The sequence below is a fragment of the Papaver somniferum genome, chromosome 6 (assembly GCF_003573695.1).
Source record: "Papaver somniferum cultivar HN1 chromosome 6, ASM357369v1, whole genome shotgun sequence".
NCBI lineage: Eukaryota > Viridiplantae > Streptophyta > Magnoliopsida > Ranunculales > Papaveraceae > Papaver > Papaver somniferum.
The window spans coordinates 166,208,339-166,280,427 of record NC_039363.1 but is presented as its reverse complement, the minus strand read 5'-3'; the positions used below and the strand labels follow the sequence as shown (position 1 = coordinate 166,280,427).

Here is a 72,089-nt window from a genome sequence, read left to right as displayed (position 1 = left end):
TCACATGAGGCCCTTCTAGGCACAGGAACGGCTCTGCGTACACTTGACCTCATCTTATTGTGCACTGCCATATAGAATTTCATGTTGCGCGATGCTATGGTCATGAGTGGGAAAATTTGGTGAAAAAATTGGTCGAGGATGTGTCCAGAAGTATGGTAGTAGAATAAGGATGGAGGAAAAAGTTAAGTTTTCAGTCATGTAAATAATAGTAGTTAATAGTAATATTAAAAAAAGAGAAAATGGATCGACTGCCCAACTATTTATAAAGTATGCTAGTTTGGGGCGTATTATTACGTGGCAAAATAATACATTTTGAAGTAAAATGAAAAGTCTCTTATCCAATTATTTATTTTAATGACTAATTTACCTCTGAGTAATTAGTGTTAGTTCGGATGATTAGTAGTAAAAATATAGTGATTTTTTTTTTGAAGAACACCAACCCAAAATCGGTTTATGTTGACATTGATATCAACCGTTTGTAACTTCAAAAACATACAATAATTTTTTAAAATTTACTTTTACTCGGAATCGATTTATATATGGACATGAAAATCAACCAATTATCCAGAATCAGTTTATATGGACATGAACATAAACAGATTCTGGATACATGAAAACGAGTAGCTAGCTCAGCAGATCATACCCGTTTATTAAAGGTTTGATGCGTTCTAGGAGGTCCCAGCTTTGAGTCCCCGATGGCTTAATACTGAAGAACATAAATTAACATGTAAGGTAGAGTTAGTTTGATCCCCTGCGACATAATCAGCCCCCTATCCAAGCTCAGATTACACATGAAACCTGCCTATTATTTTGAAACGGAGGGAATAGTTTCTTGTAATAATATTCTTTATCCAATATTATTAACATCATTTGTAATATGATTGTTATAAACCAATTTATTTACTAAGATTCCCTCTATGTTTATCTCATCGGAACTTTGAATCGGAAACTTCATTCGCCTGAACCTCCTCTGCTCAGGTTGACTAACAATCCAAGCTCTTTTACCCCTTGATCTATTACCCTGTTAATTTTTAATTTATTTTTTTAGATCGGTTTTTATTTTGTTGTTGTTCTTGAGCTTTTGTGTGTCCGTTTTCCAGATTTATGGAGGTTTATGCATCTATGGTTTCAAATCTATAGATGAGAAGAGATCATAACATATGTTCATCAGTATCCCTGATTTATGAAGAACTTGAAGTAACAACATCATCTCCACCGATTCAAAGCAGATTTGCATCCTATGATACTGGTCACTATCGGATTTTAACTTTTTTAAGTGATTTTCATGTTTTAGGGTGCTTCACTGATTTTGTTTTTTTGCAGATATACTCTGGTTTCAGCTAGTTGTTCTAGTTTTAGATTTTCAGCAACAGGATTTCAGAAGTCACTAGCGGCGGTAACATGTTCTAAGATACTGGCGACTACACCAGAAACACAAAAGACACCAGCAACAAATATTTACAGACTGATTCCGATGAAGATCCAAACTGATTCAGAACAATTTTGAACATGATGACCTGTGTTACTATTACTTTGAAAAATCCCTTGACAAATGGGTGGATCTTTGGATCGATTTATAGCTATGTCATATGTTTTACTTTGCTTTTACAAAAAAAACATGAGAAATGGTTGGATCCTTAGATCCTAACATCTCTATTGATTGTAGAGGTGTTATATACTTTGGATGAGTTACTTAGAATCTAAACTACATCATTAAAACTTGTTCTGCTGCTTTGAAAACTGTCTGGAATGGTTAAGATTCTGATACGGAATATGACTTGTAACTATGTTGCTAAGTATTGTTATTGTATTAGTGTTTGTTTCCTGTTTGAAATACTTGTAATTACTGGAAATATCCAGGTCGGTTCTGTAATCAATTGTAAAACAGAGTATCATTAGCAATATATTGGAGGCTTGCCTCTTTTCCGATTATTTTTTAACTAAGATGCCCATAACGATGATAATGTTTGTTTTTTCTTCTCTTTCTCTCTACTTTGTACCTCTTTTTTCCCATTGATAACATCGATGAAAATGTTTTTTTTTACCAAATCGTTAGGCACCCATGACGCACATGCCGAAATCATCGTCCAACTTAAAACGTATAAAATAGTAGATTATTATTGTTTAGAAACAAAAATTTAGCGTATATTGATATTCAATTTTTACCCTATTATTATTTTCATAGCATCCCAACAAAACAATAGAGGCAAAAACGCAAAATATTATTCTGATCGATAATGTCTCTAATTTATTTATGTAATGTTTCCTGAAAATAATAAAATAAAAGGAAAAGCGGAAAACACAATTTTATAGCTTCATTTATTATTCCCGGTTGGGTTTGTTTTATAGTCCTTGTACATGTTGTTTGTAGCTCATACTCACCAAAGTTAATAGCAATATTATAAAACCCTAATTTACATCAAATTAAAAGCTTTGGAAAAATCATATTAAAACCCTAACCATGATCGCCCGAAATATCTACAACGAACCCTAAATACTTGCAACTACCATCATCAAAACCACTTGTAAGGAACAAAACCTACAACTCAGTAGGTTTTAAAAATTACATTTCTAACCCATAGACATTTTAGAGGTTTATTATTTATTTATTTTTATTTTTCCTATGGTTAAAATTATTTTCGTCTTATTTATTTATTTTCTGTTCAACGAACATGATTAAATTATTTTCTTTTTCTTTTTAAATTCAAAACTTTAAATTTTGAATGTATTTTTCAATAATGATAACTTGATACTTCACTAATACAATAGATTACAACGGTCCCAATATTACTAATTTACTGAAATTTTGAGAGAATAGTTTTATACGGATGTTTGCTACAATTTATTCCTAGCAAGACAACTCATAAAGTGGTATCAAGAACATAAGAAATATTTACACATGGTATTTATCGACTTGGAAAAAACATACGACAGTGTGCCACGAGAGGTAATGTGGTGGGCCCTCGAAAAGAAGAAAGTTCTCTTAGAGTACGTTATCGTGACCAAAGATATGTACGGAGACGTTGTATCCAGGGTAAGAGCATGCAATGGAAAAACTACCAACTTTCCTGTCAGGATAGGACTTCACGAAGGTCAGCCTTGCGCCATTATATCTTTGCTCTAGTGATGGACTAAATCAGGAGAGACATTCAAGGAGTGCTCCCTTGATGCATGTTTTTTGCTGATGATGTGGTGCTAATCAAATAGATTAAGCCAAGGGCCAAGAAGAAATTGGAGATGTAGAGACAGGCGCTGGAATCGAATCTCTTTAGACTCAGTAGGACTAAAACTGAGTACTTGAAGTGTGGGTTCAGCGGTAAGACGTCTGAAAACGAGGATATTTACCTAGCCGTGAGCAATTAGTCCCTCAGACAAACTCCTTTCGGTAACTGGGTTCGATGATGCAAGGTGATGGCCGAATTAAAGAGGACGTTCGTTATAGTGTGCGAGAGGGATTGGAGAAATGGCGACAAACAACTGGCTTCCTGTGTGACTGAAAAGTCCCGCAAAATTTTAAAGGCAAATTTTATAAGACATCAGTCAGACCGACGATGCTATATGACACAGAGTGTTGGGTTTTCAAAATTCAACACCTTTGGGAAATACACGCAACAAAGATGCGTATGCTGCGGTGGATATGTGGAAACATGATCGAATTAGGAACAAGGATGTTCACGGTAAACTTGGGTAGCACCGATTGAGAAAATGCTTGCTCAACATCGGGCGAGGTGGTATGGTCATCTATGATGAAGCCATTGTAGCACATATGTGGCCCAACCCATAAGGGCCATGCGGAGGAAGGAGTGAAGTAGGTTCTGAAGAGTCGAACCCCATCCGAAGAGTTGGCATTGGATAGACGTGCGAGGAAGTCGGTTATTCAAGTACAAAAAGATTGACAATTATATCTTGGTATATCTTAGGTTTTCATCTCTAGCCTACCCAACTTATTTGGGACTAAATACTTTTGGATTTGGATTTGAAAATGGCTTGCGACACAGCTTATTGCGCGCTTACCCGATATGTCGATGTAACTAGATATTCATAAAATTCTTAATCTAACAATTTGGATTTTTGATTTCTACAATTTATTGATTAATGAAAATTAATTCTAAAAATTAAATTTTCCTTTTTATGTAATAAATGGAAACATAAGTGCATAAAAAAAAAAGGAAAATTAACTCTCGTTATAACTTTCACAATTCCTTTTAACTGATCAAATGACCAATGAAATTATAAACACAATCATGTAGCTATTTAATTAGATCATCACTTAAATATGTGCATGGGTAAATTTTGACATTCTAAAGTCATAAAGGACGGCCTGTTTGGTAACCATTATTATAACGAATTATGAGCTCATAATTTATTACATAGGTGTTTGTTAAAATTTATAATAATCGATTATTTTAATCATAATTGTAAAGTCTCATAATCATAAATAAATAAATAAATTTGCTTTTAAAAATTATCATAAATTTTTTTAACAAAATTGAATTGGATTTACTCTTCTTATTTTTCTACATTCTCAAAAAAGACAAAAATAACAATGGACTAAAAAAATCTTAGATCATCGTTCTTTCCTCTCCTCTTTAATAGCGTATTTTTAAGATAATATATTTATTAAAAAAATCGTTTGTGAAGTTTTATTAATAAAAATGATTATGTCAAAATTATTTATTAGTTTATGATTGTCTATAATCATAAATAGATAATTATAAATTTTACAAAACAAGGGCTACATGTATGCCCAACGGCTAATCCATGAACTCAAATTTAATTAACTAATAAATTAGTAATACTCAACCCAACTCTTTGTGTGCTCATGGAGTACGTGCTATAATTGACGGCATTCAGGTGGATGAAAGCAGTGAGGAGAAGCCGGACGTATGAGATCATTGGCTGAGTTCTTTTTCTTTTGGGTAAGCACTCCATTGCTTTGAGAAGAATCTTGTTATCGGGGCTTAAAAAATGAGGGGATTTTGGGGGTTTATGGGTTCATGAAATAACAATTCATAGAGCCCCTTATCATGGTATTTTTGTAATACACATTCTACTCATTATATGATTAATACTAATTATATTGATTAAGCTAACTAATAAGTATTAGTGATTGAATTAGACTAATCAAATGATTAATCTTTTGGAAATCAAAACTTGATTTTTCTTGATTTTGATTTTGATTTTGAAGAAGGAAAGATGGTGATTTTGGTGAATTTTTTTTCAAAAAAGTTTAAAAAAAATGATGAAACCCTTCGTCATAAATTCGGGATAACCTTATAATCAACTCCCAACATCAATTTATCAATTCAAATCCGTAAAAAATCAGAGTAAAAATCTGAAAATTTACATGTTACGGCTGGGAAATTGTACCGAACCAGCCGTAACACCAAAGTTACGGTTAGGATCTGAAGAATTCCAAGTCGTTAACACAAAATACAGCTGGGAAGTGAAGAACTTCTGGCCATTATTCTTCCCAGAATATCCTGAGTCTGTATTACGGCTGGGATAACATACTTTTCCCGTCCGTAACTGAATATGTAAGTTGAGAAATTTTGATTTTCAACATGAACACATACTACGATTGAAAATTAGTAATACTTTCATTAAATAGACCACAATAAAACCCATTACATACCTAATAGATTCCCATTATAAAGTTGGTTTTAATGACATCCCTTTCGATGTATTAAGAAGTCTTTGATGATGGCGAATTGAGCTTCCAAGTTGAAATCATAACCTTTCCATTTTCTTCTTAGCTTGAGCCGCGACTTCTGTATCAGTTTCACCTCTAAGCCGAAGTTTGTTGCACATACGATGTAAATCCATATATTTTTCCACTTTTTTTTGCATACGTATGAAAATCGAAGATACAATTCAACCCCATCGCAGTTGTTAGTGTTACCTGTTTTACTACAAAAATTCTCAAAAATATCACTCCAATACGACTGACTTGGTAAACCACCTTTCTTTCGTTCTTCTCCCCTCTTTGGATAGCATAATACAAAATTTTCGCAAAGAGATAAGTCTTCTTTCAAAGTAAAGTGGGGTTTATCCTTTGAGTACGTTGCATTTTGCAGGAGTTTCGGTGGAGATTATTGGTGTAGAAGGTGTGATTTTATTTTGGAATGGATGGTTATATGGAGGTGGAGTTATTTCAAGTTTAAATAAGTTGTTGAACAACTAGAACCTTTTATAGATCAGTCTTCAAACAGATCTATTTTTTTCAAAATTCAAAAAAACTAGCCGATATGATGTGGTATTCAAAATTATAGGTATTTACGGCTAGGAAAACGCAAGGTAGACCGAGCCGTAACACAGTATAAACCTGCATGGTTTTTGGTGTGTCAGAATTACGGCTAGGTATTTCCGGCCGTAAATTATAGTTGTTAATTTTTGTCAGAATTACGGCCTGTATATATAGACGCAACAAAGAGCCATTTTATTTTTGGGTTATCAGAGTGATATGCGGCTAGTAAATCCCAACCATAAACAGTTTTACGGTCAGGGACTTCAAATGTCGACCAAGCCGTAAAACAGAGTTGCAAATTTATGTCAGAATTACGGTTTGGAGTTCTAATCGAAGAAAAGATATGCGGACCGGAAATGTAACCGTAACCAAGACTCATTTAATTTTTGAGTCTCCAGTGCAATACACGGTTAGGTATTTCCTGACCGTAATTTGGTTACGATTACTTTTCCTCACCGTTTTTCGTATAAAGGCCGAGATTTTCCAACCGAAATTATGTGCAAGTTTATTTGACAAGAATTATATGCACTTTCGGCTAGGTTATGTGAAGGATCGACCTAGCCGAAAGTGCACAAAAAATTAGTAAATCTTAATTTTTTTTCCTCAATTTTCTTAGATTAGACAAATGGATAGACTAACATTCATTTATAAAAATTCATCCATCCAAATCCATAACCAAACAAAAAAAAACAGGAAATAGACAGAGTCTTGGATAATAGAAGATCCATGAAATAAAATAATGAAAAGCGAGTAAATAGAGAAAATAGTCATTCACTTTCACGTGATGCCTCCTTCTAAGACGTGCGCATAAACACATCCAAATCATCCTCTTGCTCATGTTCCACAACTTGTTCTACAACTCTATATTTTTTTACCTCGACCACGTCCACCTCGAGCACTTGGTCCAGCACGGCCGCCTTTTGCACTCGTTCCAGCACGTCCACCTTTTGCAATTGTTCCAGCACGGCCATCTTTTTCACCTCGACCGCCTTTCCCTTGCTTAGATTGAACTAGTTCACGGGGGGGGGGGGGGGGGGGGGGGGGGGGGGGGGGGGGGGGGGGGGGGGGGGGGGGGGGGGGGGGGGGGGGGGGGGGGGGGGGGGGGGCTTTTAGTTCTCCTTGGTCGTTCCTATTCATCAGGATATAAACCTGTTTCCTCAGGGATTATTATGCCTTTAACTCGATTCTGGAGTAATCTTTGTTCAGATACCGTTAAGTCCTCACCCAAATTAATCATACGGGTGATTTTCTTGACCACCCAATTAACTAGTTCGACTTATTTTTTCATATCAAACACACGTACTCTAACTATTCATAGATAATTGAAAAAAACAACATATACAAACTGTTTGAGGGTGAAAACGGTTTCTGCTGGTTTTGGTAATTTCGGGTGTGTGGGTGAGAAATGAGTTTAAACCCCAAACAATGTACTGCAAGGGAGTACTTTAGATTCGATAGATCAATCTGTACAAATCCGGCCTAAACCAAGAAATGGTCGTTCCAGACTTGCTTCAGTCATAAAAGGGTTGGTTTTGGGGAGGGAAGCGAAGAGAGTGTTCAGACCAGAATAGTTGATTCTGGAAGAGTAGTTGTTTTACGACTTGTATCAGAAAGTGGGAAGCTAACAGATGAAAAGCTAGCAAATATTTTCTGAGTGTTGTATGCTCCTAACCTGAACTTGTTGTTCGGTGGAAATAGGTAAGACCTATTTATACAAGTCGAAGTGAAACGTACTCTGGTCTTATTAAGAAATGGAAAACGGATGAGCAAATGGGAGGAGGTGGTAACCGGTAACGCCTGGAATTGATGTTCCATAAAAGAAAGAGTTTCACCAGTACTCCCTGTATTTACTAACCGCCTCATTCTTATGACACTGTCTTATAATGGGCGTAGTGTACGCCGCACGTTGTAAACCTCCAAACCAATACCCCATGAGCATCCCCCAGTTTGTGACATGTGTTGATGTCTCAAATGTTTTCGTGGAAAACATGTAGCATGTTGTTGTTGTCTGGAAAGTTGAGCTTGGGAGACTTGCTGTCTCGGTGGTGACCTTCGACGGTCGAGATTTTGCATCTTAAGAGAAAAGGTAGTCGTTGATTATTGCAACTCTTCGTTTGGTAGCCAGTGGCATGAAAGCATGCTCGGTATGGATTTAATATGGCTTGGTTTAGGCGCGGCCAAAAGTTAGGGTTTTGGATTTGTTTAGGCGCGATCAAACTAGGGCCAAAAGTTGCAATGCGTTAGCTGGTAACCTTGGACGGCTAAGATTTTCATCTAAGGTGGAAGGGTGACCGTTGTTCGTCGCACACCTTCGTTTTGGTAGCCGCATAGGGAAGGCCGGCATGGTATGGTGCGGCAAGGTGGTTGTCATGCCATTGGCACATGTATCATCGCATGCCTTGGCGCGGTTTTGCGTGGCCAAAACTAGGGTTTTGGGACAAAGGTTACCATGTGTTGGTTGGCGACCTTGGACGGCTAAGATTTGCATCTAAGGTGGAAGGGTGGTCGTTGATCGTCGCACGCCTTTGTTTTGGTAGCCGCATAGGGAAGGCCGGCATGGTATGGTGCGGCAAGGTGGTTGGCATGCCATTGGCACATGTGGCATGGCATGCCTTGGCACGGTTTGGCGTGGCCAAAACTAGGGTATTGGGAAAAAGGTTACCATGTGTTGGTTGGCGACCTTGGACGGCTATGATTTGCATCTAAGGTGGAAGGGTAGCTGTTGATCGTTGCATGCCTTCGTTTTGGTAGCCTCATAGGGAAGGACGGCAAGGTATGGTGCGACAAGGTGGTTGTCATGCCATTGGCACATGCGGCATGGCATGCCTTGACGCGGTTTGGCGTGGACAAAACTAGGGTTTTGGGCCAAAGGTTACCTTGTGTTGGTTGGTGACCTTGGACGGCTAAGATTTGCATCTAAGGTGGAAGGGTGATCGTTGATCATCGCACGCCTTCGTTTTGGTTTCCGCATAGGGAAGGCCGGCATGGTGGGGCAAAGGCAAAATGGCGCAGACGGCTTGGCATAGTGGGGCCAAGGAAATGGCGCGGATGGATTGGCACGATGGGGCCAAGGCAAGGCGCGGAAGGATTGGCATGGTGGGGCCAAGGCAAGGCGCGGTTGGCTTGGCATGGTGGGTCCAAGGCAAGGCGTGGTTGGCTTGGCATGGTGAGGCCAAATGTTTGGCATGCCATTGTCGCGGTTGTGGCCAAAACTAGGGTTTTAGGCCAAAGGTTACCATGCGTTGGTTGACGACCTTGGACGGCTAAGATTTGCATATAAGGTGGAAGGGTGGCCGTTGATCGTTGCACGCCTTCGTTTTGGTAGACGCATAGGGAAGGCCGTCATGGTATGGTTGGCATGCCCTGGCGCGGTACACGTGGATGGCATGGCATACCATTGGCATAGTGGTGCGGCTGGCATGGTTGGCATGCCTTGGCACGGTAGACGAGGCTGGCATGGCATGCCATTGGCATAGTGGTGCGGCTGGCATGGTTGGCATGCCTTGGTGCGGTATACGTGGATGGCATGGCATGCCATTGACACAGTGGTGCGGCTGGCATGGTTGGCATGCCTTGGCACGGTAGACGTGGATGGCATGGCATGCCATTGGCACAGTGGTGCGTCTGGCATGGTTGGCATGCCTTGGCGCGGTAGACATGGCTGGCACGACATTTCATTGGCACAGTGGTGCGGCTGGCATGGTTGGCATGCCTTGGCGCGGTAGTATGAGAATTAGGGTTTGGCATAGATGATGTCGGTCAATGTTAAGGGTTCTGCCGTGAAACATGACACATAAAAAAAAGGTACCCTGGTAATTCTTACGTAGGCATGCTGATCGATTCAATAAATGTGCTAATGGTCATAGTGACGTCATGTCAGATGTGCGGTTTTACGATTTTAACCCTAAGCTAAAAACCACCATCAACATTAAGTCCCCTGCTTAGCTCAGAACGGGAGCATTGTTGCGAGGTAAGCATAAGATGGTGACAGGATAAGACAAAATTGAAACGACAAGTCGTGAAAAGATGGTCAGGAAGGTCCGACTAAATTTTTTCGAGAGGTAAGGAGAGTTCATGATCCTCGTGTCTGGAGGCCTTTCATAGATTCTATTTATGGTGTAGACCGTGAAGTGGTGAGATGAAGATTGTCGGCTTAGTCTGGACATGAATCATCTTGGTCGGGTTAGGGAACATCATGACGCTAGCTTGGCGAGTTTGTTGGTGTTGGAACGGCAAGTCATGGAGCGACACGATGGTGCAAGGCATGACGCGGTTTGGTGAGGAAAGCATGGTGCTGATGGTGGTGCAAGGCATGACACAGACGAATTGGCATGGTGGTGGCTTGTCTATACAGGCACGGTTGCCTCTTTTCCTTTCGTGACTCACATAGTAAGTTCTTACCTTATTCAAAAACCCACAAGTGTTATGCCCGTAGAAAGGGAGGTTATTCCTTCTCCTCATGTCACCTTGTCGGGTTTTTTTTAAAGTCTCAGTGCTGGAGGAAGAGAAGTAACAACGCGGGAAAGCGTGTCTTAAACATGTACTTCCATGTTTTCTTCACCAAACCATAATTTACCTCACGTGGCCAGGAATTCCCTTATGTTCTCTAGTAGAAAACGGTTTCATTAGAATCTGATGTCATGTCTCAATCCACGGCTAGTAGGAAGCTTTCCTTTTTAGGATCTCATCGCTCCGCTGGATATAAAAGATGATCTTGAATCCTTCATTTGCACAGGTCGTTCTGAAATCGTGCCTATCCTCTATACTTTCTCTGTTTTTGTACCCATAATGGGATCTTCCAAAGACAGATGTGCCTCCAACTTTTCGGGGAGAAACTTTGGAATCGACGAAGACCAGTCTTCTTCTCATGGATAGGCGTTGAATAGAATTGAATCTCTGTTCGAAGTTGGCGAAATCATTCGGGACATACCTTTGGAGGAAGAACGGGAAGGCGGTGAAGATCCCAGTGTGTTGAGAGGATTTGGTGCACCAAAACCACTTCACGGCCCACTGTTAGGGCGGGACAGCTTGCTTCTCAGTTGAAACGGCGGAAGACCGAGCTTGTGAAACTTTTTGGGGAAAATAAATGTAGCTCCCATGTCCAGGACGGTGTCATAACCCTTGATTATGATGAATCTGGAAATTCTACTCGAAAGGTCGCTGAGAAGACTTCCGAGGAAGATGATGATGTTGCGGTTGATGAAACTGAAACAACTTTTTGGAGAAGACGACGAAACTGATGTCAGCGGCATTGGAGAAGTCTTGGTGGCATATGCTAGGTTGTTTGCCGAGGCGGATGTCGGTAAAAAGACGGATGTTGTTGCTGCTGAGACGACTTCCGGGTGGGATGTTGAGTCTGCTATTGCTGATGTGGCTTCCGGATGGAACCTTTGCTGCCCGAAAGATTGTTGGGGAAAGTGTTTGAAAAAGCTCTGACCGAGGCATTGGCAATCCACACATTAGCTTTCTATAACTAGCTTCTCCTTCTTAATTGTTTTTATTCGTCGCTAGTTATCCTGATGTTTTGCAGACTTTTTTTTTTTTTTTTACCTTCCTTGTATTCGTGGCGAAGTTAGGGTTTCAATTAGCATTCTGCTTGCGGTTTATATCTTTGAATAAAAACTTCTCATTTTTGAAAGACCCAAGCCTTCCATTAGAATGGGTTGGTGTTTCTGGTTGTGATTGGATGGGTAATGGCTTCTCAATGATTTGGGATTTATTTGGTATATGTTTTTTTTTCCTGAGATTCGGAAAACTCATTCGGAAAGAAAGGTATGCCTTTGAATAAAAAACGAAACCCCAATGAAGAATACAAACGGTGCATTCATCTCGGGGAAATACAAATATCAAGCGGAAGGAGAAATTGCTGAAGAAAATACTAAAGGGAGAGTGTTAGAAGAGGGTAGTACAACATTTTAGGGATTGAAAGGCTTGATCCATCGCGAGTGAACTATCACACCTCCCAGCTTGTCTGTGTTGATGAGCTTGCAGTAACCCCCCAGAAGGACGTCTGCCACCAGATATGGCTCGTCTTCTTTTTCGTTGGGTGAATTGGTCCGAACAACTATCTTCACCGTCATCTTCCCGACTTGAAACTAGTTCACCTTGACCACCATATCTCCGATTTGAAACGAATTCGGGTGTTGTGTAACCACTTGAATCTTAGTCTCGTCAGTTTCGATTGCAGCTTCCAAATTCTTTACAAAGCGTTTGAATGGCCCAGCGCCCCACTCACATATCTTTACAACGTCCGTGCCGGTAATCGCGCTGAGTCCCCATGACGGAATATGAGAAGAAATGATTGGTTGTAGAGAAGATCGTTCGGACAAACTTACTTGCATTAGGAATCTATGAGTTAGCGCCAACGGGTCTTATCCAAGTGACCGAGTTCCATCGGTAACTCGTCGATACGGCAACAAGTGGGACGGTTTGTTGGAGATTCTTTCGGGCGTTGACATCGGTAGGGGGGATATTCCCAATTTCTCCTTGTTGTCGAGTGCCCACAAGTGCCCCAAAATCATGTCGTAACCCAGTTCTTTGACAATGTGGAATTTGTTATACGTTATAGCGTCTCCCATCATGATCTCGAAGTTAATGTAGCCATACACGTTCAAGGCTTCCCCTCCCGGGTTCTCAATTACGGATGGGTAATGGGTAGCCTCTTGTTTCATAAATCCCGCAGCTTTCAGAGTCTTGAAAGTAACAATGTTGAAGTCAGAGGCCGTGTCGATTAGCGTGTTGTCGAATTCAATACCTCTTAAATAGGACGTGGTCAGTAGTCCCCAGTTGTCCTTTTCGATTCCGCTCCCTGAGAGAGCTTGGGCTCTTGGCGTGGCTTCCGTAGTGGGAAAAATCCGTTTGCCCGACACGACACGATTGAGAGCCGTGAAGATATCTTGGCGCTGTACCTTGGAAAGGTAGAGAATTTCTCATACATCATGCATCATGGATCGTACAGTCTCGTGCACGGAGTCTCCAGAGACTCCACGATTCCTCACCGGAAGTGGGTCTCGATGTACTCCCTCGTTTCTTAGCTGAAGTTCCCCTGCTTCTATCTTTTCTTTGAAGATATGTTTCAGTCTGTTGCAATCACTGGTTGGGTGGTGAACAAATCTGTGGTAGTGGCAGTATTTGGGGTTTGCCATCTCGGCCTCAGTCGGTGGGCCTCTGGGAGATGGTAGTCTGATAACCTCATCTTGAATCCATGCTTCTTAGAGATCGATCACTTCCTCAATGGGAAACGGGAAATCCAGAGTATTTCCTTCAGCTTCGTGATGACGCGTGGGAGCTTTAGCGGCGACCTTCCGTGGCGGAGTTTCTCGTCGTGCTGGTGCTTCGCGTTTAGGCTGCTGGTCTGTAGCTGGGGCCTTCTTTTTTCCTCCCTCATTTACTACGATCACAGAGGAGGGACCAGCGTTGTACTGCTTGTTGATGAGACGTCTATTCCCGCGAGTTTCACGTACGTCTTAGGCTCTGGTTGGTCTAGTTCTTTCTAATAATGCTGGTGTTGTCGTTGCTAATCACCTGGAAGCTTCATGGAGCTCAGATAATGTCTGGAAACGCAGGTTCTCTAGCAAGGCGCGGTAAATGAGAGCCATACCTTTGATGCATGAATTCACCAGCTGTTGCTCGGTCACGTTTGGGTCGTGACAGTCTAGTGCTTGAACCCTGAATCTCTTAACAAAATCATTTGGATGTTCGTTTTCCCGTTGGTACATCCTTCATTGTCTGAGAAGGTAACTTGTTCAGACATAAGGTATTACTTCTTGTAAAATGCGGTAACCATGCCACTCCAGTTGGGGATGCTGTTTGGCACGATGCTGTTGTACCATGTGTACGCTCTTCCGGTACGCGGTTTCGAAAACTCCCTTAGACGAAGAACGTGATTGTATTCATGTTCACCCAGGGACTCCAAGAAGCGAGAGAATGCTCACGTACATTTCCGGTGCCATCGTACAGGGTGAATTGAGGAGAGGAGTATCCTCTTGGAAGAGGAATTCTTTGTATCTCAGGTGGGTAAGGAGGTTGTTACTGATGCATGTCTATTTCATCATTCTTGATTCTATTCCGGAGAAGTTGCTCCAGATCCTCTCGTGTGACAAAATTGGACGGACGATTCTTTCCAATGGGGTTCTGGCACGAATCTCCTCGTCCGCGGAGACGCGTTCCGCCGAGGTGCTAGCGCCGGGGGTGTCAGAGGCGTTTCTAATCGGCTATGGAGGGTGTGACTCATGCGGCAGCCGCTTTGTCAGGGATTTGAGAAAGACGAGTACTTCTTTCTGTGTCAATACCAAATCCGTCTGGGCTCTAGCGAGAACCTCCTGTCGTTCCATCAAATCAGCGATGATGATATATGGTCGGATTCATCTGGTTCCTCCGGTTTCTCGTCCCGTTGGTGGGGTAGTTGGAGTCTTAGTGGCGGTTGGAGGCGCCATGCTTGACGAAGCGTTAGGAGCGGTAGCGGCACCTCTGGCCCTGGTGACTGGTGGCGTAACGCCTGAAGGAACGCTTTCAGTACTGCTAGGATTAGCAAGTTGCGTAGGGACATTAGAAGCGGCAGTGGATCTGGACTTGGTGATCGGCGGTGTTACACCTGAAGGAGTGTTTTCAGTGTTATTGGGGTCAGTAGGTGGCGTAGTGATGCTGTTGGAAGTAGCGTTAACACCAGGGACAGATTCTGTGTTGGTGTTCTCGGCAGCTGATCCGGATCTGAGTTCCACCATGTTGGATTTGGAAGTGAAAGGTGATATCGGAAATTTGGAAATCGATATTGCAACCGAGAGATTGATCTTCCGCTGTGGTCGCCACTTGTTTGAGGGTGAAAACGGTTTCTGCTGGTTTTGGTAATTTCGGTGTGGGTGAGAAATGAGTCTAAACCCTAAAAAATGTATAGCAAGGGAGTACTTTAGATTCGAGAGATCAATCTGTACAAATCCGGCCTAAACCAAGAAATGATTGTTCCAGACTTGCTTCGGTCACAAAGTGAAGGAGAAGGGTTGACTTTGGGGAGGGAAGCGAAGAGAGTGTTGAGACCAGAATAGTTGATTCTGGAAGAGTAGTTGTTTTACGACTTGTATCAGAAAGTGGGAAGCTAACAGATGGAAAGCTAGCAATTATTTTCTGAGTGTTGGGGTGAAAACTATTTCTGCAGGTTTTGGTAATTTTGGGATGTGTGTGGATGAGAAATGAATCAAAACCCTAAACAAATGCACTGCACAAGAGTGCTTTCTGATGCGAGAGATCAATGTGTACAATTCTGGCCTAAACCAAGAAATGGTCGTTTCAGACTTACTTCGGTCACAAAGTGAAGGAGAAGGGGTTGATCTTAGGGAGGGAAGCGAAGAAGGTGTTGAGAGTGTGAAGGTGTTGGATGTTTATGACTTGTATCATAAAAATGAACTGGCTCGCAAAATAATGTGAGCAATCAGCTCTGAGTGTTTGAATACGTTGTATCAACACTTGGTTTATGTCTGTTTTGGAAATAGGGAGGAGAACATATTTATACAAGCTATTAAGCATAACCCTCGTCTCTCGTGGGAAGTGGAGAAAGTGGAGTGATGGGATAGTGAGGTCGTGTGTTAGTGTCACGCGATTAGTTTTTCCCACTTCTCCCATCATCACTAACCGTCCATGTCTTCCTGAAACGTTCTTGTAATGGCGCGTTGCACGCTGCACGCTTTAAACCACCAGACCAATATCCCAGTAAGTATCCCCCAGTTTGTGACATGCTTGATGTCTCGAATGTGTGGATCGTGGGACCCACAGGAAGTAGCATGTGATGCTGGGTTAAATAACTAAGTGTTTAATAAATCGATATTCAAGAAATATCGTGTATACTCTATGCATGTAATGCATTGAATATATTTAATATGCTTAAAGCATAGCTGTTTTAAAGCTTAACGGAGTAAGTCACGGATTAAGCGTCTTAAAATAGCATCTCGTCCAACCATCTTCGAGTGACCGTTTGGAGGCTGCATGGGCGAGCCATGCTTTGGACGATCACTCCATGTGGAAGAGTGGCATTGGCCGCCTAGCTCTTAACCTAGGCTGTCCGTCCAAGCTAGCGAAGTTGGACGGACGAGATGGCTTGCGACCCTCATCTGCGACCGTTCAATGGATTTTTAGGGTTTTAGGAGGTGTGCAAGCGTCCACCTTTGGCTCTATTGAACTCGAGCCTAGGACCCGATTCTGGTGGGACCGATCGGTCCTGCATGGAGGTGGCCCGTCAGTGTACACGCCCATACTGTCTCGTCTTGCGAAGGTGCGATCTAGGCCACTCGATTTGACCGGCAAAGAGTAGTGGCCAAGATCGGTTTTCAATAGGAACCCTGTGTCGCAAAGGATTCTTAAAGAGGCGCGACATGCCACCTTTAAGGCGCACGAATCGAGGCGTCCGACCATGGTTGGCCTAGGTTGATCGGTCATGCGTGTATATGGGCCCACGGTGATCATGTTGACATGCTTGGGACCCTTTGAGTCTATATCTACACCCTCCATCCAAGTTTGCGAAGATGGACGCTCGTGATTGATTAACGACACATGTAACATGCCGCAAACCCTAATTAGGGTTTTGGATTGGTCTTGTGTACGCAACTTCAACCGATCGGTTTTGCAGGTTATGCTCCTCCCTTAGGGAGGCCGATCGTGTGGGGCCCACATTGGGCCGACGGTGAGCATGCATGTACTTGTTCCACGGTTCTAGGTGCGATCTAAGCCATCCAACCATGCTTGTGAAGTTGGATGGTCGTGATCAATTTAAGACACTAGTGGAGTTCCACGGTTTTTAAATCATCACGCCAGCAGTGTTTTGAGCAGTCGTTTATTGCTCCATGGCTTGGTCATGAGGGAGTCGATCAGGTAGGTGGAAAGTGGGCCTACCAATGTGCATGCCAACGCTTCTCCGGTCAATGGCGGGACGATACAAGCCGTCCAACTTGGGTTGCGAAGTTGGATGGTCGCGACTTCTTTGGGACTGTTTTTGACAGTCTTGCGCATACTAGCCACTCCATACCAACTCAACCATCCTTCTTCAGGGATGCGTTTGGTGGATATTTGGGGGCATAACATGTGTTCGACCGGCCAGGGAATAAACGGGCCCGCTGGTGGTCATTGCGATGATATCCTGCTCCTGTTGAGGATCGTCTAGGATAGTTAAATCATGCGACAAACCTGCGTGGTCGTGATCATTTCTGAGACTGACACGGGCAGTCCAGATTTCCCTTAGGAAATATACTCAATCGAGCTAGTATAACACACCGAGAGGCTCAATCGGGCTAATATAACACACCGAGAGATGTAGCCTGTACGGGTATTTCGTGCATGCCTCATTATTGATACTTGGAGATTCGTGTTGCTCCGCTAAGAGCAACACTCAGTCGTCATGCCGCACCAATAATGAGAGTTCTAAGGGAACAACACAGGAAATACAAGGATAATCATGCATTAATTAATAATGCTATGAATCCACAGAATATCGGGATTGTTGCTACATGCTCCGTTCTGGGTGTATTTAATTCACAGAATACTGGGATTGTTACCACATGCTCCATTCTAGGTGAATTAGTAAAGTGAAGAAGTATTCATCACTCATATAGCTTTATCCTCCGCAGGACGTCGGCATATTATGTTCAGCTTTTACAATTTTAGCCTTGAAAAAAAATCCACCATCAACGTTAAGTCCCATGCCTAGCACATAATGGTTACATTATTGTGGGGTAGGCATGAGATGGTGACAATTTGCATACTGAAATGACCAAGCTAAAGTAAATACATATTTACCGCATGGGAGAACATCGTCATATGCCTCAAACGTCCCAGAGCTGGTTGAGCCGTTCCTCTTTGACACCTGGTCTTTTCTGATCTTAATTAGGATTTGGAAGAAAGCACGACTTGGTTGGGCGATCTGCTTTGGTTTCCTTTGATTTCCTCCGCATGTACCTGGACAGAGCTCGGCCCGTTTCTTGGACTGGGCGCGCTCTCTTCCATTATACAGCAGCTTCTCTCAAATACATCTGATAAGCATTGTATATCTGATAAGTATTGTTGGTCACTATCCCGAATCAGTAGCCTTAATAGGTGGCAAGTAAAGACTCATTTTCCTCCTGGGATCCTGATGGCTCGTGAAATATAAAGAAGACTCCAAGGACCTTCCTCTTATCGCATAATCGTTTTCCTCTATATCCCAGGTACTGCTCTGTGCTTATCTGATCTTTTGATTGACTGATGATGATGATGATTTTTTTTGTGCAACCGTAACATCTTATTCTTTGTAGTGTATCATGGAAGAGGATGGTGATGATCATTCTGTAACTTCTCCAGAAAAAAGTTTCGAAGTCAACAAGCCTGAGGCTGATGCGCACGAGAAGGTAATGGCTAAAATCGACCTTCCACTTCGCGAAGTCGGCCATGCTATACAGGGTATGTCCATTCTGCATCTGCGTATTCCCATAGGACGTACCCTTGCCCTTTCAGCTTCGATCTACATGGAGGAGCAATGGAGGCACGATGAAGCGTCGCAAGTACCAGTGAGTGCAAGAGCTGAGAGGTTTGCTGCACGGTTAAAGAGGCGGAGGGTTGAACACAAACGGCCTCTAGGTGAACATAAATGTGATTATCCAATCCATGATGGTGTGATAATCCTCGATTCTGACACGGACGAACCCGAGTGTATGAAGGTGATCGGTAGAATCTCCAATGTTGCAGTGGCCCTTGAGAAAGATATGGAAGCGGTCCCTGCAGAGGGTGTTGAAGCGGAGAACGTTGCTGCAGAAATACCCAAAGTGGAAGCTGAGGTAGATCTAAAGAAAGAAGCAATATCAACCCACGATGATGGTGTTGAAGCAGGCTCCAGTGGCGGTGAAGACACAATCAATCTTCTTGATGACTAAATCTTCTTGTTCTTTCTCTTTTCTTCTTTTCTGAGTATTTTCTCGTGATTGGTGACATTTTCCCCTTGTACTCAGTGGCGGCTGAGTTCAAGGTCTTCTTCTTTGCTTGCTTGTTTTGAACAAGGGTTTTTTATTTATGTTATTCTTGAGACAAATTCTTCATTAGGATTGCATCGGAATCTCCTCAGGCGCAATGGTGCGCCTTCATATGATTGTATGTGATTCTTGTGGTAAAGGAAGTAATGACATAATAAAACCACGAACCTGTATGTACTTTCCTGGTGTGAGTCTGATTCTGTTGAAGTAGACCGCTCAAAGCACTTTTCCCCCTCCTCTCTTTTTACATATTCTATTCCTCCAACAGAAGGCATAAGGATTTCTTTTTTAGGGTTTTCTTTCTGGATAATTATGATTTAGGACGACTCAGAATTTTATGTCATGCCTAGGTGAAGAAATTTCTAAGGGAAATAATATTTTGATTACTTGAAAATTGAAACCCTAATAATTATGAAAGCAAGTAGTGCAATCATTTTGGAGGAATTACAAACATTGCATTAAAGGGAAATTGTCGGAGGAATTTCTACGGAGAAAACTGGGGGAAAGGGAGTAGCGTCGTGCTCTTAGGTGTTGTAGGGCTTGAGCCATCGTGAGTGAATAATCACGCCTTCGAGCTTGTCTTCGTTGATGATCTTGCAATAGCCGCCCAAAATAACATCTGCTACCAAAAATGCCTCATCTTCCTTTGCCGACAAATCAGATTGTGTAGTTATTTTCACTGCTATGTTTCCAACTTGAAACGTGGTTATTTTTGCTATTATATCTCCAATTTGAAACGGATTTGGACTAGGCATAACATCTTGCTCCTGGGACACGTTGTCTCTGACTGCTTCCAAGTTCTTGGAATTTTTTTTAAAAAGACCAGCACTCCACTCACATCTCTTAGTGGCGGTCAGTCTGTTGGGAAAAACAAGTCCCCGAGGCCCAGCAGGAGGGTGTTTACTGTTTGTAAAAAAGGTTGTTCAATGAGACTTACTTGAGATCGAAATCTCCTAATGTATGATGACGGGATTTCTCCAGGAAGTTGCGTCGCATTTTCAAGTTGTTGATACGACAACAAACACTCTTCAAGATTCGATGGCTCATTGGGGATTCTTTCAGGTACCGAAACCGGTAAGGGACACGCCACCAGCACTGCTTTTTTGTCGTGTATCCACGGGCGTCCCAAGACCATGTCGTAATTCGAATATTCTTTGACTATGTAAAATTTGGCATGTGTTGGAGTATCACCGATTTTGACGCCAAGATCAATGCATCCATAGGTGTCTATGAATTTTCTTCTGAGCTCCTGATCACGGTTGGGCTGCGAGTAGCTTCTTGCTTTGAAATTCTTGCGGCCCTCAGAGTCTTGAAAGTGATGATGTTGAATTCGGAGGCTGCATCGATCAATGTGCTATCGAACTTGACATCCTTCAAATGAGTGACGGTCAAGAGTCCCCAGTTTCCCTTGCTGGACGTATCTTCCGGAAAAGACTGAGGCTTCGAGACGGCTTCCTTTCCTGGATACTAACGCCTGCCTGACACGATATGATTGAGGGCTGTGAATATGTCTTGACGTTGTGCCTTGGAGAGGTATAAGATTTCGCACAAATGCTCCATCATAGATTGTACAGTCTTGCGAACAGAATCCCCAGAAATCATGCAGATCCTAATAGGAAGAGGATCTCTATGAACACCTTTGTTTCCGAACTAGAGTTCTCCTGCCTCTATCTTCTCTCTGAAGATTTGTTTCAACTTGTTGCAGTCCTTGGTGGGGTGATGGACAAACCTATGGTAACGGCAGTACTTGGGGTCCGTCATGTCTTTCTCAGTCGGCGGGGGTCTGAGAGGAGGCAGCTTGATAGCGTCATCCTGAATCCATGCTTCCAAGAGTTTCATTACTTCATTAATTGGGAACGGGAATCCTGTATCTTCAGCGTCTTGTGCAGGAGTCTTGCCCGTTCCCTTTCGAGACGAAGTTGTGTGCGCTGGAGCCACACGCTTGGGTTGTTGTTCGGTTTCTGGAGCTTTCCTTTTTCCTCCTTCTCCCACCACGCTCACAGAAGGACCAGTGTTATATTGCTTGTTGATGAGACGCCTGCTCCCTAGACTCTCACGTGGATCTTCGTTTCGAACAACTCTGGTTCTTTCCAACAACGTTGGGGCGGTTGTGTATGAACGCTTGGCAGCTTCATGGAGCTCAGAGAATGTTTGGAAGCCTATATTCTCTAGCAAAGCACGGTATATGGGTACCATCCCGTTAATGCACAACTCCACCAAATGGCGTTCGGTGACGTTCGGATCGTGACAATCCAATGCTTGGGTCCTGAACCTCTTAACGAAGTCGTTCAGATGCTCATTTTTCCGCTGGGAGACTCTCCCTAGATCTGAAAATATGATCTGCGCAGACACGAAGAAATATTTCCTGTAGAACGCGCTGACCGTCTCGCCCCAGTTGGATATGCTTTTAGGTGCGATGTTGTTGTTCCAGGTGTACGCCCTTCCCGTAAGTGATTTTGAGAATTCTTTCAGGTGGAGAACATGATTGTACTCATGCTCCCCCAAGGATTCCAAAAATCGAGAGATTTGTTCACGAGCGTAACCAGTACCATCGTAAAGGGTGAATTGAGGTGAGGTGTATCCCCTGGGAAGGGGAATCCGCTGCACGTCTTGTGGGTATGGAGGTTGGTGCTGGTGCATATCCATCGGATTTCCCTTGCCACGATTTTGGAGGAACCTCTCCAAGTCCTCACGTGTGATGAAGTTGGATGGCTGGTCCCTCTCCCTAGAACGCTCCTGGTCCCTTTCTCTTGGATGCTCAGCAGTAACACGAGCTTCTTCGTACATGTAGGCCCGTGCTGCTGAGGTACCTTCTCCAGGTACGTTGAATGCATCCCTTGTTGGCCCTAGGGGCTTTCTCGGCTCTTGTGGAAACCGATCAGTTAGTGTTTTGAGGAAAGTGAGTACCTCTTTCTGAGTTGTAGCCATGTCTGTCTGTGCCTTATCAAGGATTTATTGTCTCTCCATAAAATCCACCATGGTAATAGGGGGTTGTCCTCCTATGGCTCCTCCGGCCCCTCGTTCTGAGGGAGGAGTGGTAGTCGCCCTGGTGACATACAAAGGTGTTACACTCGAAGAAATGTCGCGATTTGCAGCTGCTCTGGCTCTGGTGATAGGAGGCGTCACACCTAATGGAATATCTCTTCCTGCTCCGCTGGTGTTGGTGGTAGAGGACGTGATTCCACGAGATACATTGATTGCACGGTAACACAACTAACCGGGATATCAATGCCGAGAGTGTTATCGGTGTTGGTTCCGTCGGGATTGGTTACTGATCCAGACCTAAGATCCATAATTTTTTAAATCAGAAAAATTGAATTGGTATTGAAGAAATTGACTTCACAACCGAGAGATTAACCTCCCATTTTGGTCGCCAATTTTTTATGGGTGAAAACTATTTCAGCAGGTTTTGGTAATTTTGGGGTGTGTATGGATGAGAAATGAATCTAAAACCTAAACGAATGCACTGCACAGGAGTAATTTCTGATTCGAGAGATCAATCTGTACAATTCTGGCCTAAACTAAGAAATGGACGTTCCAGACTTGCTTCGATCACAAAGTGAAGGAGATGGGGTTGATCTTAGGGAGGGAAGCGAAGAAGGTGTTGAGAGTCTGAAGGTGTTGGTTGTTTATGACTTGTATCAGAAAGATAAACTGGCTAGCAAAATAATGTGAGCACTCAGCTCTGGGTGTTTGAATACGTTGTATCAACACTTGGTTTCTGTCTCTTTTGGAAATAGGGAGGAGAACCTATTTATACAAGCCATTGAGCATAACCCTCGTCTCTTGTGGGAAGTGGAGAAAGTGGAGTGATGGGATAGTGAGGTCGTGTGTTAGTGTCACACGATTAGTTTTGCCCACTTCTCTCATCATCACTGATCGTCCATGTCTACCTGACACGTTCTTGTAATGGCGCGCTGCACGCTGTAAACCACCGGTAAGTATCCCCCAGTTTGTGACATGCTTGATGTCTCGAATGTGTGGATCGTGGGACCCACATGAAGTAGCATGTGATGCTAGGTTAAATAACTAAGTGTTTAATAAATCGATATTCAAGAAATATCGGGTATACTCTATGCATGTAATGCATCGAATATATTCAATATGCTTAAAGCATCGCTGTTTTAAAGCTTAACGGAGTAAGTCACGGATTAAGCGTCTTAAAATAGCATCTCGTCCAGCCATCTTCGAGTGATCGTTTGGAGGCTGCATGGGCGAGCCATGCTTTGGCCGATCACTCCATGTGGAAGAGTGGCGGAAGGTGATCATAGGGACGCTTCATTGGCCGCCTAGCTCTTAACCTAGGTTGTCCATCCAAGCTAGCGAAGTTGGACGGACAAGATGGCTTGCGACCCTCATCTGCGACCGTTCGATGGATTTTTAGGGTTTTAGGAGTTGTGCAAGCGTCCACCTTTGGCTCGATCGAACTCGAGCCTAGGAGCCGATTCTGGTGGGACCGATTGGTCATGCATGGAGGTGGCCCGTCAGTGTACACTCCGATACTGTCTCGTCTTGTGAAGGTGCGATCTAGGCCACTGATTTGACCGGCAAAGAGGAGTGTCCAAGATCGATTTTCAATAGGAATCATGTATCGCAAAGGATTCTTAAAGAGGAGCGTCATGCCACCTTTAAGGCGCACGAATCGAGGCATCCGGCCATGGTTGGCCTTGGCCAACCAGTCATGCGTGTAGATGGGCCCACGGTGATCATGTTGACATGCTTGGGAATTTGAGTCTATATCTACACCCTCCATCCAAGCTTGCGAAGATGAACGCTCGTGATCGATTAACGACACATGTAACATGCCGCAAACCCTAATTAGGATTTTGGATCGGTCTTGTGTACGCAACTTCAAACGATCGGTTTTGCAAGCTATGCTCCTCCCTTGGGGAGGCCGATCGTGTGGGGACCACATTGGGCCGGCGGTGAGCATGCGTGTACTTGTTCCAAGGTCCTAGGTGCAATCTAAGCCATCCAACCATACTTGCGAAGTTGGATGGTCGTGATCAATTTAAGACACTAGTGGACTTCCACGGTTTTTAAATCATCACGCCAGCCGTGTTTTGAGCAATCGTTTATTGCTCCATGGCTTGGTCATGAGGGAGCCGATCAGGTAGGTGGAAAGTGGGCCTGCCAATGTGCATGCCAACGCTTCTCCGGTCAATCGCGGGACGATCCACGCCATCCAACTTGGCTTGCGAAGTTGGACGGTCGCGACTTCTTTGGGATTGTTTTTGACAGTCTTGCGCATACTAGCCACTCCATACCAGCTCGACCATCCTTCTTCAGGGCTGGCGTTTGGTGGATATTTAGGGGCATAGCATGTGTTCGACCGACCATGGCATTAAGGGGCCTGCTGGTGGTCATTGCGATGATAGCCTGCTCCTGCTGAGGATCATCTAGTCTAGTTAAATCATGCGGTCAATCTGCGTGGTCGTGATCGTTTCTGAGACTGACACGGGCAGTCCATACTTCCCTTAGGAAATATACTCAATCGGGCTAGTATAACACATCGAGAGGCTCAATCGGGATAATATAACACACCGAGAGATGTAGCCTGTACGGGTATTTCGTGCATGCCTCACTATTGATACTTGGAGATTCGTGTTACTCCGCTAAGAGCAACACTCAGTCGTCATGCCGCACCAATAATGAGAGTTCTGCGGGAACAACACGTGAAATACAAGGCTAATCATACATTAATTAATAATGCTATGAGTCCACAGAATATCGGGATTGTTGCTACATGCTCCGTTCTTGGTGTATTTAATTCACAGAATACTGGGATTGTTGCCACATGATCCATTCTAGGTGAATTAGTAAAGTGAAGAAGTATTCATCACTCAGATAGCTTTATCCTCCGCAGGACGTCGGCATATTAAGTTCGGCTTTTACAATTTTAGCCTTGAATAAAAATCCACCATCAACAAGGATCAAATAAAATATTAATTTAAGATATTGACTGGTGGGTCGAGTAAAATAAATAAAAGTGTTGATCATGGGATCAACATACAATTATTAGTGTTTGAATCTGCTCAGAATTATGTTTCTACAGAGCTCTGGATTCAAAACCCTAATTTTACTAAGATGATGATTTATCGCAAATCTACCGCAGAGTGAAGCAGGGACCGGCTACATGGGATGATGAGTTCACCATGTAACGCCCAGATGCTCGAATGAGCAAAATACCAAAGTCTCTTGAGGACCAGTTGGTGAAAGAATGATTAAATACTGATTTAATCATTTATTAAAATAATGCTCGTGTGAGCGATAGATAATAAAACCTAGCTGTGAAAAGATGAGGGACCATCCAAGAGGTCATGAAACCGGATCTTGGTGGCTGTGGGACCAGTGGATGTTCGTTTGAGAAAACCCTCGATTGTTCGGAAAGAGTTTGAACCTAATATGAGCAATTGAGCAAATTAGGTTAAAATCATTAAACCGTGTGGGACCGGCTATTTGCAATCCTTAGGGTCACCCTTAGTCAGTCAAGGGGATGTGCTCGTATCACCATAGTGTCCGTGTCTCAGTCCTGAGAGTTTTAATATTTTCCGATGCGCATTTGAGCAACATTTTGAGAAAATATGCAGAATCCAGGGTTTTGCTGAAACTAGGAAAAATACATAAGACGTTGTTGCTCTATACTAGCAGGCATGCTGTCTAGGAGACGTCCAACCTTTCGATTCTATACAGAAATAATTACCGAAATTTCTCGGTATTCATGAGATCAACTGGGAGACTAGACATCTACATATACTCTGAGAGAAAGCCTTCTCAGTCAGAGGTTTTATGGCATGAGAATTCATGCTTTATTGAGAGACATGAGTCTCAATACTCATCCGACTGCCGGATCCGGAGTATAAATAATTACTGAAATTGCTCAGTATTTATGAGATGTGTCGTGGCCTCAGCTAGGAGACTAAACATCTACATACACTCTGAGAGAAAACCTTCTCAGTCAGAGATTTACGGCATGAGCTTTCATGCTTTAATGAGATACATGGGTCTCAATACTCATCCGATTGTCAAATCCGGAGTATGTATAGTTAGGGTTTTACAATTTTACCCTTATCAAAAATCCACCATCTACAAGGTACCAATTCTTAATATTTTAAATGTTGTGTATCATTATCAGATGTTGGACATTTTTCGGGTACCAACTGTTAGACGCCCCAAAAATTAAAGTGCAAAAATAAAAAGAAAGTGACTTGATCATGATGAATCAATTATTGTAAGTATGTAACATTAGAATATGAAAATAAACTTGACAATAATATATACTAACTTTCAATGAATGAACTCATGTTTATGGCTTCACCAGTATCTTTATCTTTTTAACGAATTTTCCATATTTATCTGACAAATTAGTGCGGTATTTTGTGCTCTACCTCCTAGTATTGAAATTAGGGTACACAAGTGAAGGAACCATGTTTCAACCCAAATAATTAAGTTATGTTGAGGTGAGCATTATTTTGCTCACTACAAACATTCAAAACAGAGCATTTTGAGATTTACCACGACTTGTTAGTTTCATGAACTTCTTATTCCTATTGTTCTACTGTGACTAATTGTATTATCAGAAGAATCAAGAAGATGAGGTTGTTGTGGATCATATTTTTAAAAATCGTCCGAGTTACGAGTCAACTCGTATGACTCGAGTCAAATTTTAGTATTTCGATTAACCCGTGCTGGCGATTCGAATCTTAACTGAAGCGTGAAGATTCTCTTTTATTTATGAAATTCACAACTGTCGCATTTTACCTTTCTTAAAATGAGTATAAAATGAAAAGTGATGGGTGGAATTGAACCAGAAACCTCCAGTGCGGAAAATATTTACAACTTTCTATCGCATTTTACCTTTCTTAAAATAAGGATAAAATGAAAAGTGATGGGTGGAATTGAACCAGAAACCTCTCGTGCACTCGTACACAATCATCACCACTACACCACATAGAATGTTTATGAGATACGTTGAAAAATATAGGTTTTCTAGTAAAATTATATGTAATTTAGGTTAGATATTCATATAATTTAATTATTTATTGGTAAACATACGATTAAAAAATCAACTATGAATCTTCGATTCACGATTCAACATACGATTCAATTCTCAAAATTTAAAAAAATGATTTGAGTTTCGATTTACGATATCACAACCTTGTTGAGTTATCTGTTGATTAGCTCCCTTGGAACTCTGCAACATATTTGTCATAGTCACAATTTTGCTTCATAGCTTATTAGCGCAATTCAATAAAGTTGCAAAAAAAAACTCATTCATGTGACAAATAATCAATAAATAACTCATTCTCCCTGCATGGTTATATGTCAATTTTGTAGAAATAACTTGTAAATATACTTACTTGATTAAATTACTTGTGAATTCGTTAATCCATAAAAATTTTTTGAACCATATCATTGTTTATTCATTCGCAAGTTAATTCAATAATCTACTATATCATCGAGTGCAATGTCCACTTTAGAATTCTTTTTACGCTTCCTGATGTAATTTTTTTTTATCAATTTCTTAGTCACCTAATGTATATACATACATGAGCAATATCATCATTTTCCAAAATTTGAAACCTAATCATCTGATTATCCATGAGAATCTTATAACCTATTGATATTATCCTTTTCAGACCATCTAAATTCATAGAGGAATAATAGTTATTAATTATATTATAACCTATTATTAATTATACTAAGAGATCATAATCTGGATATTGTCTTTCTATGTGAAACAAAAATAGGAGAAGAAAAAGCTAGAGCCCTCATCTGGCCTTACTGCTATCCAAACTCTTTTATCTTAGGATCAATAGGCAGAGCTGGAGGCATAATTCTCTTATGGAAGGCTGGAGTTCCTTGTGATATAGTATGTGTCAAAGATAACATAATCCATTTACTGGTTACTTCAAACCCGGCTAAGGAAGAATGGTTGTTATCTTGTATGTATGACTCTGCTTATGAAGATAGGAAAAAATGTGATGGGATTTTGTAAAGGATCTCAGTAACAATATTTTCCAGCCATGGATACTCATTGGAGATCTGAATGTTCATCTTCAACCTGTAGGTCAGTCCTTTATGCATACTTCTATTGATAATTGGGTATATAACACCGTAGAGGAAGCAGGGTTAGTGGATTTAGGATTCATAGGGTAAAAACATACTTGGACAAACCAATATAATGGTAAGGGGGATAAAAGGGAACGAATTGATATGGCACTTCACAATGATAAGTGGCAGATTCAGTTTCCTGACTCGAAATTATATCATTTACTGTTTCTTGGGTCGGACCACTGTCTAATTCTTCTAACAACAGAAGCAGATAAGTTTACACCTTCAAATGTGTGGAAGTTTCATGTTCGCAAATTATTTCTCACACTTGGATATCTTCAGATCCAAATCTAAGCAGCAAAATATCTTCAATTAGGAGGGGTCTAGCAAGATGGAAAAGACTGCTTTTTGGTCAAATAGATAAGAAGGTAGTTTTTCTTAAAAAATCAGTTAGAGCGTTACCAATCCCTCCCATATAGTGATCAAAACAACTCTCAAATTCACTCCACAGTAGAAAAATTAAGACACTGGAAGAAAAAAACTAGAAGCTGAGTATTGGCAGCAAAAACCAGGTGACAAATGGGTCAAGGAAATGGACAATAACACTGCTTATTTCCATTCTATGACCAATAAAAGAAGGGCCAGGAACAATATTGTAGGAGTGTGGTTACATACTAGGGAGGATTTATCCAAGTTTCTCACCTCACATTTCTCCCCAATTGCTACAACTACTTCACCACATCTGCAAGATCATTTTGTGCCCACATTCGAAGTAATATTACGATAACGGATAATATTGCTCTCATGAATGTGCCATCTGAGGAGGAAATTAAACTTGTAGTTAAGAGTTTAGCTAGTTGGAACTCTTTGGGACCAGACGGCTTTCCGGCTGGATTTTATCAAACACAATACGAAGTAGTAGGTGAGAATATTATAAAACTGGTACATGATTTCTTCATTCATAAATTTTTTCCAAATAAACTAAATGAAACAGCTATTTGCCTTATTATTAAAGTTAGCAATCCCTGTACTCCAAGTGATTATAGGCCTATCGGGCTATGTAACACGAGTTACGAGATTATTTCAAAGTTGTTGGTTAAAAGAATTCAACCTTTGATGCAAAGATTAATTTCTCCAACTCAAGCTGCATTTGTACCCAAAAGATATATTAACGACAACATTATTGTAGCGCATGAATTAATTCATACAATGAAAATATCAAAGAGTAGCAAAGGTATTATTGCCCTCAAGTTGGACATATCCAAGGCATTAGACAGGCTCGAATGGTCTTTTTTGGATAAATTGTTAGAGTCTATGGGGTTCTGTGACATCTGGAGAGATCTCATCCAACAATGTATCACAACCACAACTGTCTCTATCAGACTCAATGGTGGTTCTTGTGAATCCTATTCTCCAGCCAGAGGATTAAGGCAGGAAGATCCACTATCTCCCTACCTGTTCATTAGTCCAATGGAGTACTTGACTAGATCCTTATATAAAGCAGAACAGGAGAAACTAATAAAGGGTATTCGAGTAGCGAAGAATTCTCCATCTATAAATCATCTGCTTTTTGCAGGTGATTGTCTGCTATTCTTCCAAGATGATGATAAAACGATTGATAATGTGATGAATGTCTTGGAGAAATTTGGTTCTCTTTCGGGCCAGATGATTAATTTCTCTAAGCCTGTGGCTTCTATTACCGGAAAAAGTTTCAGATGAAAGGAAACAGTATATAGTGAATAAGCTGGGTGTTAAAGAACTAAGTACTTCTGATAAGTACCTTGGTTTACCCATTCTTCTTGGGAAATCAAAATGTACTTCTTTTCAGGGTCTGTCAGATACTTTTGCTAATAGATTATAAGGTTGGAGTTCAAAAACCTCAAATCAGGCGGCAAGAACGACTCTAGTGAAGACAGTGCTCAACACATTACTAGCTCACTACATGGGAATTTTAAAATCCCACAACACATCATTAATAAGTTAAAATACATACAACGTAGATTCTGGTGGGGACATAAATCTAATATGGGGGTTAATTTCTTAGCCTGGAATTCCTTTAGTTCAGATAAAAATGAGGGGGGACTTGCGTTTAGAAATCTAGAACAATTTAATAGTGCCTTAATGGTTAAGTTAGCATGGAGGCTCTGCAAATAACCAGATCAATTGTGGGTCAAAATATTAAAACCAAAGTGAAAATGCGGGGGTCTAACAGCCATACCCAACAATTCGTTTGGCAATCTGAGAGGACTTACTCCGATACACTTTCTAGAGAATCAACTAGACTGTCAGACTCAATCTAGAATAAAGTATATCAATGAGTTTTAATATCTATGTTTCACAATGTAATTAGGAAATCAAACAGATAGAAATCCGTGAGCCTGATTATTATGTGAAACAACTTGAACGGTACCAAAGACCAATGTTCAAGTATAAATCAATGTAAATCAACAACCAAAGGTATTCTAATTGATTGATCTTAACGCACAACCTATGACATTTCAATTATATAACAAAATATAATGCTGCAAAAAAATAACACATACACCAGAATTTTGTTCACGAGGAAAACTGCAAATGCAGAAAAACCACGAGACCTAGTCCAGATTGAACACCACACTGCATTAAGCCGCTACAGACACTAGCCTACTACCAATTAACTTCAGACTGGACTGTAGTTGAACCTTAATCAATCTCACATTGATTCAAGGTACAGTTGCGCTCCTTACGTCTCTGATCCCCGCAGGATACTACGCACTTGATTCCCTTAGCTGATCTCACCCACAACTAAGAGTTGCTACGACCCATGGTCGAAGACTTGATAGACAAATCTGTCTCACACAGAAAAGTCTATAAGATTGAATAAATTTGTCTCCCACATAAATACCCAAGAGTTTTTGTTCCGTGTTTTGATAAATCAAGATGAACAGGAACCAATTGATAAACCAGACTTATATTCCCGAAGAACAACCTAGTATTATCAATCACCTCACAATAAACTTAATCGACTAGCGAAACAAGTTATTAAGGAATCACAAACGATGAGAAAATTTTTGTTTGTGATTATTTTTTTAATTTTCCTATCGGAGATATAAAATCTTGAGCCAATTATTCCAATTACACTCAACACGATAGAAATAACAAGATCAGATCACGCAATTACAAAGATAATAGTTGGGTCTGGCTTCACAATCCCAATGAAGTCTTCAAGTCGTTAACCTACAGGGTCTCGAGAAGAAACCTAAGGTTAAAATAGAATCGTCTCTAGTTATGCAACTAGTAACACACATGAGGTGTGAGGATTAGTCTTCCCATTTGCTAGATTTCTCCTTTGTATAGTTTTCAAATCATGGTTTGCAATCTAAGTTACCTTGGTAACAAAGCATTCAATAATCACCTTTAGATGAAAAAATTGATTTAGCCAAGCTAATATCTTTCAACCGTTAGATCGAACTTATATTGTTACACACAAATGAAATGTAACCTGATTTAGGTTTATGTAGCCGTACCTAAACGTGTACACCATGGTGGTTCACAAATAGTTAACCGAGGTTACCCATATGATTACTCTCATATAAACCTTATTCATCTTAACCATAACTAGTTCAAATGAATCAAATGAAACTAGATAAAGAGTTGTTCAATTTTTTAGAGAACACAATTGAAACCAAATCGGTTTGATTCACTTGAATCAATCATGGACATTATAGCCACGGTTCGCAAAGACTGCATTCCTTATGATTTAAATGTTTAAGTCCATGAACTGACCGACTTGACAAAGTAACCAGCGTAAGTATGCGTACTTAAGCAACCAGATTTGAGTTTGTTAAGTTTCCAAACTCAGCAGAAATTTTCGGTTCGAAAACTTCCGCCAGTATGAGTACGGGTACGCATACTTAAGGTGACTTGTTAAGAGTTTTACAAAACCAAACTCAACAGAAATTTTCGGTTCGAAAACTTCCGCAAGTATACGTACGGGTACGCATACTTAACTTGTCACCTTCATCAATTTCGTATACACACATATGCATACTCTTGGCTCCCGGATTATAGATTTATACACTAATGTGCGAACACAATATATATGCTTATATCCAAAGATGGTTACATTATCTACTCTTTATTTCAATCATTGAAACATTCTTCTATAATGACAATAGCCGTTTCCATACACTATTAGCATCAAAGCAATTTTCAAGATATTGAAATAATCATTATCGAAATATTCCAAGCCGACATCAAATGATTGTATCACACAAACCATGTAAGATGTTACTCGGAAATTTTCTCATGATATAAGATGACTTGGTCGAAGAGAAATATTACCAATAAATATTTCGAGAAATATGTAAGCGAGATATACTCAGCTCGAAATCTCAAATGTGTATAGAGAAAACTATTTCGTAACACGACTTATGTTTCAATATAGGAGATAGTAGAAATATACTTTCCAAGTGATAGATGAGTTCAAGTCTCCACATACCTTTTGTCGAAGAAGTTCCACAAGCTCCCATTAGTAGTTCTTCATCTTCAAGACATGAACGCCGAGAGATTTAAGCTCAACTACACTATCTATGTCCTAGTCCGAGACATCTATAAATAGGCTAGAAATCAGAACTTATAGTTTTGATCACTAACATTGACAAACATGCTTGAGATAGCAAAACATGCGAGTTCGACCGAGCAATGCTCTAACAAAAAGTATGCTTCATACTGTAATTTCGTACATCTTCAAGAAGACAATGCAAACTCTTCTTGGATTTGGAAGGGGATAGTGCATCGACTTAAAATAGTTCAACATCATCACAAATGGGCTATAAAATGTGGTACTAAAGCTCTAGTCGGGTATGATAGATGGATCTATGGCCTTCCTGAGCCCCCGACTCCAAAATGTAGTTTTACTGTGCCAGCAAGAATAGTTCATGTCTCAGACTTGATGCTTCATAACCCAAGAAGGTGGAATGTGTCTCTAATTAGTGAGCTATTTGATTCTCAAATAGCGCAGCTAATCCTTAACATGTACATTCCACAACAAAGGGAAGATACACTTATTTGGGAACCCAATAGAACACGAGTCTTCACTGTAAAATCAGCATACAAAGTTCTCACATCAACAGACATTCAAGTAAACCACCCACAGCAGCAAACCCCTAAACTGGTCTGGAAAATATTATGGAAGAATTAATGTCCCCATAAAGTTAAGCTGTTTATATGGAGGGATTGTGCCTACGTTATCTAAAATCAGCCATTATAAGTCTGACATTGACACTCTATGTCCTCACTGTTGAACACAAACTGAAACACTTGAGCATTTTATCTTTAACTGCACCTACTCTTCATCAGTTTGGATGGATATGAATGTTAATGTATCTAATATTCAGGCTCAGCACATCTCAGTATCCACATGGATAATAAGCTGGTTCAATTATAACCAAGATCATCACAATGATGACTACAACAATTGGTTGTTTACCTTAATGAATACTGACTGACAGATTTGGAAGAATCGTTGTGATAAGCTATTTCGCAATAAAAATCCATATTTATAGGTTACAATTAGTAATATTACATGGTTAATAAAACAATGCAACTCTGATCAGGGGCAGCCTAAGAAAGTCACTCTTAAAATAATAGTTGGTCACCGCCTGAAAATAATCAGCTTAAGATAAACATTAATGTTTCTTTTGATGATGTAACAAAAAACTTCGGCATTGGACTAATTGTTCATGACTCTGCAGGAACATCCAGAGGCATCAGGGGCAGGAGCTGCGATGGAGCACTATATCCAGATAGGCAGAATGCGTGGCCATTAAAGAAGCACTAATTTGGGCCAAGAATTTACATTATGCAAACATACTTCTTGAATCAGACTGTCCAAATGTTGTTACTTCTATCAACGATGCGGTCCTTCATGTACATTGGATGAACCATGACATTGTAAATGAAATAAAGCATCTGTTATCCACTACTGTAGGCATTTTTATAACTTCTGTAACTAGATCGGGTAACAATGTAGCTCATAAAATAGATAATAGAGCTAGAAAACAAAGAGTTTCTTTTGATATTTTGCAGAAAATCCCTGAGGATATAAAAGATGCCATAAGGGATGACATTGTTAACCTGAAATTATGTACTTAATCTTATTTTAACGAAGTACTGTTTCAAAAAAAAAAAAAAGAATTATCCAATTTATTTGATTTTTGCTAAAGGGAGAGAAAAAATGGATTCGAGGAGAGCAAAAATCGTAGTTGATTCATTAATTTGAGACGATTCAACATAATTCTCTAATTTGGACCAATAAGCCCCTACTATTAACCACTACCAACCACCACCATCGACAAAATGTTCCGGATCAAATCCTCAAACTATTCCGGATCAAATTCTCAAACTGTTCCGGATCAAATCATCAAAACAGAGATCCTTCACTCCCAAACTCAAATTACACAACAACAACAACAACAAAAATAATCGTAATTTCACGTAAAATATTGACTTCGATCTTGATTTTTTAACTTATTTCAAACAAAACCCGTATCTTATAATTTCTTATAATGATATGAATTTATAAAAGTTTATCAAAAAAGTCTATGCAAAAAACCGAAAGTTGCCGAGTTAGCAAGATGGATAATTTATGAGAACCCAAAGTCAATCTACAATCTTTAAAATCCAATATACATATTAACCTATACATACAGGTTCATCTTCCCCTTCAATTTCCTATTCTTCTATGATCAATATAACTACAACTTTTTCGTCTAGGTTTCAATGATCACTTTGGCTTTTCGCTTCCTCCTCGGGTCCATTGAGGTTTCAAGGATTTTGTGAATGAAAAGTTCGCACATGGTCATAGAATCAAAAGAAAATTGAGAAGGAGCAGAAAAACACAAACGACCTTAATGGAAAGAGTTGAGGTGCGGAGACCTAACATTGGTGTCATGGTGATGGTGTTCCCTGTTGACGGCGGTGGTGAAATTGGGTGTAGATTTTGGATAGGTCATGGGTGTATGTAGAGAGGGTTTGTTGGTCCAATTTAGGGGATTATATTGAATCGGTTCAAGTGAGTCAATTATGAATTTTGCTCTCCTTGGATCTTTTTTTGCTCTCCCTTTAACAAAAATCATTTATTTTGCTTAAAAAATAATCTCCATTTTAGAAAACGGAAAATGGGTCATTTGTCCAAATATTTTTAAAACATGGTTCTAATGGACGAGTAAAAATTAGTGTGGGTGAAATAAACACCCAAAAAAATAGCAAGAATGAAACTGGATTCATCCTAGCTTAAACTTAAGAAAGAGTGAGGATGAAATTAGATACAACCTGATGTAAATTTAAAAAATAAAGAAAAATATTTGAAAATAGGAAGGGTAAAACTGTTTACATCCTGACTATTTTTACATTCTCGTCTCTTTGAACAATATTAAATTTTGCATGTCTTTTTAACCCAGGAATTATTGATTTTGGTCTTTTTAACCAATTTTGTGTTTAAAAAAACATGTTGTTTTTTTTCCTTTTTGGGTAATTTCTTTGGGGTGGTAAAACCGAGAGTAAAGTCATCCGTCCCTTTTCATCTCTTTATTGTGGGCCCCCTCATCCATCTAGTCACTTTATTATTCCCTGTACAAAATAAAATAAAAATAAAACTCCTTAAACCAAAGCCCAGTAGTACATCTCTCACTCATCCTCTCTCGAGTCTCGACCCTAAACCTAAATTTTCCACCCACCCACTCCCCCATCCTCTCAAAATCCTAAAATTGCAGACGGGAAATAGCTCGGGTCCATTAGATCTCTCCTGGTATAATCAGCTCTATCTTTGAAAGTAAGTAAAGAAACCCAAACCCTAATCTCTTTTTTATTTAGAAATTTTTATCCTTCAGAGGCTTTCTTGCCTTCTATTTTTGTTCGATCTGGCTAAGATACTTGATCTGTCTGTATATTTTCGAAGGCCTAGTTTAGATCTACTTTTAGTACCCAAGCCCGACTCAGAACTGTTGTTCCAATTTACATAAACCATGTCGGACTTCCAGTCTTGTGTTGTTGATGGGATGGTTCTAACTTCTAATGAATCAAATCCACTGGAGAAGCATGTTGTATCCTCTTAGATTTGTATGCTCAATCTTGGGTCATCCAGATTCTTGGTTGTTTTCTGGGTTTGTGTGTGGGTTTTGCTCATCCTTACTTTTTTTGTTTGAGTATTTGATTATCATCTACTTGTGTTTGTATGGGTTGTTGTGATGATGATTATGAGTTTTGGTTCATTGATATTTTACCTGACTCTCTCAGATGGCTATGAGTTTTGGTTATCCATATGCAATCTTGTAAGCTTATATTACTTGATGACTTCTTTTTCAGATGGCTAGCACTCTTGAGAATACTGAGACTACTGAGAATATTACTGAGACTGCTGAGAATAACGAGATTAAGGAGGATAATGAGATTAATGAGAATACCGAGATTAATGAGAATAACGGGTTGCAGCTAGAAACTGAGAATAACGGGTTGCAGCTAGTAACTGCAGATGCCCAACCTAGCAAGCGTAGGAGAAAGAAGTCTGTAGTCTGGGAACACTTTACTGTGGAAAATGTAAGTGCTGGATGCACTAGAGCACTCTGTAAGCAGTGCAAGCAATCATTTGCCTATAGTAATGGTTCCAAGTTTGCAGGGACAAGCCACCTGAAAAGACATATTGCTCAAGGGACCTGCCTTCGCCGGAGAGAGGGAAGAAACACTCCACACACTCAGCTGACGCCATATACACCTGAAAATGGCGTGTCTGGAAGTGCTTCTATTCCATCAAGAAAACGTCGCAGAGGATCTTCTTTCACCCCAGTTCCATTTGATCCAGATGTTCCCCGTCAAGAAATTGCAAAGATGATTATAATGAATGACTATCCACTTCACATGGTAGAGCATCCTACTTTTGCATCTTTCATCCGGACACTCCAACCTCAGTTTAACATGGGGAATTTCAGCACTGTTCAAGGAGATTGTGTGGCACTGTACCTTAGAGAGAAGCAAAATCTTGTGAAGCTACTAGAAGGACTTCCTGGGAAGATCAGTCTTACTGTGGACATGTATATGTCGAATCAAACTCTGGGTTATGTTTTCCTCACGGGACATTTCATTGATAAAAACTGGAAATTGCACAGACGGATTCTTAATGTTGTCATGGTTCCGTCCCCTCACAGTGGAGATGCTCTTAGTCATGCAATTGGAGTATGTCTCGGTGATTGGGGTTTGGAAAACAAGCTATTTTCCATAACGTTGAAGAAATCCATGTCAAGCGACACTAATACAGCAAGTCTCAGAGGTTACCTCTCTATCAAAAACCCACTTATACTGAAGGGTCAGCTTTTGATTGAGCATTGCTATGCGCATGTTTTAAGCAGCATGGCAACAGATGCATTAAATTCAAAGCAGGAAGTAATAAGCAAAGTGAGGGAAAGTGTAAAATATGTGAAGACATCCATGATTCACGACGAAATGTTCATGGAACTCAAAGAACAACTTCAAGTTCCAAGCTCAAAAGATCTGATCCTGGATGATAAAACACAGTGGAACACAACGTATCTCATGCTTGTAGCAGCTATGGAATTAAGGGAAGTGTTTTCATGTCTGGACACTGCTGATCCAGATTATAAAATAGAACCATCCACAGATGAATGGAAACAAATCGAGACTCTGTGCGTCTACCTGAGACTTTTCTACAATGCTGCAAATATGTTGACAGGTACTTCGTATCCAACGTCTAATCTCTACTTCCACGAAGTCTGGAAAGTTCATCTAGAGCTCAGCCATGCATCCAATAGTGAAGATCCGTCCATCAGCAATCTTACAAGGCCACTAAAAGAAAAGATCGATAAATACTGGAACATGTGCTTCCTTGTTTTAGCATTTACTGTGGCTATGGATCCTCGATTCAAGATGAAACTTGTTGAGTTCAGCTTCCAGAAGATCTATGGAGAGGATTCTGCCAATCATTTGAGGATCGTCGATGATGGAATTCATGAACTCTTTTCTGAATATGAAATGCAACCTTCTGTCCCACTAACAGCCAATGATGAACACGATGGTGGAGAAATGGTCAAGACTGAAGAAGGAATGCAGGTAACCTCCGGGGGGCCCCTTCTCTCTTGTGAAGATGATCTTTTGGACTTTGATATGTTCATATCAGAGATGTCCAGCACTCAACAAACAAAGTCTGAACTGGATCAGTATTTAGAGGAGTCTTTATTGCCCAGGGCAATGGATTTTGACATCTTGAGTTGGTGGAAAATAAATCACCTCAAGTACCCCATACTCTCCAGGATGGCTCGTGATATCTTGTCTATCCCGGTTTCATCTGTTCCTCCTGAATCTGTATTTTTCACTGGAATTAAAGAGCTGGATCAGTACCGAAGTTCACTGCGACCTGAGACAGTGGAGTCCCTTATTTGTGCAAAGGACTGGCTTAAGTATGCAGCGTCACCAGAAACAGTTGTCACTTCTAATGCGTTGGTGAAAATGGAAATATAGTGTGTGATATCCGAGCTTTGCTAGTATAACATAGTTAGTGTTGTTTTGTCTTCTGTTTTATTAGTAAGAGTGCTACCTTCTGAGGTTTGTATTATTATTATTGTTATTTTTATGGAATGGAATTTGTTTTTATGACTGTATTATTAATTCAGTTTGTGAAATGCCATCAGAATCTATGGCCTCTGCAAAAACTGGAATTGACTGGCATGTCTCAGTCAAAGAATTTAGGTGAATGTTGTATTATGACCATCTATAACTCAAATGTATTAAGCTGTATTTTAAAATGCACCTTTGGCAGGTGGGCTCATGTCCAACAACACCAGTTGCCCCAAGGCATCAGCCTGTCCCATAAATCATCGACTCTAAAGATAAATTCCTGGAAAATATTCATAATACCCATGTCGGTTCTCTTTCGCATACCCATGTCCCTGTTTTGGTTCTTTTTCTCAACCTTATCCGAGTCATTAGCAGGTCTCTTCCTTCCGACTAAAGTCTGTGCCAGTGAAATTGGATATCCTGCTCTCGTATTTTCAGTCCCCACCATGATGTTGGTGTACAAGTGCAAGTGCAAGATCATATTGTCCTTTTTGATTCCTTTTTGACTTGGATGAAACCATGCTTTACATTCTTATGCAAAAACTCAATCTGGAAATGGGCACCGGAGGTTGAAAATCGGAACCCATTTACATGTGATTCAAGGGTGCCGATGGTATCTCTACATTTCCATCCCCCATTGGTACGAACTATGATGTCAGTTAACTTTAAAGGCTCGATCTCTTCACTTGCAACCTTCTCCAAAGTAACACCATCCAGGACTGATCTTTCAACGGCATCTTTTTTGACAGATTTTTTATTTGTGTCAAACAGCGCGGCAACTTCTTTGAACTCGCTAGCAAGTCTTGATTGAGATTGCTTGTGCCACCTTTCTAGCTCTTTATCCTTTTTTTTTGATGCGAACAATGGAATATTATTAATTGTGGAAAGAAATATTGTCTGACACAAGCAAGCTACTAACTACATCAGGGGGGTTATCAAGCCAGACCTGAGTTATAATAGACTTCCTGCTGAACTTTACAAGTTTCATCTGCAGGTTTATTGCACTTTCTAGAAATAAAACGATACTTCCAGTTTGGGAACCACTTCATAATATGAATAACATCTTGCAGAATGCCCTCGTTTTCCCATGCTATGACAGGTGATGCATTGTTGATGAAGCTGTCAATATTCTTCAAATCTGTCTCAAACATTGCGTGTGAGATTTGTAATTCCATACACCAGACCACAGCTTCATGGACAGCTAAGCATTATGCTCTTTCCGAATCTTCTACTCCTGCATAGTGTTTTGCACGACATCCGTTCCAGTTACCTGCAAAATCACGGAGAATCAAACCAATACTTGTTAGACCAGTATTTTCATCATAAGAGGCATCACAATTAACAATAATATATGGACTATCATAGGGTTTCCATATTGCAACTGTAGGTGATGGTACTAAAGTATTATGACTGCAGTTGTTCGCTTTGTCAGTCAGAGAAGATAAGTAATAGGCAAATCTAAGAGCGTTCCTAGCTGTGCCTTTCGGGTTTGCCTTCTATTTTGAAAGATGACTTCACATTTTTCATTCCATATGCTCCAAGCTACCACCATGCCTATATTGAGCAAACTGCTTTGACTCTGCTGTTGAGATGAAAGAAAAATCCAGTTTTCCAGCACCTCAGCAATGTTATTAAATATTCCTGTGAGAGCTTGACTTCCTCCTGGGATTTCCATCCAAACTTCCCTTGAAAATGCACACTGAAATAATATGTGCATTGTACTTTCTTCATGTTGATTACACAGTGCACATGTCTTGTTGATGTAACCACATTGTCTTTGTCATCTGACTCTAATTGGCAAAATATTTATTAAACATTTCCAGAAAAAATGTTTAACTCTTGGCCAGGTGTTGATTTTCCAGAATTCCTTCCATTTAATGTTGGTTCCTTGTATGAATATTGAGAACTGCCTTGAACCTAAACTGTCTTCATAAAGTTTCTTATAAGCAGATTTGAGAGTAAAATTACCATTCTTATTTAGCTTCCAGATCAACTTATCAGGTGTATAAGTTGATATTCTCATTTTTAAAACCAAATCTTCAGTATTTTGATCAAAAAGGTGATTTACCAGGTCCACATTCCATTCTCTGATATCTGAAAGAAAAAGAGCACTGACCCAGACATAATTTTCACTGTCTTCAGCTTCATTTCTGGGAGTTGGTGGAACATCCATCCCTATAATCCAGACATCCAACCAAATCTTTATATGAGAACCATCACCAACACTCCAGCAACTGTGTTGTTTAATGAAATCCATATTTTTTTGTAAACCCCTCCAAGACCAAGAACAGTCCTTCTTTATTTTAGCATGTAACTTACTAGTGAAAGGGAAGTATTTTGCTGCCATACATTTAACCCACACTTCATCTGAATTTGTATGTATTCTCCAAGCATCTCTTATGAGAAGAGCTTTATTCAATATATTCAAATCCTTGAAGCCTTATCCTCCAACATCTTTATGCAGATTCAAATCCCTCCAAGAAGTAATATAAGTACCCCTTTTTTCTTCAAAACCCCACCAGAAGTCCCTCTGAACATCACCATGTTTATTTATAATATCCTTAGGTATTTGAAAGCAACTCATAGTGTAAGAAGGAATGGTATTAGTGACAGTATTAATCATTAAAGACTTACTGCTCCGTGCCATAGTTTTACATCTATAAACTGTAAGTCTATTCTTCACCTTATCAAGCAGATTTGTGAAGCAAGTTTTCTTATTCTTTCCAATTAGCAAAGGCATACCAAGATACTTCTCTTCAGTGTTCATAAAGGGTACTTTCAGTCTCCTAGTAAGAATTCTACAAAATCTTGGCGGAACATTAGCACCATAGTAAACACTAGACTTGGTGAAGTTTACCATTTAACCAGAAGCAGCTCCAAATTCATCAATGATCTGAAGCAGATTGTTGACATTATGAAGATAATCACTAATAAAAAGAAGACAATCATCTGGAAAAAAATAGATGTGCAATAGAAGGAGCATCTGGTGCAATTTTGATGCCTTCAATCCTGTTGTTTTGTTCAGCCATAAGCAGTTTCCTAGAGAAAGCCTCCATAGCTATGATGATGAGATATGGAGACAAGAGATCTCCTTGCCTAATGCCTCTTGATGGTTTATAAGCAGCACAAGGAGAACCATTTAGAAGAATAGATATCTTAGTGGTACTAATGCACTGCATAATAAGATGACACCATTCCCCACAAAAACCCATTCTTTCCATGATATCCATAAGAAAAAGACATTCAATCCTATCAAAGGCTTTTGACATATCTAGCTTTAAAGCAAGAAAATTCTTACTTTATTTTTTGTTCTTCATTGTATGGATTTTCTCTTGAGCTAGTTGTATATTGTCTGAAATCTGTCTGCCTGGCACATATGCAACTTATAAAGGTGAGATGATCTTATTCATCACTTTCTTCAATCTTGTAGAAAGAATTTTTGAGATAATCTTATAAGAGGTATTGCAGAGAGCTATTGGCCTCAGATCAGAAGGAAACTGCTTATTTTTAGTCTTTAGAATAAGAGAGATGTTTGTGTTGTTTAATTCCTTGAGCATAAATCCAGACTGGAAGAATTGCTTCACCATTTGAATAACATCTAAACCCACAATATCCCAATGGGATTGAAAAAAACCAGGTGGGAAACCATCTGGTCCTGGATCTTTCCATGGTTTCATTGCTTTGAGAGCTTTCCAAATTTCAGTATCTTCAGGTACTTTAATTAACTCAACATTGTCAGCTGCTGTAATTACTTGAGGGATATTTTGTAACAAAACTTCATCTTTATCAGGAGAAGTAGTTGTATGCAATGCACTGTAATGCTGTATAAGTAAATTTTCTAGATCTTCTCTACTTGAACACCAATTGCCATGACTATCTTTCAAGGCTTCAATATTATTTCTTGCTCTCCTTCTGTTTGCATTTGTATGATGATATTTAGTGTTTCTGTCCATTTCTAAATAAAACTGATCTCTAGACTTTTGCCCCCAGAATTCACTTTGTATTTGGTGCCAATGCTCAATTTCTTGTTCCAACTTTAGAATTTCCTCGGTGCTGTTATCTTGAGGCTGTGAATTTTGCTGAACAGATTCCACTTGTTGATGAAGAAGATTTATGTTACTTTGAATGTCACCAAACTTACACCTATTCCATTTTGAGATATAATTTCTAGCTGTGTGTATTTTTCTTGAGACTTGGTGAGCATAAGATCCTTGTATTTGATTTCCCCAGGCAGCAGCAACGTCAGCTTTTAAAGACTCATCCCTTTCATAAACACTGAAAATACTTCTAGTTTCTCTTCTTATCACATTTAGAGGATGCAGTATCCAACATTATTGGACAATGATCTGAACCAATTTGAGGAAGATGAAGAACTTTTGAGTCAGGTACATGAAGCAACCAATCAGCATTACATAAAGCTCTGTCTAATCTTGATCTTCTAATACCAGTTCCATGTACATTGCTAGACCATGTAAATGATCTCCCAGAATAACCCAAATCTTCCAGCCCGGCATCACTAATCAATGCAAAGACTAAATTTTAGATTTTTCCGGAGAAATTAAATTTAAAAGCAAAAAGTCTCTAAATTCTTACTTTTTTTTTTGTTAGCTCCGAGGAATTAATATTATTTTACCAAAATTTTGATGTCTGTACCAAATACACCAAAGAAAGGCTAGCTGCTAATCCGAAGCCCCACTGAACTTTTAAGAGGCAAAAAACATTGATGGTTTGATACAAAGGTCCAACCTAGATTTTTAATGGACGCCGACATACTTGGGATCATACTATTGATTACATAAAAGTTTCGGAGATTCGTGTTGCTCTTAACCGTGCTTTCTCAAGATGGTCATCAGCCATTAATGTTAATTTTACATAAACTGATTATCAGCATGCCAACATCACAATCAATGGCAGTCCATTTGATAATACGGTGATTGCACATACAACCGGTCCGGGAAAAGGTGCATATTTACATTTTATTGCGGCATTTACGTTTGCAGTTGATTTCAATTCTGAGAAATCAGATGTGGCCGTTGATTTGGAATCCATCGCGCTACATGAAATTGGTCATGTCTTAGGCCTGGGTCATTCATCTGTTCCCGAATCTATTATGTGGCCTTCTCAACCCCCTAGAACCATAAAGGTCAAGTTAACATTGGATGATGTCATTGGTGCTCAACTCCTCTATGGCTCAAACCCAGAGTTTAATCTTGATTCTGTAATGAGTCCTGCAAGTAAGTCTTTTGGCTTAGGGGAAGTTATAACCATTTATGTTTCTTTAGTAGTTACAGCATTGTTTTCTTGTCTCTAATGGTTTTGTTATTATGGAATCCTCCTTTAGTAGATAGTTTTTGGACTCAATATTTGTAGCCATTTGGCATATAATTTTATTTATGAATTCCTCTTTATTAAGGTTTGTTATGGGAAATCATGTCTGCTGTGGTGGTTCACAATCCTTGAGAGGCCTAATATGCAGTCACAATCTGGTCTATACTTTAAACTTTGATGAACCAAATGGCTAAATAAGAAATACTTAGAGTACCTAGAGCATGAGTGTTCAACTTGTTTCTTGTTCTACGAGATAATTTTAGGTTTGGAACGGTAAATAATCCCGACAAAATCAGATCTTATTAATATTCGAATGCGCATTCTGCCAGAGAATGGGTGTGTCAATGTTAGAGCGTGCACCATAAAAGTGGGTGCAATTTGTCACTACTCTTCCTCGACCATTTGAAAACCATATAAAATCTCCTCGTTTGTAGTATTGTACCTCATGTAGTTGCATGACTAGATATCTTGCCATCATGCTCCTTACATTGAGTTGCTGCATAAGCAATCCATGCAACTTAAGCTTATGCAACATATTTTCTTACGGCTTGTGCAAAATAATGGCGAATTTAGTTACCAGTGCTCTGAAACAACTTTGTCATGTCAGATTCAATATCAGTATGCGGCCATGGAGAAACAAATAAACTGTGCATGATAATAATGTTGCAACTCAAACTGACATTCTATATTTTCCAAGTTCCGGTGGTTCAAAGGAAACCGTCAATTGTGAGACAAATGATAAAATCCATCACCCTTAAATCTCATACTGCCATTCTATTTTTTCTCCTTTCGTTCTTCATTTGTGTGCATGTATGTTGAGATTCAAACGCGTGCTGAATATTGTTGTTGTATACACATAATTCATCACTCGCCATGTGTCAGACGAGTTACACGTGGAAGACACGCAGCCTGAGACATCAAGACACGATGCCACGTCTCAACACCCAAAGGGAATCTTCCACCTACACATGTTCATCATCGGACTAATCCGACGGTAAAGAACCTAGAGGAACTGAAGTATCGAGCCACTGAGAAGCACTGAAGAACACCCTAGGATCTACTTTACTCCATATCAAGGAAGATCCAAGATCAACGACGGATATTAGACCCACTGACACGGATGTGATGGGAGCCGCAGACATCTATCTGGCACGTGCAGTCAGCCCAACCACCCGCATTAAACACCCTAAGCATAGAGTACATGTCAACCCACCCGTGGAGAAGAAAGAGGTGACCCATCGTCACCATGCATGACCGATGGAGCCATCGGTCAAGAACGAAGACCTCAGCGGGATCAGCACAAAGATCAAGAAGATAAGATTGCAACTGTCTCTGATAGTGGACCCCATGTTCTATCCCTATAAATACCACTCTCCACTAAGAGAGAAGGGGTCGACGAGTTTTGGGGGAAAAAGGAGAAGATAATAAGAGAAAGAAATAAGAAGAGTAAGTATGAGTTCTATTTCCCCTTAAGCTTCGTTATTCACACAGAGTCATTTGACTATCTTTGTAACTCCCAAATACACAGTGAAACACCAACCCTCGTGGACGTAGGCCTTAGTGCTGAACCACGTAAATCATCGTCTCATTTACATTCATCACTTTATCTTCTGTTTTGTATGCTTTACTTAGATCTGTATACTATGTGCGTAATCGTATGAATGGCTTAATTTACTTCACTTTGGCCAGACAAGGACGAGCCCGAAGGCTCGGAGCCTGATGGCCCCACGCTTATATCATTCTATCTATATTTCACCTTCCTTAGTTGTTTTATATGTAATGCGAATATTGTTTTCGAACACGATGATGCCATCGTTATTTTCGTGTTCACAATCTGGCGCTAGAAACAAGGACTTTGTCCCTGTAAAAGATTTATCTTATCCTGTGACTTTGCTCAATTTTGTTATTCCCAGCAACATTCTTTAAAATAATAGTGCTTGGGACAACTTCAACAAGATTTTTCTTCTCAACAAACTTCTTTATATCCGTGTTTTTCACTAGGAAAGCTCTTGGGATTTACATTCGGTTATATAGTTATCTTCGGATTTAAACTGATTTAAATCAAATATTGGATCCACGTTTTCAAGTTTTTATCTTTAAAACCCAAAAATCTATGAGTAGATCTACGTTCATTGGATCTACGTTTTCAAGTTTTTATCTTTAAAACCCAAAAATCTATGAGTAGATCTACGTTCATTGGATCTACGTTTTCAAATTTTTATCTTTAAAACCCAAATTTCTATGAGTAGATCTAGGCTTATTATTATTATAGGATCTACGTTTTCAAGTTTTCATGACCCAAAACCCGTGGGTCTACGCCCTGTCTAGTCTTCGGATCTGTGAGTGGATATATGTCTACGCTTTTATTACTGTTGAATCTACGTCTTCGGATCTGTGAGTGAATCTATGTTTTTAATCATCGGATCAAGTTTTCATGATTTAAACTCTCCAGATCTGCACTTCGATATTTTCTCCACCTTCCATGATGCTTAATTTGGACTAACATTGCTAACCAAACCCACATGGATATCGTTTCTTCGATGATGATTTATTTGTGCTGAAAAAAGATCGAAGATGGAAAAAGCGAAAGACGTGAGAAAAGCCAAGGCGTCGTCAAAAGATGCACCAAGGACAACCCCGGTTATGACGCGCAGCAAACAAAAAGGCGAAAAGCTTAAAGCATCCGACAAGATACAAGATGGAGATGAAAGCACGATGCCCTTGGATGACAGCAAAATTGCAGCGGAAGCATTAAAAGACGCAGCCGCCAAAGCGGGAGCCTCCAAAGCCGGAGCTTCCAGAGCAGGAGCCTCCAAAGTGACAGCGGCCACCCGACCAAATGAACATCGTGAAGAAATGGCAGAATCAGTAATATAACAACCACTCTACGGGATGCCGCTCACCAACGAACAGAATCAACCACTTCAAGCTAACCAACCTCTCATGATAGCAAATCATCCCGCGTGACAACAGATGGATCTCCAAGCCCCGCATATTGACCCACCGGTCCTATTGATACAGACTGTTGATGAAGATCAGACTGTAACGGCCGATGGACAAGTGCAGGTGGTAATACCGAACCAGGGATCAAACCATTATGTCCAGATAATGGCAGAGCTTGAAGAATTAAGGAAGAGCCAGAGGGTGTACGCATATGTGGTGGATATACTTGCACAAGAAAACCAACAACTCAAAGATAGGATCGCCCACAACGCAGAGGTAGAAAATCTGCACGATGAGGCTAACTCCATGGCACTGCTACTAAATCAAGACCGAAGGATGATAGTGGCCAATGTCAACAACCCAGAGGCGTTAAACCGAAGAGACGCCATAGGAAACCGACAGTCCGACCCAGATTACAACCTAGAGGACTCAGACTACTTTGATAATGAGATTCGAAGGCCAGGACGATCCACCATCCATGAGGACCACCAGCTGGAAATGGAAAATCTTCTTGCTGAAATGATGGCTGAAATAAAGCAGCTGAAAACTAGGCAAGGGGGTGGAAGACTGAAGCAAGTGATGAAGGAAGCCAACACTACACCACCAACCAAGCGCTTAGACAGAGCACTTATTCCACAAAAATGTTATGTACCAACTTTCGAATGTTACGATGGATCAAGTGATCCCGCGGCTCATCTTCGGTATTACAAACGAATCCTATCCCGATGAGATTATGACGATGCAGTCCTATGCAGATATTTTCCTTCAAGTTTAAAAGGATCAGCGTTGTGTTGGTTTGATAACTTTCCATCTAACTCCATCGATTCTTACAGCCAGCTCACTGAGAAATTCTTGGTAACCTACATGTACAATAAGGTCGTCAACAACGGAATGGACAAACTCTTCTTGTTGGCGATCGCTTATAAGAAGACGATTAGGGAGTATACTGATAAGTGGCACAAGATTTGCCAGGAAATAGGGAACGTCGATCCGGTGGTCAGTATCAACTGCTACAAGTGGGTGCTTGACAGGATGAGCCCGATATTTGTCGAGATTCATGGGAGCGTCCCCTCTACCGAAGGAGATCTTCGAGTGATCATAGAAAAGCATGCCAGGTTAGAGGAAATCCATCGGGAGAACCCCAGAGCCCAAACACAGAGGTCTCATCGGACTAATTCTGCGGAACAAGCCAGCGGATCCAAGATAAGTGGCTCAACCGAAAAACTTGACGAAGATAAGAATTGACGAAGGGATGATCGCAGACGCGATGATCGGAAGTTCGAAGATCAAGTTTACACGAAGCTAAATGCCATCTACACTCGCATCTTGAGGGAGATTAAAGGTTGAGAAAATCTAGAGTGGCCCTGGTCCAAGGGCAAACAACCCCCAAGATCCGAAAAGTTAAGAGATTACTGCGAGTACCACTGCTTCAATGGACACCAAATCGAGGAATGCAAGAACCTCAAAATTATGGTCCAAAAGCTGATTGACGCTGGGGACCTCAAACAGTACATCCAGAAGGCAGAAACCGGAGATAGAGTAAAACGAAGCAAACAGGTCCAGCTATCAGAAGAAAACCGAACGCTCAATACCATCTCATGCTCCGAAGCTACCGGTCTATCGTTGACTGCCCAAATAGGGAAAAGATTGAGGAAACAATTCGAAGATTATTGCGAGCTACATAAAATTGATGGGGTCGAAGTAGATGAGTATGAATTATGGATGGATGCTCCTATGACCTTCGATGCATAGGATGTCGAGGAGGATATGGAAGACCATAAAGATCCTTTGGTTCTCACATTACCCATCGCGGGGTGAAACATCAAGAAGATTCTCATAGACGGAGGAATTTCATTCAATGTCTTATTCTATGACACATACAAACGGATGGAATTAAATAAATATCAACTGATGTCTTCTTACTACACTATCTACGGGTTCAACGGTGCCCCCAACGAAGCCGCTGGGGGACATCGTTTTACAAGTAAATGCTGGACCCATGAAGGTTGATACTCGGTTCAGTGTGGTAGACGCACCTTCTCCCTACAACACCATCATTGGTAGAAGATGGGTGCACAGGCTCAAAGGTGTGACAACAACCTATCATCAGTTCCTTAGATTCCAAACACCCGAAGGGGTAATGGAAATAAAGGGAGATCAGGTCACCGCACGGGAATGCCAAGCTCTACAAAGTCATCTCAATAACGAACAAGATGAGCAACGAAAATCTCGAAGAAACCGAAACAAAGAAGCTGCAAAGGGAAAAGCAATTGATCTTTATCTTGAAGAAATCTCTGGAAAGAGTTTGACGAAGGAAAGCATTGTTCTAAGTGCCAAGGCAGGTACCTGAACAGCTAAGGAGGCTGAAGATCCTACCAAATGACATACTTTATTAGGAAACTGTACTAACAAACCCTGGTGGTTGTTTCATGTAAACATTCTCTGTTAAATCCTCATGTAATAATGCATTTGAAACATCCAATTGTCTTATTGACCATCCTCTTGTAACAACAATACATAAAACTACTCTAACTGTTGTTGATTTGACCACAGGACTAAAAGTTTTTCCATAGTCAAAACTGAAAAGGCGTGGGTCTAACAACCACATCCCATATTTCGCTTAGCAATCTGTATGGACAAACTCCAATATATTTCCAAGAGAATCAACTAGACAGTCAGACTCAATCAATGGAAATATATCCAAGAGTTTGTATCTCTGTTTCACAATGTAATCAACAAATCAAACAGGTAGAAATCCACGAGACTAATTATTATGTGAAACAACTTGAACGGTACCAAAGACCAATGTTCAAGTGTCAATCAATATATAATCAACAAGCAAAGGTTGGATTCTCAATTGATTGAACTAACGCACAACCCGTGATATTTCAATTATATTAACAAATATAAGGTGGAAAATAAATAACACAGACACCAGAAATTTTGTTAACGAGAAAACCGCAAATGCATGAAAACCCTGGGACCTAGTCCATATTTGACCATCACACTGTATTAAACCGCTACAGACACTAGCCTAATCCAGGTTAACTTCAGACTGGAATGTACTTGAGCCATAACCAATCTCACACTGATCAAGGTACAGTTGTGCTCCTTACGTCTCTGAATCCCAGCAGGACCCTACACACTTGATTGCCTTAGCTGATCTCACCCATAACTAAGAGTTGCTACGATCAAAAGTCGAAGACTTGATAAAGCAATTTGTCCCACACAGAAAGGTCTATTGTGTAGATAAATATGTCTCCCACGGTAAACCTATGAGTTTTGTTCCGTCTTTTCATAAATCAAGGTGAACAAGAACCAATTGATATACCGGACTTATATTCCCGAAGAACAGCCTAAAGATATCAATCATCTTACAATAATCTTAATCGTATGGTATCGAAACAAGATATTATTGAATCAAAAACGATGAGACGAAGATGTTTGTGACTACTTTTTATCTTGCCTATCAAAGAATAAATCTCGAGCCAATCTTAGAGAAGATAGTATTCAATACGATAGAAAATGCAAGATCAGATCACGCAACTACAAAGAAAATAGTTGGGTCTGGCTTCACAATCCTAATGAATTCTTTAAGTTGTTAAACTACAAGGTTTCATGAAAAACCTAAGGTTAAAGGAGAATCGACTCTAGTCGCAACTAGTATCACACATGAGGTGTGGGGATTAGGTTTCCCAGTTGCTAGAGTTCTCCTTTATATAGTCCTCAAATCAGGGTTCACAATCAATGTTACCTTGGTAACAAAGCATTCAATATTCACCGTTAGATGAAAACCTTATTTGACTCAAGTTAATATCTTTCAACCGTTAGATCGGACTTAGCTTGTTACACACAAATGAAATGTACTATCATTTAGATATGAGTAACCGTACCTAAACGTGTACACTTTGTTGGCTCAACAATAGTTAACCGAAGTTATCCATATGAACACTTTCAGGTCAACCTTATTCATCTTAACCATAACTTGTTCAAATGACTCAAATGAAACTGGTTCTAGAGTTGTTCAATTGTTTATAATCCCATAGAAATATAAGACACAATTGAAGCAAAATCGATTTTGATTCACTCGAATCAAGTCATGAACATTATAGTCACGGTTTTCAAAAGATTGCATTCCTTATTATATCAATGTATTAGTTAATGAACAAACCGATTTTAGAATATCATCCACTTAGGTATGCATACAGGTACGCGTACCTAAGTAGACGGACTAAGTTTGGGTTTCTCCAGTACGCGAACTGGTACGCATACCATCCAAACTCAGCAGAAAATTCCTACCAGGTTCCCGAACTTCACAAACCAACCAGTACGCGTACGGGTATGTACACCATGGCTCCCGGACATGGATTACATATATGAAAGTACGCATACTATGCTTAAATCCAATTTTTATAAACTCTCATTTCAACCATTGAAACATTCTTGGAAGACGGGAATAGCTGTCTCACACAAACTATTAACTTCAAGCAATTTTCAAGTGATTGAATGATCAATACGAAACATTTCGAGTCTACATCAAATGACTGTCTTACACAAATCATGTAAGATGTTACCAGGTGATTTTCACATGATCATCTTTTGACTTTTGTCAAGAATATAAGATGAGCTTGGTTAAAGCAAAAGCTTACCAACACATATTTCGAGAAATATGTAAGCGAGTTAAAATCAGCTCGAAATATCAAATGTGTATAATTGAAGTCTATATAGATATACGACTAATGTCTCAAATATGACATAGAGTAGATAGACTTTTTAGTGATCGATGAGTTCAAGTCTCCACATACTTTTTTTAGATGAAGTTCCACAAGCTCCCCTTGGTAGTTCTTCGTATTCAATCGATGAACGCCGTGAAGTCTAATGCTCAACTACACTTTTTATCCTAATCCGAGATTTAGCTATAAATAGACTAGAAATCAAGACTTATATTTTTGGAAACTAAACTTGACAAAGAGCTTAAGATAGCAACGCTTGCGAGTTCGTTCGAGCAGTTCTCTAACAGATACCATCTTGTTGATTGAATCCTTGGGATACTAATCTGTACTTGAACCTGTCCACTGTCCCATCTGATTTTAATTTAACCATGTATACCCACTAACAACCTAATATATTCAGGTTCAGGATCAACTAACTCCCATGTACCATTTCTTTTTAATGCATCATTTTCATCTCTCATTGAAACTTGCCGTTTTGAATTTTTGTTTCTTCTTTAAAACTTTTTGGTTCAGATGGAGTATTTAACAAAGAAGCAAAAGCATATGGAAGAGGATAATTTACTGAATGATAGGAAATATGATCAGGAAAAAAATTTGGTTTTAAAATACCAGTTTGAGATCTTGTAACAATTTTGGAAGAAGGAATTGTAACTGACGAAACTGTTGATATATCCTCTATAACAAGAGAGTCGGAAGAGGGAAGTTGAAACGAAGAGAGTGGTTGAGTATCTTCTAAATTATGAGAAACAAAAGTAGAATATGTAGAAAAATAAAACTCATATTTAGATAAAACAACATGTATATATATATATATATACCCCCATGTGACGTATTCTTTTTGAAATATGATCCTGCGATTACTCCTATAGAAGCCTCGGCCAAATGAATGACATATAGTATTATAGTTAAGGTAAATGCCAGAGAGTATATGAAAATGATGCTTCAACAGGATTAAAGAAAGTAATGTATCCAATAAAATAAAATTTGGAAAAGTATTACAACACTTATAATCTTTATGTAAAATACTGTATCCAATAAAATCACACTTTACATATTTTAGAGATAATTTTTCAACTCTGGAATGACCCAAGAAAGGATAACAGACACAACCAAAGACTCTTAGTAAAGAGTAATCTGGAAGATCATTATACAAAATTTTAAAAGGAGATTTATCATGAAGAATAGGTGTATGAGTTATGTTTATAAGATAAGTAGTTTCCAGAAAAGCATTATACCAATACTCTTTTGGACAAGATGAATTAAAAAGTACTGTACTATTTTCCACTTCAGTAATGTGTCTATGCTTTCTTTCAGCAAGACCATTCTATTCTGGTGTTTTAGGACAAGAAATTCTCAGTTGAATACCAGAAGAGTCTAAACTAGTGTTTTAGGATAAGAAATTCTCAGTTAAATACCAGAAGAGTCTAAAAAACCTTTAAAAGAACCTTTGACTAAGTCGTTTGCACCATCAGTTTGAAAAACTAAATTTTTTGTTTTAAACAAATTTTCAGTTTGACTCTTAAAATGTTGAAAATAGTGTAAAACTTCATTTTTAAGTTGAATTGGATAAATCCAGTGAAACCTACTAAAATCATCAATAAAGAGGATATAATACTTATGTCCTGCCAATTATGCAACAGGAGCATGACCCCACTCATCACCGTGAATTAGTGTGAGTGGAGATGAAGTATGGGAAGAAGATAAAGTACAAGGAAGTCTTTTACTTTTTGCTAATTGATAGGGATGACATATAGTTTGAGAATTTGTAGACTTCACAATGATGATTTTGTGATTATGAAATTGTTGAACAACTTTTGAAGAAGGTTGTCCTAACCTGCCATACCAAACATTAGAAGAAGCAACAAGAGATGAAAAAGCATACTGCATCATAGTATAAGTTATAGGATACAAGTTATTAACCATTTTACCCTTTGCTAATAGATCATGACTATGCAAGTCCCTTATCTCATATCCTAAAGGATCAAAAGTAATATAACGTGCATTGTCTTTTGTGAATTTATCTACTGAGAGTAAATTATGTTTCATGTCTGGCACATGTAAAACATTATCTAGTCTTAAACTTATTTTTGGTGTATGAACTTGAGCACTACCAGTAAGAGAAATAGTCAGAGTCTTACCATTTCCACTCACGACGCTGTCCTTGCCCTTGTAGTTAGAAGTATTGTATAGCAAAGTCCAATCTCCAGTCATATGAGTTGAAGCACCTATATCAGAGACCCATACCGTATTTGAGGATGATGGAACATCATTCATTTTTGACATTCAAACTTGTGTAAACATGTTGAGTTGCACTAGAAGAAAAGGTTGTGTCATTTGAGCAATTAACTTGACCATCAGAATTTGCATAATTTTCTTAAGCTTTATATCCATATGAATTACCACCATTTGAATTTCCAGTAGGAGGTGGCTGATACCTAAAAAAAGCATCATGTTATAATATGACTATCCTTTTTACATATCTAACATAACATATTTGAATAATCCAAGGTCTTCTATCTCCATTTGAGCTTGACCCATTTGAGGAACTTGAACTAGACCCTCAAACCGATCACGCCATAACAGATTTTTTGAACCATCCAATTTCATAGGAAAAAAAATCGTTGTACTATTAAAGGGAAGAGAACATGAATTATCATTGCCAGCAGAAGTCGACATATTGTTGTGAAATGAATTATTTTGTATATGTACTTGAAATTGATCAAAACTGTTATTGTTGATTATGGTTTTGTTATTGTTGTTGATGTAAGTACCAGATATGATAGTTACCATAATTTTTTTCTCAGATGAACCTTAAAATTGAATTGGAGAAAAATTATTGAATTTATATTTACCCAAATTGTGAGGAAAGCTGAAAAGTATTGAAAAAGATTGTTAAGCTTTGAAGAAGAAATGTTACTAGTCTGATACCATGAGAGTTATTAAGCTCTTACGATAATCAAGAAACTAAAATTGAAACAAATATGAAAAAAGACTAATTGACTTTGTCAATACAATCCAATATTAAGCTCTCATGACAAACAATATTTAAACATATTAAATAATGTCTGTTACAGAACTATGTCAAGGACCTTTCACTAACAAGACTAATTGACTTTGTCAATACAATTAGACTTTGACTAATATTCCTATTAAAATATTCATCTTTGTTGTCTCCGTCGTCAAAATCTTCATCATCAACTTATCTAACGACAAAATCTTCATCGGTGGTTTCTTTGACGACGGAAGCTTCATCACTAGCTATAAAAGATTTGAGCAAATTATTCCTATTTTGGGAGCACATCTTTCTAAAGAAGAAAACCAAATTAAATGGTTGAATTTTAATTCCGAGTTTCACTAATTATTCATACTTGTATTTTTCTTACTCCGACAATCCTTCTCTTTATTTTGTCGTATAAATCGTATTGTACTTTTACCGTATATTCTTGTTACTTTATATTCTTTTATTTTCGATCATAAACTCATTGTAACCTCGAATTTCCACTAATGAAAAGGTTCTTTTTTTAAAAAAAAAAATACCATATCCATATGAAACAAAATATTCCTTACAATTGGATCTTTTGGACTGGTCCCTTGTAACAACCTTAAAAAAATATGCATTGTCTTACCCAAAAAAAAAAGAATATCCCAAAGAAGATCCCACCTTTTACAAAAGAATTCTATCATAAGGGCTCCAAATGTTTTGTTTTGAGGGCTCATGATAAGACAAAATCGGGTTATGAAATAGCAATCAACAAAACCTCCTTATCCTATTGTTTTTGTTAGGGATAGAATGCCCTCGATTAAAAGATAACCTAATCTAAATAATACTCCTTCCGTCCCAAATTAAATGTGCTAGTTTGCACAATTATTAAGGAAAGGAGAAAAGGGGAGTATGTTTAAGTATTTCTTACAATTATACTCTTATGAATAATAACTAGTAAAACTTAGAAATGATTTATCTCTTAAACTATACCACAGTTGTTCGTAAACTTTATACTGTTGAAAAGCATTTTAAAACACATACGTAACGAATATAAACATGGCTATCAAATTATACATATTTCTTATAGTAACAATAATCAATTAAAAGAATAGTTTTAGAAATATCCCCTTGATTAGTGAGATAGCTCATCTATTTATGAGACAAAATTTAAAACCAACTAGCTCATATAATTTGGAACGGAGGTAGTATTAGTGATTAGATTAGACTAATAATTGATTAGTGTTCGGAAATCAAAAATAAAAAAAAATGATTTTTTTGTCTTTTTTGAAAATTAAACTTACGATTAGGAAATACAATACATAAAAGTTTATATTTTTCCAACAATAGATAAAATCAGAATAACTTCTTACGGTTGGGAAAATTATGAAAAATAACCACTTATGGTTGGGAAAATTCCGATTACTTTTTGTTGAAACTTTAATATACGGTTGGGAGTTCATATTTTCCAACCCGTATTCAGTTTTGAAACTAATTTTTAAATCCCTAGTTTAATCGAATCTTACATATTGATACAATCAAGAAAAAGAAAAAATGATGGATTTTTCAATTCTTACCCAATTAAAATCATTTTTGGCCGAAATAATCATTGTTGAATAAGAAAAAAATGGAAGAAGAGGCAGTGAAGGAGACAATTTCTTTCTTTTTTTACTTTTCTAGGTCAGTCGGTTTTTTTTAAGGTTTGGTTTTTTATTTTGATTTTAATAAAATTAAGGTTTGGTAATTAAATTAGTTATCAAAGGATGTTTTTATATTTTTATTATAGTTTAGGTCCCCTTCATCCATGTTTAGGATTTCTAAATCCATAGGAGTTCTCAAAATCAAATCTTTGGAACCGTGTAATAATTTTCTTTAATACCACCCCTCTTTTCCTTAAAACTGTAATTTGATAACCAACTCAACTGTTTGGATACTTACTTTCTATTCAAACAAAGCACAAACATAGATACGCCCTTGAACACTTCTTTGCTGCATCCGTGCATACATATGTATGCATACCGATAGTTTATTCAGAAGACCAAAGATAAGAATTCATGCTTTCAATGATCTTTTGGCAGAGAGCTAGATAAGCAACCGGAGCCCGAGAATCCTCATTAACCTTCTCATATTCAATACTGAGACTCACAATACCCCCGCATCCGTCAGCCTATGGACTAACTGTAAGTATCAAATGGAACTTCTTGTAGCCATTCATCATATCACCTCCAACGGCACAGTGACAGATGATCATTGTTTCGTCTGTGTATGTCGTTTTCTCTTGAACAGTTAATGATTTACCCTCTGCATAGAACAGACATGTACAAAGATGCGTCAAGATTAAGGAGCTGCATGTTTCATAACACATAATTACCGAGTGATGATATCAGTAATCTGAATTCGAAACTCGCTAGAACCAAATTATCGCAAATGCGATGCAATCAAATGTGAAGAAAAAATCATCTGATGGTGATAGACATGATATTGATGTGTACATACCACAAGCATAGCCTCACTCCTTGACGCAGCCAGAGTGAGCTCCATCTCCTTCAATGACTTTGACGCTGGAGTAAATTTGAGGTAATACTTTTGGAAGTTCTTGGTAGTGCTTATACAATTTGTAATGCCCGTCTTGATTTCCACTTCGGTCACCATTTTTCCAACTAGACTAGGAGCCATTGATAGAAGAATATCGTTTGTTTCTCTAGATAGAAATGTTGAGTTGAGAGATAAGATGTTTGTGAAGTGATATTTGAAGAGTTTATACAGGAAATGATAACAACTAAAAGCCATCAAAACTTGATTAGTGATAAAATTTTGATCACTTTATTTATTAATATTTTCCTTAACCGAACTCCCTCTTGGTTCATGTCTAAATAAGTATTAAACTTTTGTGTCTCAGCAACACTTGGGTTAATTGCAAATTTTAGAAATATGATCCTGCAATTACTTTTCCAAATGCCACTTGTCATTCACTCCTGGTATGACATTGGTGGGACTGTTCTTGGAAATATTAGTGCATTATTATGAGGTCAAATTTGACGGTACGATGGGTACTCAGGACCACTGTAGTTAATATCGGATATCGGTTCATCTCGGCCGGGACCGATACACTAGTACGATTTTATATCGGGGATATTATCGTTGAAATATCGGTTCTAGATTTAGAGAATATAATTTTATATTAAACATTTCTCCACACATTTTCGGATAAGATATAATAGATAACATCAATTTTATCAAAAAAACAAAACAGTAACTTTAGTAGACTTGCTTCGAGAGCTACATGCACCTCTACTACCACCTGGAAGACTTTCTTCGCCAAAATTACCCTTAAACTTTATAGAAAACGACCAATACCGTCTCATATCAGGAAATGTAGGAAAATTTCGTATCGACCGATACGGCCGATATTTGACCGAAACGGCCGATATTCGACCGATACGGTCGATATTATCGGGCGAATATCGTATCCCGATATCCTTCTTATCGTATCGTTCTGGGCCGATATCCGAAATATCCCCGATATATCAGCCGATACGGCCGATATTGACTACATTGCTCATGACTTCATGAGAGAGTGGATTTTGGGGATGACTAGAAGACAAAAAGGAGTTGTGAAGTAATAAACTTTATCCAATTATTTTTGATTACGGCAAATATGCCTTTGATTTGATTATTGCTAATTATGATGAATAACTAAATTAATTACGATTAGTGAAAATCAAAACATTTTTGTTTATTCTGATTTAGGAGGATCATGATGATTTTCTCGAACTTTTTTTCTAAAAATCTTAGATTTTTTCGATTTTTGCGGTTGTGAAAAACCTGGCATTTTTAAGGGCCAATAATAAGACAAAAATGGTCACCCAAAAATAAAATGCAGCCAGTCCTTATCACGAGTTTTCGTAATGGCGGAACTATCCTTTAAAATTCGGACGCTAAAGTACCATATTATCACCCAAATGCATTCGGTAGCCAAAAAAATTCATATACTTCCGATTATGGTCGGCGCAGTATTAGAATGTATTTTGTCAAAAAAAATTCATTGCTTTTCATTTTTGAGTAATAAGAGTGAGAGAGAAGAAGGTGGAGGAAAAAAGTGAAAAACCAATTTTTGATTACAAAGATGGATAGATATGAAGAAGAAGGTGAGAATCATGGTGAAGAACATAATGTTGAAAATTTGGGGTATATGATGAACGATACAAACTTTTGCGGAGAGGAAACCCTAGACGACGCTTTCATGGAAGAAAATGGAGAATCACCCGATATTGAAGCTAATGATGCATCTAACACACAGGTATTGTGTTAAGAACCTCAAATACCCACTTTGTATGCGTTTATATACCATTCAAAACAAACAAAAAACGATTTTTGCATGCATTGAATGCCCTGATCTACCCAGACTCGGGAGCTAATGTCTATAAATATTCCCCGAATGTATCTTCATGTGTAAAATTTATGTTCATTCGGTAGTTTTGTTGATTACATTGTCTTCCGAATATAAGAAAACCCCAAAATTGGTTTTACACAATTTGGGGTCATTTGGTAGTTATGTAGAGTATAATTTCTTCTGAATTCCCCGAAAATGAATTCCTCAAAAATTTCAAAATTCATTATTTTCTTCTTTCACATTCGGTAGTTTTGCATATTAAAATATATATCGAATATATCCTTGGCCCCAAAATCATCATCTTTGAAAATCGGATGTACATTAATTATGTTAAATTCCGAATCCGTATATTCAGAACAAATTTATATAATTTAGCTTCCGATTATATTATATTTTGTACTCAGTGACCTGTGTAAATTCATTCGCATTAATCAGTTGTTTAATGGAAACAACTACCTCCCGAGTGTTGTATATTCGGAAGTTAAGTGTAGTTATTGTATTCCGATTGTTGTAAAATAAGTTGTTTCTTTTATTTGCAGGCCGTTATAAAGTTTGTCGATGATTTCTATTTGAGGAGAGATACTTCTCTATACTACGAAAACGATTTGGTATACTCATTACTACTCTTTTGTTTCCTTTTTTGTATTTTAAATCCTTATGCTTATTAGATATTGTTTTGTTTTATGCACGTTTAGACATTTGGAAGTAAGGAGGAAGAAAAGAAGTGGCTTTTCAACAAGGCAAAAGATAACATGTGCGTGGTAGTTCAAAACAATCATGTGAGTGACACTCGATTTGAAATGATTTGTGAGCGGGGTGGGACGCGAAATAGTCACCAAGGAGATAATAGTAAGTACGTCCGGAAGACGAATAGGAAATACCGAAGCAATACAAAGAAGATAGGATGCCCGTTTAAGATTGTCTTCTATAAGCCCGACGGTAGTGAAGGTAAAGAGTATAAAATGTTTAAAGTTGATAATGGTTGTTACAACCATGATGATCCGGACACTCTAATTCGACATGTAATGGTTGCCAAGTTAAAACAACATCAAATGGAGACGGTGAGGTCTATGCGGATTTAAAAAGCGAGTGCGATCTTAAGTAAAATTAAGGTGGACGACCCCGACAACTTGTCTACTTTATCTACGATTAAGTCGGCCCTAGCGATGATCAAAAGGACGGAATGGGATGGTAGAACGGTCATGCAACAATCAGAGTGGTTAGCGGAGTTACACGACTACACCTTGATAAGGGAAGAAAATGATGGTAAAGTGGTTCGTATTTTCTTGGCACATCCCAAAATGATCCAATCGGCTCAATGCTTTCATCAAATTTTGTTGATAGATGATAGTTATAAGACAAACAAGTATAACATGTCGTTGTTGAACATTGCTTGTCACACTTCCAACAAAAAAATGTTTACGGTTGCATGGGGTTTAATGGATCATGAAAACAATGTGAGTTTCATTTGGATGTTGGAGACGTTGAGGTCAATTTATAACGGCGATAATTATCCACGGGTTATGGTAACAGATAACGATCAAGCCCTAATGCATGCAATAGCGGTAGTGTTTCCGGAAGCCCAAAACTTGCAATGTACGTGGCACATTCAATGCAACCTCAAAATCAATTGCTATCGTCATTTCCAAGCTAAAAGCCAAGGAAAGGTACCAAGCGGTCGAAATAAGAGGATGAGCGCATTAGTAAACTAACCGTGGAAGAACAAGAGGAAGAGAAACGGTTATTTGAAGAAAAATGGAAGGAGCATGGAATCATTTGGAAAATGTTCATGAAGCATGGGACAAGATTGTTTGGTCGATGACGGAGGAAATTTATGAAAATAACTTGAATAAATTTGAGGATGAATATGGCACGAAATACAAAAAAGCCGTTGCGTATTGTAAAAAACAATGGTTACCGCTTAAGGAGAGGTTTGTGTTTGCATGGACATATGAATACTGAAACTTCAAGAATGGGGCGACAAGCATTGCGGAGGGGTCTCATGGACGACTAAAGAAAATACTACTTGGTAGTCAAAATGGAGTTGTGTCGATCCAAGAAGCAGTCCATGAATACACCAGTCGGGATCTCACAAAGATTAGGGGTTGTATGCAATTTAATATACACCAATTCCCCAATGAACATGAGAAATAAAGATTGCTTCTAAGGGGCATTGTTCATAAAGTTTCGAGATGGGCAATAAATCACATGATGGAACAATTGAAGTTTTATAAAAAGTACGATGACGAGGATACGGTTTGTGTTTGCAAGGATATGATAGGTATTGGACTCCCTTGTCGTCATAAGTTGGGTAGGTATGTCGAAGTTATTGACATCAATGATATTCATCCATTTTGAAAGCAATTAAATTTCACTCCAAGAACCCCGGTAGTTGACGGTCCGTCGCTCTTGGAGTCGGAATTGTGTGCACGAATTATGGAGCGTTATGCTACAACAAATGGCGCCAAGAAGCAAATATTTATGCACCATTTGGAGGAAGCTCTTCACCCTCTCTTAAGGGAGGTTGATGAACCTATTAAGAAAAAGGGTGGGGGTAGGCCGAACACCAAAGTTTCAAGGACCATTTAAAGGAAATAATTGAAGGCATATTGGTCTACCAAAAGAATATTGTGTAGGCACGAGCGTTCGGAAGCCGAATTTGAAGATGAGCCGCAACCAAAGAAAAGAGGTCGCCCAAGAAAAGATCAAAGTGGACTACCCACCCGAAAAGTGAGACCAAATGTATCTATGGATCCTTCTCAAGTAAGTCAAGCCGAAGCGGTGGAAGAAGTTGTGTTAGTGGAGTCCCAAACTAGCTCTGCAGTTATTAATCAAATGAGCGACTCACAACAAACACAACCAACGAAAATGGTGACTATAAAAGAGAAGTATGGTACTCTTTGTTGTCCTAGGGATTTTCATGGAAGACCGACACGATCAACGTATACGATTATAGAAGAGTACTTGGTGCAACTCCCTCCACTCATTGTTCCATTTATTTTGTCGACCGACGAGGTTGATGGGGATAGCAATTGTGGGTTTCACGTCGCTACGGAACAAATTGGTCACTTTGATGAGGCGGTTATTGAATGCCAAAAATTAAGAAATAAGATGGCGGTGCAACTAGTAAAGGACAAGGATTTCTATATCTCTATGATGAGGGCCGGAGATAGACATGATAAAGAACAAGAGTTCAAAGAATTTTGTGCACGTGTAAAGTGCCGGAGGGGATTGAAATCAATAGGAGCCAAGTATTGGATGATAATGCCTAAATGTGGATTTCTCCTAGCGGAAGTTTTGAATTGCGTGGTACATTTGTTTGTTCCTCCAAGGTATGGACATAGTTTCACGTTTGCACCAACAAGGAAGGTTTGCGACGAATCGGCTAAAGATAGAAGAATTGTTATGGAATTTGTGAATGAGATGCATTTTATCGGTTTAAGGGTAAAGAAAGATTATCCATTACCTCCGTTGAATACGTGGACGGATTACTTCCCAACAAACCATTGCAAGGATTGGTTGAAACAATATGAGTCCAACATGCTTGATTGGGACTGCGTCATGGACAACAACTTTCCTGATGGGTTACTCGAATTGATCGAAGATGATGATAATTAGTTTGGTCATAATGTTTAGAAGATGTAATTTGAACCGGCGTTTTTGTAAAAACAAAATTGGAAATTTTTTATGAAGATATATGATGTAATCGGAAGGAACTTATACAATGTTTCTCTCCGAATGACGTAATCGGGAGATCTATATTTTATTTAAGTTCCGAATGTATGCATTGTGAATTCAGAAACCTTGAGAAATTGGAACATTCCCAGAATCGGTAGACAATTATACACGGTTATCTTCCGAATCCTGTAATCGTTAGTTTTTTGTTTTATTTAGTGTCTGAATATATGCATTTTGAATTCAGTATCCTGGAGAACTTGGAACAGTCCCATAATCGGCTGAAAGTTATAAAATGTTTCCCGCAGAATACCATATTCGGGAGTATTATGTTTATTTAATCTCCGAATATATGCATTTTGAATTCAGAACCCTGGAGAAATTGTAACACTCTCATAATCGGTAGAGTAAATAATTTAATGATATTCGAATATAACCTTACATTGACAATCTTTGGAACACCATCAGATTCGGTAGATTAAATAACATACTAACTTCCGATTATAACAAATTTCGCATAATCAAGGGAGTTTTTACATAATCAGTGGATAATATAATAACTAGACTTCCGAATGCAACTAAATTGTGCCAAACTATACTGTTGCCAGTCCCTTCAAGAATTCATAACTTCCTTCGTACATGAATTCTTCTCCTTGTTCCTCTAAGTAGTGCCTTTTTGCGAGTGTCTCCTACATAAACCAACAAATACAAAAGAATGCTAAGTTCGTATAGTTTAGTAATAAGAAGATATATATCGACCCGGTCTTTTGTAAACAAGTACTTACAAATTGTTGGACCGACAAGCTTAAGTGGCTTGTTAAAGATCCTCTTTTGTATTGTTATGTAATCATTCACTCCTTTTTGGATAACTCGGAAACGATCATGAACTTGTTGGAGGGATCTTTGCTTTGAATTTCCATATTCTCGCACATACTTGCTATACACTCTCCCCCAAAATATTTCTTGTGTTAACCTTCCGGCTATGACATCTTCACGTCTTGTTTCATGGTACCATGTTTTTACAATACCCAAATCTTCAGCTACGTCATAGGTTGCCATGATCGTAATATGAGATATAGAATGAATTAGAAATATTGGAGGATGGAAGATATTCTTGTAGATATGTGTTGTTTGGTACATAAATTATAAGGGGTTGCCCTCCTTTTATAGATTAGAGTCCCAACGGCTCTTTCTTTCTTTTTTGAAAATATGGACGTTTATATGAGGTGTCACACTTGTGTACGGATGCAACATATGCTTTCCTATCAATAATGCAGTACAATCGGAAGTAGAAAAAGAATATTTACTACCGAATACAGCAAATTCACAGAATCAAGAAAAACTAAATCTACCGAATGAACAACATTTAGACACATGATAGTCTGATTAGTTCACCCTTTTATAATCGGAGGGAATATTACAATCAATTATCGAATTCGTAATATTTGGAGAACAACGAAACGTATTCTTACGATTGTAGTAATTCGGTAGACAAAATTAATGCATATCTACCGATTTGGTGGGACTTTCGAGGCACAACTATTTTATTTTTGAATATAATGTAATCGGAACAAATATATTGTAACACATGCTTCCGATTAATGACATTCAGTAATAAAAATTAAAACTATCTTCTGATTATTGTTAACATTTTGAAAGTTATAACATTCAAACATCACATGTTATTCTTTTTTCCCAGTCCGAGATGCAACAATCAATGTCGCTTCGAAATGTAGAAACGACTCTCCTCTCCACTTGGTATAAGCATCTTGTGCCGCAAACCTGTCGTCTCTGTGCCTAGCAAGAATACGGTTGTACTCGGTGCACAATTTCATAACATGATGCACCCTTGAAGAAACGTGGGACGGTTCATACTGATGGCGTGGCTTCTTGTACTTACCAACAAAAGGATCCAGTGAAACATTGCTCCAAAATATATTATCATAACGATCTTCTTCGGATAGATCTTTCACAATGTAATAATTTCTTATCCATTCGGTCTCTTCTTCAACTTATTTCAATCTTTCTCTAAGATGAAATTGTTTTTGACCTCGTTTCTTTGCCTTGATTTCCTCTTCTTCATCCTTCGTTTCTTTTGTTGGTCGTTTGTTTCTTTTTTGTATCTCTTCTTCCATTGCTGCAATTGATGAAGTCGAAGCATGCGGTCGATTGATGATGGACTAGCCAATGAATAGGTTTTTCACTTTGATTTTCACCTCAATAAATATTAGTATGGTGCATGATAAGGGGGGTTACCCTCCCTTATATAAATTAGAGTCCCAACGGCTCTTTTTTTTGAAAATATGGCTGTTGAGGTGAGGTGTAACACGAGTACACGGTTGATAACGTTCGCTTTCGTATCAATAATGAAATACATATATATCGTCCGAGTGTCACATTCGGAGGCTACAAATACACATATACTTCCGAATGTGTATTGGCCCAAAAATCAGAAATTTCGAAAAAACTTAAATAAACTATTTTACTAAACTACCGAATATAGGTTGTCTAACCTACTAAGACGTCCTTTTGAACCACCTAGAGCCATGGCATGGCTGCTTTTGTACCTGTCACATTCGGAGGCTACAAATATACATACACCTCCGAATGTCTGTTGGCCCAAAAATCAGAAATTTCGAAAAAACTTAAATTTTCTGGTACTGCAACAGGTATGTTCGGAAGATAAACTATTTTACTAAACTACCGAATATAGGTTGGATAACCTTCTCAGACAGCCTTTTGAACCACCTAGAGCCATGGCATTGCTGGTTTTGTACCTGTCACATTCGGAGGCTACAAATATACATATACCTCCGAATGTGTGTTGGCCCAAAAATCAGAAATTTCGAAAAAACTTAAATTTTCTGGTACTGCAACAGGTATATTCGGAAGATAAGCTATTTTACTAGATTCCCGAATATAGGTTGTCTAACCTTCTCAGACGGCCTTTTGAACCACCTAGAGCCATGGCATGGCTGGTTTTGTACCTGTCACATTCAGAGGCTACAAATATACATATACCCCCGAGTGTGTGTTGGCCCAAAAGTCAGAAATTTCGAAAAAACTTAAATTTTCTGGTACTGCAACATGTATATTCGGAAGATAACCTATTTTACTAGATTCCCGAATATAGGTTGGCTAACCTGCTCAGACGGCCTTTTGAACCACCTAGAGCCATGGTATGGTTGGTTTTGTACCTGTCACATTCGGAGGCTACAAATATACATATACTTCTGAATGTTTGTTGGCCCAAAAAGCAGAAATTTCGGAAAAAAAAAACTTAAATTTTCTGGTACTGCAACAGGTATATTCGGAAGATAAATTATTTTACTAAACTACCGAATATAGGTTGGCTAACCTAGTAAGGCGGCTTTTTGAACCACCTAGAGCCATGGCATGGATGGTTTTGTACCTATCACATTCGGAGGCTACAAATATACATATACCTCCGAATGTGTGTTGGCCCAAAAATCAGAAATTTCGAAAAAAACTTAAATTTTCTGGTACTGCAACAGGTATATTCGGCTGATAACCTATTTTACTATATTCCCGAATATAGGTTGGCTAACTTTCTGGTTTTGTACCTGTCACATTCGAAGGCTAAAAATATACATATACCTCCGAATGTTGAAGATTCAGAGGCTACGTTTATCTATCAACCTTCAGATTTGGCCAATTGTACGAATTCGGAAGAAAAATATAGTGCATAAACTCCCGAATGTGATTTAACATTACACAGTTTCATGTTGTTATATTCGACTTCATCCATCGGTAAAATCATAAAGATAACTAAGCTGAGTCAAATATAAAACTAGTCATTTACAAACCATACACGTAATGTACTAACTAAATATCCGATCCAAACTACATAATCCAACACAAACATAAACACACATCTAAGTTAAACCAAGTCATTAATTTTTGTTCCCTTTCATTTTACGACGACTTGCTCGGGTTTGACGTCCACCTTCACCTTCAGATTCAACACCTTCACCTTGAGCTTCATTACCTTCACCTTCAACGCTCGATGAAGCTCTAGTTCTTTTAACACCGTTTCATGTTGGTCTCTTTTGGGTCTTTTTCTCCCCAAACTGAGCTGCATAATCTTCATTATCAATATTATCAATTAGGTATCTGGCCTTTTTTACCTTCACAACTGGCACGGGCTGTCCACTCCTGATGCATGCAGTTAACATCTTGGAAACACGCTTGAACTGATCTTTCTGTTTTTATACATGACATAACGGTTATTACCTAAGATTTACAACCTATGATTTATAGCATAATTATTGAACGAAAATAAAATAAGAATACGCACCAGTCTATCGTAACCACTTGGCTTGTCTTTGATGATACAATTATAAGTTGTCTCCTCAGAAATATACTTTGATTTCAGTTCACGGATAACAAAGATATGGGATACCGAACGATACCAAGACATATATCCAGGATGGTTTTTATAACCTCTAATGACAACTCTTTGACAAGGGTTGATAATGTAATCGGTCCTCTTATCCCAGTGTTCTGGTACGGATGGTGGACCTGAGTGAACTATCGTCAAAGTGTCACCACTAGAGGAGCATTCATCCAACTCCAGACGACATTGATCATCCTTGGAAGCTTCCATTGGTATTTGTTGGATATAAACGTTTTGCCGCATCACCCTTGATGGGTTGTACATCACAAACCCTATGGGGTACCACAATGATCCAAATTAAAGGAACAAGTCCGACCGAACGTTTATATGTCCATTAGATCGGTCTTCCTTATATGGATCAAAGCATACATCTGAGGCCTGCATTTGATCCAAAACCTCCCTCATGCGAACCAACTGCGGTTCTTTTGACCTAGAACAATTATCTTCAAACATCCACCTTGTTCCTCTAGGAGTACCTTTGTGCCACTCAGCTTTCTCGGTCGCCAACTTTAGGATAGGGAAGTGCTCATAGATCCATGTCTGTATACATACAAAAACAACTATTATGAAAGCGAATCTAACAATATTTTTCATAATCGGAAGCATGGGTATTTAAATTTCATCCGAATATACAGATTCGGAAATAACGTAACTAACTCTCCCACCGAATAATGCATATTTGAAAGATAATCATATTTCGTTTCTACCGAATCTACATCAAATGTAACTCAGGAAACTTTAATTTGAACTACATATAATCGGAAGAAATGTCATATACTGGTTCCCCGAATGTAAAATATTCGGACATATAAAAAAACATTAACCTACCGAATGAGAAACATTTGGACACAGAAGAGTCTGAGTTTTTCACCATATATAATCGGAAGCAAACAAATAACATGTGCCTACAAATACTCAACATTCGGAAGAAAAATAAAACACTAAACCTACCGAATATGTAACATTTAGACACAGTATAGACTGAAGTGTTCAACCTGAATAATCGAAAGATAAGGTTAACGATAAATTCCCGAATACATTATATTCGGGAGTAAATGGAAAACGTATCTGACAAATACTCACATTCGGGTGATCTAAAGATATGTTTTCTACCGAATATTCCTTATTTGGTAGACAAAAAACTCTAAGTTATTAATCATATTTTCTACCGAATAAGCATAATTACTAATGGAGTAATAGAGATGATAAAAACCTGCAATAGAGACACGTTCCCTCCAACTTGGCTGGTTGCTTGCCTCGACGCCTTTCTAAACTCTTCCATCAAATATGCAAGGCATGTCGTTCCCTAAGAGTAATCACCGGCTTCATGGAGAGGATCAAGAAGTTGTATAAGGTTGGCGTCAATACGGTTTCCAGTAGTATTGGGGAAAATGACACATCCCAATACACAAAGGAGATAGGTGGTGGCCGCTTGGTTCACTTGATCATCGGTTAACGTTCCATTCTTTTCTTTATCCAAAGTGCCTCGGTACATACTCATTAATTGGTTAATGTTGATTTGTCTTTTTTTGTAAGATGCATGCCTCATGAACTCAGATGTTGTTGTTTTCTCATCCTAACCTGAACACTTTTTAGTTAGAACATAAAGTTGTCTCCAAGTTAACTGCTTTGTGTAGTTTAACTTGACATCTATGACTTGGACAGGGAGGTTAAGAATTTGCACAACATCATCCTGGGTAATGGTCATTTCCCCAAAAGGCATGTGGAAGGCGTCGGTCTCAGGATTCAATCTCTCCACAAACACAGATATATCCACACGGTCATGTTCCAACAAATAGTTCTCGACAGCAGGATACAACCCCGAGTTCTCTATAATCGTCTTGAACCTTTCACATTCACCGGATAAAGGCCATTCCAACATTTTCTTTTGTGGGGCGGTGAGTTTGAGCAGACGAAAAACATCTTGATGAAACTACTAAAAACACGACAAATGTTTAGAGTAAATATTACGATAGAACACATAGACAATACGATAAAAAAAAGATACGATTATTATTACCTCGGTTTCGTATATATCTTTGGACCAGGAGTATTTGTATCCAAATAACAATCTTCCTCCATCCTCTGGTATCCCAAGGATTACGCCTTTAGGAATATTCTGCACCTTCAAGTGGTCAGGGACAAGATGTGATGCTTTCTTAGCAATATCCTTCTTTTCACCTTGTACACCGTTTTTGCCTTTCTTGGTACCACTAGGTTCTCCTCCTTCTTGGGTGCTACTTGGTTGTCCTTTTTCTTGTACTACTGGAACAATATCATCTTGTGGTTTTGGAACACTTGCTCCTTGAGTGCCTTGTGGAGCACTTGCTTGTGGAGTTCCTTGTGGAGCACTTGCATCTTGAGTGCCTTGAGTTTCTTCTGGAGCACTTGCATCTTGAGTGCCTTGAGTTTTTTCTGGAGCACTTGTATTTTGAACTTGTAATGTGACCTGTAGAGCTCCAGCTTCTTGAACTTCTTCAGTGCCTTGTGTTGCACTTGGATCCACGACTTGTTGAGTGTCTTATTGACCACTTGGTTCTACACCTTTATCTTGAGCACTTGAAGTTTCCTTAGCAGTCCTTTCTCTCATAGCACTAGCCGTAACTTTCTTTATTCCTTCTACACGAGGCCCTAGGTCAGGTTGCTTAGCTCGACTTTGCCTAAACAACAAAATAAAGAACAATAGTTATAAAAACTACACCGTAAACATAAATTACCCGAATGTAAACATTCAGAAGCCAAAAAAAAATCATTGTACTCGAATACAAAACATTCGTACGGTGAAACATAATATTATCTACCTAATATGCATCAATTGAAGTTCAGGAAACTCTGAAGTTTGTATCCTATATAATCGGACGTAAATAATTATATTTTCAACTGAATACACTATGGCCCAAAAATGTTTTCAGTTTGAAGAGTTTACATTCAGAAGTATATCACATACGATAAACTTCCGAATATACACCGACCCCAAAATGGGATTTTGCCAGAATCACCATTTTTGATTATTTAGCAAAGGATACATTTGGTGGTAACATAATCTCCGAATACTAAGCCTCTATATAAAGACATTCGGGAGTAAAAATAAATCTTAACTTTTGAATGTACCAAACAAAAGTTACAGGAAGAAATGGTTCATGACATTCGGGAGTATACCTAAAAAACTATCTCCCGAATCTGGTTAAAATCAGAAAACCCCGGATTTTTTTTAGCGATTCGTCGAATTGAAGCGACATAAACCCAACAATTCTTAGAAGCTTACCTAATTGGAGCCATCTGAAGTTTCCGGAGTGTTTGACTTTCAGATTCTCCGCCATCAACTACTCCAATCGCTGCAACTCCTTGTCGCCGTCGTGGTGTTCTTCGTCACCATCAATCTCTTTATTTCTTGATAAAATTCCAATTTTCGGATCGTTACCGCGAGGAACGTTTTTATTTTTAGGTTTGTGGGGTTCATTATCCTTACCCATTGTTTTATAAACGAATCAACGATGTTTTACTTTGGAGATTCACGACGAAGATGATGAATTGAAAAAAGAGGAATTTTTTTCCTCCACATTCGGGAGTGAAGGGGGTAAGGGCTGAAGAAGAAGAAGAAGAGCTGAAAAGAAATGAAAAAAAATTGACAAAATACATTATAATACTGCGCCGACCATAATCGGACGTATAGGATTTTTTTTGTCTCCCGAATGCATTCGGGTGATAAACATGGTACTTTAGCGTCCGAATGTGTAAGGGTAATTCCGCCATTACGAAAACGCGCGATAAGGAATGGCTACATTTTACGTTTGGGTGACCTTTTTTGTCTTATTGTTGGCCCCTAAATCCTTTTCAGTGGCCCCTAAAAATGCCAGGGTGAAAAATTTATACCCCAGTAGAAACAAATATTTTATGATTGGGAAATAAAGAACTCCTGGCCGATAATTTGTCGTTTATTTTTCTCAGAACTACTTTCGGCTAGGTTTTTCCATCCGAAAGTACTAGTTATGGCTGGGAAAACCTATCCGAAAGTAGTTCTGAAAATCAAAAAAAATATTCCGTCTGGGAAAACCTAGTCAATAGTAGATCTCTGTCTTCTTCTTTTTTTGTGTGTGATTATCAGAACGACTAACGCTTGGGAAATTCTAACCATAGAGTACCCAAAATTCTGCTTTGCTAGTGCCTTTTCTTCATTTGAAAAATCTACTAAGCGTTTAAACTCAGTTTACGAATTTTCTATCTTTGGACGAATATAACCATCGATGACTAATAGCCAAGTATTAAAGTCTCGTGATTGAAGAAAAGATCGCATAGCAGATTTCCACCAAAGATAGTTTGTCCCGTCAAATCTTGCGATACGTTAATTGAAGTCGATTCATGAGAACTCGAGTTCATTCTTATAGGATGGATCACACCAAACACAGATTGTTAGATTTTTTCGTGTTTGCCCGCTCTGATACCAATTGAAAAGGCGAGGGCACCCAAATATACCTCAAGCTAAAACTTACGGCTGGAAATTCTTATTTTCCCAACCATGTACCTATTTTACGGTAAAGGTTTATATTTTCTCATCTGTAATATATGATTTACGGTTTGGGAAGTAAGAACTCCCAGTCGTAAGCAGTTTCAGAAACTGGTATTTTAAACCCCAACTTAATCGAATCAAATTTTTATCCTGCCAAAAAGCAAAAATAAATGGTGGGTTTTCTCAGTTTTTTTATGATCATATATCATCTTCATCACGATGCT

General features: G+C 39.0%; 2 protein-coding genes across 3 annotated transcripts; both read left to right on the top strand.

Moving 5' to 3' along the window:
• The first annotated feature begins 35,955 nt into the window (after positions 1-35,955).
• LOC113290022 (zinc finger BED domain-containing protein DAYSLEEPER-like) lies at positions 35,956-38,925 on the top strand. 2 transcript variants are annotated; one of them, XM_026539491.1, is made up of 2 exons: positions 35,956-36,097; positions 36,631-38,925. In XM_026539491.1, the coding sequence occupies exon 2, from the start codon at positions 36,631-36,633 to the stop codon at positions 38,791-38,793; it is 2,163 nt and encodes a 720-aa protein (XP_026395276.1). In that variant the 5' UTR covers positions 35,956-36,097; the 3' UTR covers positions 38,794-38,925. The 2 variants fall into 2 exon arrangements, with proteins under 2 accessions (XP_026395276.1, XP_026395277.1); XM_026539492.1 differs by lacking the exon at positions 35,956-36,097 and adding an exon at positions 36,121-36,436.
• Positions 38,926-43,205: 4,280 nt separating this feature from the next.
• Positions 43,206-44,200, top strand: LOC113291757 (metalloendoproteinase 4-MMP-like). The gene is made up of 2 exons (XM_026541252.1): positions 43,206-43,274; positions 43,778-44,200. The coding sequence occupies exons 1-2, from the start codon at positions 43,206-43,208 to the stop codon at positions 44,198-44,200; spliced, it is 492 nt and encodes a 163-aa protein (XP_026397037.1).
• The last annotated feature ends 27,889 nt before the right edge of the window (positions 44,201-72,089 follow it).

Excerpts from the sequence above, each read along its gene's own strand:
- LOC113290022 (XM_026539491.1), top strand. The coding sequence starts at position 36,631 with ATGGCTAGCACTCTTGAGAATACTGAGACTACTGAGAATATTACTGAG.
- LOC113291757 (XM_026541252.1), top strand. The coding sequence starts at position 43,206 with ATGCAGTATCCAACATTATTGGACAATGATCTGAACCAATTTGAGGAA. Across the intron at positions 43,275-43,777 it reads ATGAAGAACTTTTGAGTCAG|CATGCCAACATCACAATCAA; the intron begins GTACATGAAGCA and ends ACTGATTATCAG.